The 72,089-nt window shown below is 45.1% G+C and overlaps 1 protein-coding gene across 2 annotated transcripts; it reads right to left on the reverse strand.

Moving 5' to 3' along the window:
* Positions 1-627: 627 nt before the first annotated feature.
* TMEM273 (transmembrane protein 273) lies at positions 628-35,318 on the reverse strand. 2 transcript variants are annotated; one of them, XM_007080025.3, is made up of 5 exons: positions 35,126-35,318; positions 12,331-12,375; positions 11,341-11,481; positions 10,093-10,123; positions 628-1,816 (listed from the first exon to the last, which is right to left on the reverse strand). In XM_007080025.3, the coding sequence occupies exons 1-5, from the start codon at positions 35,169-35,171 to the stop codon at positions 1,792-1,794; spliced, it is 288 nt and encodes a 95-aa protein (XP_007080087.1). In that variant the 5' UTR covers positions 35,172-35,318; the 3' UTR covers positions 628-1,791. The 2 variants fall into 2 exon arrangements, with proteins under 2 accessions (XP_007080087.1, XP_042816814.1); XM_042960880.1 differs by lacking the exon at positions 35,126-35,318 and adding an exon at positions 13,392-13,744.
* Positions 35,319-72,089: the final 36,771 nt, after the last annotated feature.

The raw sequence follows: 72,089 nt of genomic DNA on the forward strand, positions 1-72,089 counted from the left end.
GCCTACTGGGCTGGGAAGACAGAGGTTTCTCCTAACCCCTGGCCTCTGCTACCACACTTCCAAATCACTGGGTGAGGCAGTCAGAATGACCCTCACTCAGGACATTGTACCTACACATACAGTGACTTCTTGTGGTTGCTTCCAAACACTTCCACAAGCTCCTGCCTATTGGAACCTCCATCACCAGGAACTGCTACCAAGGAGAGGGGTTGTCAAGAGGGGCTTCATAGAGCTTCCAGGAGGACTGCCACAGAAGGAACCCGCTGAGCTTGAATTTGGGGTTTAAGCCAAAGGGACCCATTGCAAAGAGTCCCATTCTGCCTCCCACGGCATGTCAGCCTTTAAAACCCAAGGAGAGAGCACTGGCCTTCAGCATACTTCTCTGTGTTCTTCACCCGGGAAACTCTTGTGGAGCTAAAACAGGACCAGAGCCCAGGAATGGCACTGGGGAAATTCATCACGATGTGGGATGGAGGAGAGGACCCCACGGCTTTGTCGTATCTATAGAAAATAAAATGATTGCTGAGAATCCTGAAGCATTCCTCTTCAGTTTATAAGTGTTTCTACCATTCACAAACCAGAAGTCTTAATTAAAATGCTGTTAAAAGACGCAAATCAATTAACAGATACCTTACAAGATGGTTTATTCTATCTTACACACAGAAAATTGCTTATGAGTATCATGTTACCGCTTTAGGTTATCAGTTAACAAAGGCTGCTAATGAACTACGTTGTTATCAAGTCAGATAAAAGACACCCTGGGAATCCAGGCAAATTATTACAACACAGTACTTTGTTTTGAAATATTGCTCATCTTTCATCACACACAAGGAGAGTAACCCAATCCAATGAGAACCAGTCGACACAACCACTCAGATTTCTGTTGAATTGGAAAGGCAGAGAGTATTCCATAGTGCAGCCCCAGAAATGCAATGTTAATATTATGGGGGAGAGAAATGTTAATGGGGCCTGTGTCACAGAACCTTAGGTTCATGGCAATAATAAAAAGACGGGGGGTTCCTAAGCCTCTGTCAGTCATGTCCTCCATGCAAAAGTCATTCACATTTGTACCGCAAGATAATGCCATAAGCATAATGATAATCCCCTACATTTGTGTAGCTCCCTTTAAGGCACACCATCAGCTTTTTCATTGTTGGTTCCATCATTCAAAGAGCTGCAGAGATGCAGGCCATCCCACGGTCACTGAGACACCTTCCTCTCCAGCCCAGCCCTCCATTTCTTCCTGTAGAAGGTCAGTCTTTCATTTATAAGACTGGAGATGGCCCCATGGTCTTCATGTTTCAGCACCCCTGAATTTTTGCAGAGGGACTCATGGCAACTGAGAAGTTGAGGCCAACAGTTCTAGAAAATGATGCATACCTGTTGATAGATGGAGGTGTTAAGGAGGCTGTGTCTTGACTTTGGTCCCCATTTCCATAAGCCATTTGCTATGGGTAGGTTCCATTGATATGGACACAATGCTATCATAGAAGCATGAACAGCTCCTCCATGGAGAACCAGGATAGGCAGAATAGATTTATTGACTTCCATATTTCTTACTTCTGGATAAAGTGCTCGTGCCTCACTCTATGCAGTCAGCTTCTTGTGGAAGAGAATCGATATTTTCCCTCAAGACAGAGACACTATAGATCTATTACTTGCCCTGGGTATTGAGTTCCATATGAAGATCCTTCAAGAGCTTTGGAAGGTCAAATTCAAGACATCTCTGAGACCGATGCTGTGGGCAGCTGTCCAGACCTCCCAACCTCTTCTCCTGAAGAGGCCACTCATTTAGAGTTCAATCACTCGTGCATCTCTGGAAAGGAAGAGAACCATCTGGAAGACTTATTGACAAAGTGATTATGCTCTGACCAATCACGGCATATGCTTACGCAGCGCACACAGTTAAGTAGGTATGAAAGAACTCATCAGCATATCTTAGCAAAGTGGGACATTTCCTCATGCAACATAGAAAAGTACCTGAATACCAGTGGCTTCTAGGTAAAGGGACGGTTTTTCAGATAGAGCTCAACTGAGAGAATGTTTTCTGCCTGCCAAACCTCAAGCCACAAAACCTCACCCACTTTCGTGGCAAAAAGGGAAGAAGTCATTCCTCAAGGTTAAGAGGCATATCTGCAGGAAAATGCCACTTCACGTGCTTGAAGAGACTTCATGGGTCTGGGGAGATGTTACAAGGAACAAGGTAGACAGACCTTTGCAAATGTAACTAGAAACGGATACCTTCAAGCCTGACCGTGAGCTGTTACGGTGAGCGAGTCTTATCCACACATAGTGTATCTACTATACCGATCTATCTATATGTATATAAAATTAGGAACACAGAAGAAAAGATGAGGTCACCAAACCAGACCCCAGGATAATAAAGCTAAGGCTGAAAGTAGGACACAGACCGCGCTGTGGCCACTCTCAGCTAAAGGCCTCACCAACACTTCCATGCACAGAGATTGAATTCATACCAACGCTTCACTGTAGTTTCACATAATAGTTGTAATTATAACGGAATGACATATTTATGTTTACATTGAATGTTGCATACTTGTTTATGTCCTTTGATCATTCATGCTCAGTCTCAATATCTTGATATCTAACATGGAAGAAGGGACAGCAATAGCAGGAAGATCGGGCAGAGTTAAGCATCGATGGGATAAGCCAAGCCAAAGGCCATAAAAGAGGCAATACTACCTACCCCATGTGTGGAGGACTAAGGACACAGGTTGAGGTCAGGACTGCAGAGCTTGATGGCAGCAGAACCAACATGGAAGACACACAAATTGGAAACGAGCAAGGATGGTGACAGAGAAGTCTGACGGGATTCCAAGAGAGTCTAATGGCTGTCAGATTTTTGTGTTTCTCTTTTAAAATATGGTGGGTCCAAAGTTTGAGTCGGATGGTCTAGCGGTCCATGGGCTCAACAGAAAGTTCATCCCCTTCTGTTCATCACCCCATTAACAAGTCCTGAGTTCAAAGGACCCTTTCTGGTGTTGTTAGGAAGAGGATCTGAAGTAGCTGGATATATGCAGCATTTGCCCTTGGGATACAGGTGTCTATAGAAGAAGGGGGAAACCAGGAACGCAGGCTCCTCCTACTCCCGGTCACCCTGAGCTGGGGAAGTGGCACCTGTGAGCTACTCCATCTCCATGGAGGAAGTTATTCTCCAGCACGGCAGCCATTCCTCTGCATACAGCTGTGTCACCAGCCCCCAGAGAGCCAGGAAGAACTGCAAGAACAGATAAGCTGGGCAGAGGCTGGGATAGCAGCTGCTGGCTGGATTAGCAGGTGAATCAGGCAGCAGACCTGGGTTGGGTATCTAGAGAACGAGAAAGAGACTTTTGGAGGCTGTACGTGCACTGTTTCCGCTATTAACATTGGTGGTTTTAGGGGCGCCTGGGTGGCTCAGTCGGTTAAGCGGCCGACTTCGGCTCAGGTCACGATCTCGCGGTCCGTGAGTTCGAGCCCCGCGTCGGGCTCTGGGCTGACAGCTCGGAGCCTGGAGCCTGTTTCAGATTCTGTGTCTCCCTCTCTCTGACCCTCCCCCGTTCATGTTCTGTCTCTCCCTGTCTCAAAAATAAATAAACGTTAAAAAAAAAATTAAAAAAAAAAAAACATTGGTGGCTTTAGCCAATGCAGTCAGAGAGGAGAAAACAATTAGGGACATAAGAACTGGGAAAGGAGATCTGTTATGAAAACTCAAGGAAATCAAGAAGAAAAAAAACACACACACAAGAAAAGCTTTCAATAAGGCTGCCACTATAACATTAACATACCAAAAAACAATCCATCAACAATCAATGACTAAGTTGAAGACATAATGGGAAACTCCATTTCTAAAAGTAACAAAAACATAAGAATATTTCGGAGTAAACATCACAAGAAATGTGGAAAACCCATAAGGTAAAAGCCAAAAGCTCTCTTAAGACACACTAACACAGACTTGCAAATAAAGTCCCCTTCCACGAAGGACTGCTTAACGTCATAAAGAAGCCGATCGTCTTCAGTTTAATACACATACATGATGCAACCCCAACAAAAAAACCAAGGTGTTTGTTCTGTGGATAGGTCGTGGAGTTGGTTCTGAAGTTCAAAGGGAAAAACAAATACGCAAGAATGGCTAACAGAGAATGGCAGAAACGTGCCCCTGAATAGGAAACACAATGGGAGCACGCCAGATGGTGGAACAAGCCATAAAGCCTGCACAGGTCGGAGTGTGGTGCCAGAACACCAATAATCACAAATACCACAGAAAGTAATACCAAGTCCAGAAATAGTCCAAATAAACCAGGATATTTATCATTTTTTTTAAATTTTCAATAGTTTCTGCTTTATCTCGCTGTGTTCCTTTTACAAAGCTGTATTTAATTAAAATTATCTGTATACAGTTTCTATAAAATTAAAACATATTTACATATGTACACACATATATTTTTTCTAGTTTTTATAAGGTTTTGTTTTTTATTTATATCTCTGATCCATTCGACATTTATTGTGGTGCATAGTATGACATGTGGATCCAATTTTTTCTTTTTCCCAAGTGGCAATCTCTCTCAGCATCATTATGGAAAATATTACTTTCCTCTGTTTTATTTGCCACCTTTATGGCTTTCTAAATATCCTTGTTTAGGAGCGCCTGGGTGCTTCAGTCAGTTAAGCGTTCAACTGCGGCTCAGGTCATGATCTCACGGTCCGTGAGTTCGAGCCCCGTATTGGGCTCTGTGCTGACAGCTCAGAGCCTGGAGCCTGTTTCGGATTCTGTCTCCCTCTCTCTCTGCCCCTCCCCTGATCTCTCTCTCTCTCTCTCACACACACACACAAATGAATACACATTTTAAAATTTTTTAAATAAAATTTTTTAAAAAAGGAATATAATACTCTTTATATATGGAGGGCTAAATTCTAAATAAAAAGAATTGCAAAGAAATCTTCAGGTTACTGCAAGTTTGTAGTTGTATAGTGTTATGATTCTGGAAGTATTTTGTGTGGTATTGGAGGATAGATAAAGGGTAAAAACATTTATGTGGAACAGAGCTGTCACTTTGGAGGAGGCAAAACAGAAATATGGAGTGAGGAAGGCTTAAGAAGAGGCTTCTGGTATTGAGTTTGTGGCTCAAATATACATTTTCTGAGTCTGTGTGTTGAGAGGGCCTAGAAGGAATGATGTCTCCGGAGCCACACGAGCACACACTGTGTCTAGATCTTGCCTTCTAAAAGCTATGCCACATCAAAAAAGAAAAAACAGGGGATCTCTAAGGAACACATGGGTGATTCCAGGTCTGAGCAGGGACCGTACACGGTGAGACGGGGTATTGTGTCGTGTCAGCCCAGGAAATGGCCAAGAACCACCAAGAAGTGACTGGTACTGGACAAACTGAGGACAATTTGAACGTCACAAAGATCTATGATGGTAATGAATTATAATATGTTGAAATCCACAGTAATGATATTCAACAAGAGAAAGAGAAAAGGGGGAAGGAAAAAGTCCTTTTTTCTAGAAGAATAAGAAGGGATGCCAGCATTAGAAACTCCACATTTTGTAACTCCCAGTGCAATAACTGATTCAAACGTGGGTTGTGAACAAATGTAAAATCATCGGGCAAAGAATCAGTGGGGGTCAGGATGTTCACGTGGTCTCAAAGTACCACCCTTCAGATTATCAACTACTTACAAAGAGGAAAATTGGTCTCCCCAACACAGAGGTCTAGCGGTCGCTTCCCTAACCAAGTGATCAGACACAGCATTACCAACAGTGAGAGAACCTGGCATCATGTGCTTCCTGATGTAAGACAATAAATGATGCACAATGTCACCTCCGTAGTGTTCTTGACAAAATTCTCAATCTGCATCTACTCGGGAAGAAACCGTCAGCCAAATCCAGAAGATAAGACATCATACAAAAGTACTTCGATACTGACAGGGGAAGAAGGCAGAGTTGTCCAACACAAGAAGAGACTAAACAGAGACAAAATCAATACCATGTATCCTGGTTTGGGAGGCTTGATCTGTAAAAGATATTTCTGAAACAATCAGAGAGATTTGGACTAGGGCTGTGTAATAGGTGAGATTATTGAATTTTCTCAGTCATTTCCTCAGATGTGGTCATCATATTGTGATTATGCAGGAGACACCCGGTTACGTATTTAGGGGTAAAATACCTCTGCTAACTTAGGGGTGATATTGCCACTAATTTTTAAGTGAATCAGAAAAAAAATGTATGTAGACAGAGTAAAGCAAATGGGGGAAATGTCAACTTGTGAATCTGGGTGAAGGATGTGCATGTTTTTATCACACGGTATTTTCAACTTTTTGGTGGATTTGAAGAGTTTTCCAAAAGAAGGAAGGTGAGAGCACATCGATGGTGCATGAGATGTGGGCAAGAGGACCCAGGGAATACGAACTCCAACCAATCCCACAAGCCCAGGCCACTCCCACACTGAGACCTGAAAGCAACAGAGGAAACAGACGCTTCAGCCAAACCAATAGCTTTGATGACTCAAAGTTTTGGAGTTTTTTTTTCATCGTGTGACCAAGGTGGTTAGTTAATGGCTCGATTGGCCTTTCAAGGGAAAAAACTGATAAGTACCAGAAAGTTAACGATCTTCTTTCTAAAATCCTGTTTTCTCAGCTCTGCTTAAGCAAATGTCCCACAGCTTCATTTTAAATTTTGCGGAAGTACCATTATATTGACTTTTTAGGGACAAAAAAAAAAACACCCTGCTGATTCCTGGTCTCCCAGCCATCCTGGCACAAGCAGTCGTGACTAGCAACTCCCTCCCGTCCTGCAGGGGGGCCACCTCCGGAGAGCCACTGTCTCTCTCTCCCTTTCAGACCAAGTGACCACTCTTACAACTCACCTTTCAGAGAAACTGAGGTGTGACCCACAAAACAGGAGAACCGGGTGTTCATTAACTCATCCCTACATGACAAAAAGCACATGCAAAGTTTTGCTCCAGGAGAACGGCTTGCCTGTCCTTAACTTTTTCTTTCGGGTCTAACTTCTTCCTGACTCAGCCTGACTCCATCTAGTGTCAGTTTTGGAAACTTAAATTGTGCCTCCCTTCTCTTCAAAAATCCCTGTTTGTGGAGGAGCTCTGGTCTGCTACGTGCCAAGAACACTTCCCTGAACTTGGTGCAGGGCTATATCCCCGGGGTGGGGGAGGACTCCCACCCAGCTGCCCGACTCTCCCCTGCCCTTCATGTGTTCCTTTCTTCATCCAGCCACCTGCTTTCCCCCTGCTTCCTTCACATTCCCTTTCCTGGACTTCACTTGTACCATGTTTATTTTTGAATGACTATTACAGTCACCTCTTCAGGATTATGAAAATGGCCTCCTCTAGTTCCGAGGCTTCAAAATAATTCAGAACTTCTAAATGCACACAAAACCGCGATGTTCTTCTGACAGGATCATACAAGGGAACAGAAAGCCACAGCAACTGCTGCTTCAACAAGGCTTTTGAAGTGGTTTGTTTGTACTGCACACAGCAGCGTCTTCACACAGGCGCACACGCGCGCGCACACACACACACACACGTGTCAGTCACTCGCTACGAGACATCAGAGCTTCTCCACCCCCTCACCCCCCAATGCACACACACGCATGTACCAGGACTAGAAATTAGGATTTGTGAAATCTGCCATTTTTGTGAATTCCATGATTAAGATATCCCTGAAACAGGGTCTTCAGAAACTTCTGGGAGGCACTGGAGTTTCCAATGCAAGGTACCCTAACTCAAAATTCCCCTCCATGCGTGTGGGTGGTTTCGATGGCCAAGGTAGCACGCCCGATCCCGTGGGTGGGGAGAAGATCTCTAGGACCACTCCGTCATGACATGGGGCCCGAGCTGGCCACAACAGTCTGTAGCCACATACCCAGGGTGTGTCAGCCACCCAGCAGAGGTCCCCGGAAGCCATGCTGTGGTCAGATTCTTCATCATTGCAGACATAGCCCATCTACCCCAAATGACTCCTACCTTGTACTCTCCATCACAGAGACCAGCTGGACCCCCAAAGGCAATGCACGTTCTATGCCTGGGGTTCATCTAGTCATTTCCTGGTCCCCTCTCCCCCTACTATCAGGAGCTAATCCTTCTCATCCTACTAGACTCAGTCCATGGCCTCCCATACCTGCGTCTGCCCAAAGCCCTGTTCGAAGCCCTGATGAAGGTCTGTCTGCCCTGACTCTACAGTGGGAGAGCCTGAGTCAGCACAGAGCCCAGAGCAGTGGGAGTGCTGCCTCTGGCTGAGCCAGGACAAGGACATCCTCCTGACAAGGGTCACAGCTGCACCTTCAGTGGAACCTATCACTGTGCCAATCCCCCGAGGGCTGAAAGAAGACAGAGCTGCCCCAGTGTGAAGGCCCCTTAGGGTGGGGAAGGACAGGGCAGCGAGAGCCAGCCAACTTGGAATTCTACTTTTCCTGCACGAGAGGTCTCAGGGATTTGGTGGCACTTGGGAGGTGTGTAACGTGTTCTTTTCTAAAGAGGAATGTGCCAACCTCAGCCAGTGTGGGTCTGGGTGTGTACGAACATGTGTATGTGAGATGGGACACATGGCCTTGTCTCCCAGCCCATAAATGCCCCTAATTCTACCATACATTTCCAAAAGCTCCCTGGGACTGCCCCTCCCCTGCATGAGAACCCCAGATGCAGAGGAGGTGACATTGCCAGCAAGAGAACTGTGTGGCCACCCCAGGGCTTGGAGGCCACTGCCTTATGGCCGCACTAAATGCAGGGTGAACCCCACTAAACACAGGCGCCTGTGTTCTAGAACCACCCAGGTTTACATCTATCACACACAGTCATTAGCAGTGCCTCTTCTCCACCCTCACAAAGTCCTGATTTGGATGATAAGGTAAATGGTCACCCTAATCACACTCAGCTCCCCCAGGGGAGGCCCCTGTAGGGTGGCCAAATGGAGGGGGAGACGATGGGACAGACAGAGGGAGACAGAGAAACAGTGAGAGTCAGAGGAGGAGAGGGGTTAATGCTTGGAGGTAGAGTTGAGGAAACGCACTGTAGGGCCCAGAAACGAGAACATCTGAAGGAGGGGAGGTCCTCCAGGAAGTGAACGTCTTGAGAAAGTCCATTTGCAGCTCACCGCCTGGGCGTGACCCTGGTGACAGTGAGCCACGCGTCTGTCTCCTTCACACATAAATCCACCATTCCTTCCATGCTCACGACACAGCGCCCACTGAGTCCGAGGTCCCAGGGAAGAAGTGGAGGTGACCCCATGCTCCAGATCCCCTCTAAATCCCACCCCCCCACTCAGCCCAGACTCTGTCTGCATGCCAGCCCTCACGGAGCACCTCCTCTACTTGGAGCACCCACTCTGTTGCAGGCACTGTGCTAAGTGTTGGGGCTACAGAGATGAAAAGAAAGACCTCACCCTCAAGGACCTTACATCTCGGGGAGAAAGCCATCAAAAGAAATATATCACATGATGTCAGTGAATGGAAAGTAATATGAAGAAAAATAAAGCTAGGGAAGGGGAAGACAATAATCAGGGGAAGGGGGTTCTATTTCAAACAGGCCATCTAAAATGAAATGATGGCACTGAAGCAGAGATATGAAGGAAGTGAAGGGCCAAGCGTGCAGCTATCTGGAAGAAAAGCATTCCAGATGACAGAAAAGAGCATATGCAAAGGTCCTGAGGCAGGGTTGTCTCAGAGGACATAGTCTCTATGTGGAAGAACAGTGTGGCTCATTGCCAGTGGGGAAGCCAGTTAACCTGGAGTAGGCCACATGGGCTTCCCAAGTGGGTCAAGGCAAGGGCTAGGGACCTCTCTCTGAGTGTTGGGGGGATGCACTGAGGGATTCTGTGTGGGAGGTAGGGCAGGTAACTGAGGGTATGCAGAGGCCAGCCCAAGTCCCCTTTGGCTACTGTACCCTGTGCGCCACCCCCCCCCACTCTCATGACTCTTACCCACTGAACCATAGAAGGGAAGAGGAGACTTGGGGTGCATTCTGGCCTCCTTGGAAGCACTTTGGAGTAGAGAGAAGGGCTAGGAGGACAGGCAAGGAAGCACAATGGATAAAACAGGAGGAAAAATGATACCCTCACTTACCACGGTAGTGACCTTACCTTGGGACTCTCTTCTTTAGTGTGACCGAATCTAAACAGAGAAAGAAAAGCATTAGGAAGGAGACACTGTGACCTGTGGTGCAGCTCACTCAGTGTCAGGCAAGCAGGAGCGAGTCAGAGCCAGCCTGACTCAGGCAGCTCTGAAGGGCTCCCTGGGTTGGGGGCACGGGGGGCGGTGGTCTTGGGCTGAGTGTTCTTCATCCTTCCCCTTTGGCTCTGTTGGAGTTTGTCCATCCAGGTCTCATCTAGAGCCCCCTTAGTTGGGCACATAAGTAGAACCAAGCCTTCCCTAGGGCCCTCCTACCCTCATCATTCCCCATTATCCCCCTTCACTTGCAACTCCTGGACCCCCTTGCCCTAAAGGGATCCAGCACGTCTCCCATTCTGTGATGGAGAGGGTTTTTCCTCTCCCCGCCTATTCCTAAGGATACAAAAGCAATGGTAAGCAAAGTCCTGTGACCAATTAAACCCCTTGTTCAGTTGGACATGCTGGCATCTCAGGAAGCCCCCAAAGGCTGTGTCTCCTCTCCCTGGCCCAGACTTCCCCCTCTGCCTCTCTTCGCAGATAGTAATTGCACTTTGCAGAGACACAGTGAGGCTCCTTCCTCCTCGTCCCCGGGAGAACCTCATGGAAAACTGCATCGTCATCTCATGAAGCAGACTGGGAATGATTTTTGCGAGTCCCAACTTGGGAGAATGGGGATGCGAATCACTGTTGTATTTTGCTATCAAAACTCACAAACTGTTTGCCCCGTGTCTGTGAGTTTCACTTCCCCGCAGATGCTGTGGGACACCGAGAACCTGCCAGAGTTCATGTATGCCCAGCTCTGTTTGGATCAAGAGGACCCAGCACAGCTCCAAGCAAGACCAATTTATGAGCAACTCGGCCCATATCAACTGAGCTCACAGCACCACCCAGCCTCATCACCTCCTGGGATCAATTTTATCTGGTCACATTTTTGGATATGAGAATAGACGTTTCTGTCTGAAGCCAACTCAGCCCCCTTCCCCTTCCACCTTTTTCCAAGAAATCTGATTCTTAGGAATGGAAAAGTACCGAGAGAGAAAAAGAAGAGGGGAGGGAGAGAGATCAACAGAGACACAGAGAGCTCACTGCGTTTCTTTTCTACCCAGGTTTTCAGTCTTTCTCCAACCAAGTTTCTGAGCTCCCCGGTGCCTCAGGCTGCCCTCACCATCCTGGGCTGGGCTGGGCTGGGCTGGGCTGGGCGGAGGTCACTGCTCCCTTACCGTTGAAGCCCAGGGTTGAGTTTCTCAGGTCCGAGGAGTCATTATCAAACAAGTGCTTCTTGATCATGCAGATCTTCAGGGCCAAGAAGCCAGCCGATATGGCAAGGCCCACAGCCGTCCCGATGATGGCGTACTTGATATCTGCAGGGCAGGGAGGAATTGAACAACAGGCATCAACCAGTCACCATCCTGCAGAGGTCTTCTGCAGCTCCCTTCACAATCTGGGTGAAGTCCAAAGTCGTGTGCAGGACCCTAAAATTCCACATTCCGATCCGCTGAAGCCCAGGGGCACACTCGTTCCCTGCCCCTCGCCCACACCCTATCCCCTCCTCCTAGAACTCCATCCTGCTCTCTTCAGCTGAGGGAATCATTCCCCAGCGGCGGATGGTTCACTTCTCTGGCCTCCCGTATTCCTTCCTCACTTATCTTTTCATTGATTCATTTATCACATACGTGTTCATTGCCTGCTCTGTGGTGAGCAGAAGGCAAAGATCAGACTCCATCTTGAGGGGAGTCAGCTGGGGCAGTTGGGAGCTCACCCTAATGCCAGGTAACAAGGGTGGGCTGTGCTGGCGTGGGAGCCGGGAGCCTTCCCGGAGTAGGCAGACTGTACCGTGCCTGCTGAGGCAAGCCCCTGAGGTGGAAAGGAGCTGGGACCAACCATGCAGGTGCGGGGCGGGGCAGGGAAGCATGGCAGAATGCAAGGTCCTGTAGGTGCCAGAGCTGCTCAGCTTACAGAGAACAGACAGGGGCGACACTGGTGACTCATACCCCTCTGAGGACAGGCTCTCCAGCAGACCCATGCCCCTGGGGTAAAGCTGTGTTAGCTCCTCAGGCAGGTCTGGAGGTGAGTGCGGCCCCTGTTCCGGGATGACAGGCAGGAAACCAGCCACACACACACCCTACACGCCCCACCCACCCAGGCCTTCTGGAGTGTCCCCCTCCTGCCCCCTCAGCCCTGCACGCAGAGGAAGCAGGACAGCCACCTACCAATTTCGGCCCCAGCAGACTTGCCCGTTGCTAACACTCCAACATCTGTAAAGAAAGAAAACCCAGACTCTGGTTAGAACCAAACTGCTGGCTGTGATCAGGCCAGGGGTGGAGGGCCGGCCCCTGTCCCCAGCCACTCCCTCCCCCACATCCGGGAAGGCCCTCCTGCTTGGCCCCCAGCCTCAGGAACACAGAGGCAGGCTGCTGGTTGCCACGGGGTGTCCTGGAACCTTGCAGGGATGTTAGAGCCCTCCCCCGAACCCACACGGGGAGCCGGGTTCCCTCGAGTGGCCCTCGGGGTTCAGCCAGCTCTCTAATATGGTCTCCAAGACCCAAACTCTGACCCTTGCTGCCGCTTTAGCTTCTTCTGTCGTTCCCACAAACCCTCTCACCCCAGCCATACTGCACTGCTTCCAGTCCCCACCCAGGCCGCAGGCTCTGCTGTCCCCGGGCCACCCCCTCTGCCTGGCCCCATCATCTCGCTTCTCCTCCTTCTCCTCACCTCGGTTCCATGTTACTTCCTCCCGAGCCCCTACACCTGGCTCAGCTGCCCCACGACCTACTCCCCCTCCTGTGAAGCCTTCATACCCGACCACAGCATTTATCTAACAATGTTACAGAGTGCTGCCGCGCTCCAGGCACCCTGCGGCCTGAGAGCCTCTCAGCTAATTAATCCACGGACTGCATCTTCTGGCCAGTCTCCCCACTGTGCTCTGCATGCCCTGTGGGGGGTTCTGCCCCCCAGTATTCGACCCAGCGTCAGGTACGAAGGACGTATTAACAGACATTCTGCGAATGGGTGAATAACGGTGACGGAGCACGCGGCAGGGGTGCCTCACTCTTCGAGCCAGGAGGACTCCTGCCATCAGGAGACGTGACTTCCAGGTGGGGGCCGTTGTCCCTGCAGAAGGGCCCAGAAGATCTAAGGCAGAGTGGTAGGCCTTGCAGAGGAAGGTGTTCATTAATTGGCCACTTACTTTGAGACAATACTGGGTGCGGCACTTGCATTAATACATTTAATACTCACAGCAACAACTGTGGGAGATAGGAGCTGTTCTCACCTGCCTTTGATGAATGAGGAACCAAAGGCATTGAAGACTTGACAATGGGCCCAAAGGCCAAGAGAAGTGGAACGCAGAGTCTGAGCCATGCGACTTGCACTGAGAGGCCCCGGACGTCCTGCAAGGTCGAATCCCAGGGAGCTAAAAGAATGACCCCACACCCATTAAGGCCAAGGGCTGGAGGGGTTTGGGGGTTGGAGGTGATGAGACCCAAGCCTGGTTCTAGGTACAAGCTTCCAGGCAAAGGTAGAGAAGCCGGAAGTACCACACCTGTGGGGTTGGGGGCTGGATCTTCCCCAGTTTAGCTCCAAGACAAATCCACCTCCCAACCCCCCACCTCTGGGAGGCTGAAAGATGGCAGAGGCACTTGCTCAGTAAAGACATTCCCCACAGGACCACATCTGCTGACTACAGTCAGTGCTGCCTGGGGTGATGTGTTGGGTTGACCTCTTGCTCTGTGTGTGTTTGGAGGGGAAAGGATCATCGTAACGGAGGTTAGGATTTTTCCGCTGGCCTCACTTAGCAGATGGATAAAGCTGGGAAGTTGTGAAGCAAAGGTACACAGCCTTGCTCTAACCACAGGTTGTCTTGGAAATTCAACGACTTCTGCCTTTCTTCTGAAATGCGTGCCCCTACGTGAGGCCCATCCACACACACACATCACAGACACCCCCACGTACGATATGACCTTGGTCTCGCCCATTCTCTGAAACTCTGGCTGAGCTTCGTCGTTTCTTTACATTCCTTACATTAATCCTGCCATTCCAGCTAGGTTGAAAACTATTCCAGGGATGGGACAAAATCTTATATTTTGCACATGGCTGGGTTGGGCTGTTTTGAGGGGCTGGGCTAGGAGCTGACTTCCAGATTGATGCCCAAATTTCAGAGCTGCATATGCTGTGTGCTCACCTTGGCTCCCTTCCTGACATCGGTCTGGCCCCCCCTCTGCCGTAAATGGACAGGAGACAGGGGACAGGGCAGGGCAGGGCATCAGCAAGCGAGGCCAGCCCACAAAGGGGACAGTCTCTCTCCTACCCCCTTGAACATGAACGTCTTTCCTGGCTCCTCCCCTGGTGACCATCCCTCTCCACGTGGAGCATGCAGCGTAAAAACTTTATATGAGCCCGAGATGAAACTTGAATAGAGAAGAAAGAAAGAACACAGAGTGAGATGGAAAAAGTCAGAGAGCCAGAGAGAAAGAAACACAGAGACATGGTCACGCATGGGCACCCGGAGCCTATGCCACAGGAGCTCAGACCTCTGGCAGCAGGGCTGAGAAGGAAAAAGGAGAAAGAACATTTAATGTCACAAAAGGCCAGGTGCTGCCCTGGCTCTCTGGGCTTCGGGCTCTTCTACCATGTCCAAGGTCAGGGACTGAGGTCAGGGACTGAGAGAATGCCTTCCATGGGGCCACTGCTTTTCCACCTGCAGGCACAGGAACCCGGGCGGTGGACACATCCGGTCCCAGTAATTCCTGCTAGCCAGCCAGATGGCCACTCGGCGGCAGCCTTTCCCCTCCTTGGGGAGGGAACTCCCTCCCTGCAGCCTTCCCCTGCACGCTCCGCTCATGTCTCTGCCCCACTAACAAGCCCCTGGGTGAGGATCTGTCATAAACACACTAGCCCAGCTGACCCCACCACCCGCCTCCTGCCAGGGTCTTGAGCTAGAGGAGTCCCTCCTGGGCCATAGACCCCTGGTGAGCCCCCAGTGCTAATTTCCCCTGACTCTGCAAAGCAGCTGGAGGATGGATGGGCCTAGCAGCACAGCCAGAGGCTTCCGGCGTGCCCCTGCGTTGAGATCTGTGAGAGCCCCAGGAGGAAGCTGCCAGGCACATTCTCTGCTGGAATTCTCTGGGTTCTCTTGCAAGCAGGAAGAGGAAGGTTAGCATCCAGAGGACCGACTCTCCAACCCAGGGGAGAGTCCAAGGGGGCTGAGCAGGGGCTGGCCGTACCAAGGCCAGTCTCCCTGGGGGCACGCAGGGGCTGTGCTGACCGGTTTGCCAGGCGGTAGTGGGCACAGTGCTGGCCACACCTGAATTGACTGCCAGCACTCCCGGGACTGCCCACACTGAAGCAGGCGCAGGGGTCAGGAGCAGAGGTCCCGGAGCCCAGCCCTTGCTGCCACCTAGCACAGAGAGCAGGGGGCTGCCTCTAGATGGGTCTCCACCCTCACAGTCTTCCTGTGTGCCCAGGCGCTCTTGCCAAGCCACACATGTGAGGCTACACTTGTCCAGGTCCCTGCTTCCTCCGCCTGCCCCATTTGAACATGCCTCTGGAGGACGATATCCCTCCCCACCGAAATAGCCAGCCTCCAGCCCTCTTCTCTGCAGCTCATCCCACCTCAGTCATGCAGAGCACGGTCTGCTTCTGCAAGTGGTTTCCAAACGGGAAGGAAATGGTCCTGAGACCTTGAGGCTCCCTGGGTCCCCTCCCCTGGGACGAGAGAGGGGAGCCTTCAGGGGAAGGCAGCAAGAGGGCTGCTCTCTGAGAGTAAGCTAAGGGCACAGCAAGGCTCTGCCCCATTCAGTTGGAATCTGACCCACTGAGAGCCCGTCCCTGACGTCCAGACCTCCTGCGCTGTCCATGACACCTGTTGGGCCCGCCCTCAGTGGGGGCTGGCACTCTTCACCACCCTTATTTGGGCAGGATCAGGCTATGTGGTTCCCATTGTGGAGTAGTGGGTGTGCGAGAACTCAGATGTTGTTCTATAAGTAACTGAACTAAAAATAGAGAGAAGCTGCCCTCAGTGTTTGTCAATGGATGCCTGGTCATTTTCATCCTGGAACTTAAATATTGCAGAATGGCTCCTAACTTTAGATCTCATTCTAACATCCCCAGCCAGGGGAAGGGGTTTCAAATGTCGAGACAGGCATCCATCATCTCCTAATACAGTCTACACATAGGCATGAAGTGCCTGCAGTCTGCTCTGGGTAGGGCATCCAAGAGCAACCCAAGACACCTGTGCCCCATAAAGGAGCTCACAGAGTGACGAGGGAGACGAAAAGAAAAATCGGAGGGTCAAAGGCGATGTCCAGCACTTCCTGCAAACCTCCGTCTCCACTAGCTAGAAGTCTAAATGGAGGTGTGCAGAATGGACACCTGCTGTGTCGCCTGCACACCCCCGCTCCGACCCCTCGGCTGCTGGCAGTACCTCGGCGTTCCTTTGGGAACCACCTCCACGTGATTTGCCCAGGGCCGGCCCCAGGATGGATGCATGAACCCTACCTGATTAATTAGCATATTCCATCTTCCTGTCAGCAGTGATTGGTTGAGGGGTGGAGCAGGTGAACCAATTCAGGCCAGTAAGACTCAACTCTGGGACTTGGAGGGAAATGTGGAGAAACAGGAGTACCTTCTGGAATAGGTAACTGTGGGGCTGAGGGGGGGGGGCCCACTGGATGGAGAGAATCTGCTAGGACTGAAGCCCCCACAGAAGAGGGTCAAGCTGAGACCAAGTCTTAAAGACACCTTTTGAGGGCCTGAATCCAACTGTGCCTGAAACACCTCTTCTTGACTTTTCAGTCACCTCAGTAAGGAAACACTTTCTTTATCTTAATCTAATCCAAGCTAAGTAACTGTCACCTGCCATTAGAAGACTCCTGATGACTGGGGTGGCAGGTCCTTCATAGAGCATCATTGGAAATCAGGTTGGCAAGGCAGGGAGGCGAGTAGAGGAGGCTGGCGGTGAACAAGCTGCTCACACCCCAGCCTCTAATAAGCCCAACCAGGATCAGCAAGGAAAGCAGCCACTGCACATGCTGCTGTCTTTGATGCAACACCTTCCTTGTTCCCATGGAATGCTCTTACTTATCCTTCAAGACTTAGCACAGGGGCGCCTGGGTGATTCAGTCGGCTGAGTGTCCGACTTTGGCTCAGGTCATCACCTCACAGTTTGTGGGTTCAAGCCCCATGTCGGGCTTTGCACTGACAGTGTGGAGCCTGGAGCCTGCTTGGGATTCTCTCTCTCTCTCTCTCTCTCTCTCTCTCTCAAATAAATAAACATTAAAAAAAAGAAAGACGTAGCACAAAGCCACCTCTTCAGGAAGTCCCCATTCTCTTCATTTGTTCAGGATCACCTCTGCCACCTTGTCACACCTCTGAGCCTGCTCCAGTCACACTGCCCGGCAGGTTGTTCTGTGGCAACAAAGGACCCCCTTCAGGATGGTATGTGAGATTCCTCGGAACTCAGATTCTCTTCCTGTGAGATGCAGAGAGAAGATGGAAGGAGAGAACTCTGAGCTCTCTGGGAAGTTACCCTCAAAACCACTGAGCATGAAACCAGAAGTAGCTTCAAGTGATAAGACTGAGTATCTGGTACTAAGTGATAATGATGGGTCAGAGGCAAGAAACGCTCAGCCAAGGAGAAACAAGTGACTTTTGCTCCTGCAACCCTGAGACGGGAAACACTCGTGGAACAGACACGAAACACACAGATCATATGTGGAACACACATGGAACACACATGGCTGCCGTTGCTGTGGATGCCTCTGTCTTTCCTGCCTGAGATCCCAGACCAAGTAAAGTGCAGCCAGGATCCCACTGGGAGAAAGGGTCAGAACGGGAATTGGAAGTGCAAATGGAAAGGGAACAGTCCAAATATTTTTCACACACAGTTTGATCCTGGGCCTCCCTTTTCTCATCCAAAAATGGGGACGTAAGACCCGAATGTGTAGAAAGGACTCAGTGAGACAGCTTCTTTCTTTCTGCCCATTTGTTCTGAGCCTCCCTGGAATGTAAGCTGATCTCGGGGGCCCCCGCAGAACACAAGGTGTGTTTCTCTAGCTGAGCTGGTTCGGTGTTTGTGGGTGTTTGGTACCCCTTCCCTTCCACAGAGCTCGTGGATGGGTGCACTTTTCAGAAAGACCAGGCAGGTGGTCCTGGCCCTTTCGCTCCTCCAGGGGGCTGTTTGACGTTATGAATTAAGCAGATGAGGTCTGAATGTGGGAGGAAGGCTTCTGTCCTCTCCCAAACGGAACACCGGAGAAGCTTTGGGTCAGCCTGGGTGTGGAGCACTCCAGCTACAGGTGGCGGCTGGGTGTGTGCTGGGGTCTAGAGCCTTCCTCTGACACAGCTCTGGATTTGCAGAAACCTTAGGCTCCTTGTTCACAAGCCCAGGAACCACCGGAAACTGCTCTTCCTTGATACCCTTTCCCCACCTTGTTAGACTGACTGCAGCTACCAGCTCCAGGTAATCAGGACTCGGCCGCTCCTCTCCCAGGGCTGAGGCGTTCCTCCTTTCCCATGAAAGCTCCCAGACCCGGGGCAGAGCCCACACCTGCCAGAGCCTGCAGGTTCCAGAGATAGAAAGTAAAAGGAAAGCTGGGGAGAGAGGACAGCTGAGCAAAGACAGCTCCAAAGGGGGGCCTCTGACCACGACCAGAGGGCACAGGAGTCAGACCACCAGCTCAGCAAACCCAGCTCAGCACTGAGGCTGCAGCCGTGTGCCCTGGTGCTTGCAGAGTGGGGAATTCCTCGCGTGGGGTCCCAGGAACACAAGGAAGCAAGCAGCCACAACCATCCAGGCAGACCACGGGGGCGTGGGGGCGGGGGAGGAAGGGGGGGGTCTACCCCAGCCCAGGGGAGTCTGAGAAGGCCCCTGGAGCACGCATTATTTAAATTAAAAACGAAAGGACAAATAAGACCTAGTGAAGACAGGGGCTGGGGGTGGGGGCGGCCGTGTAGTGGAACCAGGCAAGGGGAAGGTGTCCAGGCAGAGGAAAAGGCACCAGCAAAGGCCAAGAGGCCGGAGGGGGAGCCAGGGCTTGGGAATGGAGAAGGCAGCTCAGCGAGTCAGAGCAGCAAGGGGGTAAACTGAGGCTCTCGGGGTTCTCCAGAGGATGAGAAAGGGACAGGACAAAGCCACCATGAGCAGGAACTAGAGTCTGGAGGCCAACAGGAAGAAAGAGGGGCTGACCCGAGGCTACAAAACACAAGGGAAAATACCTCCAGCTTCTAGAAATAGCATCCTAATTAAGAGGAAAATAATACTGGTGGGTGACCAGACAGTATCGAAACTTGTGCCTACTTTGTTTTTCCTGAGCAATCTTTGCTAATTAATTCTTAAAGATTCACACACGGGGATTAAAACACTCAGCTAAAGAAGCCAAACTGATCAATACCTTTCCAGGCTAATGGAGGGATTGGAGGCCGGGAGCCGGCCTCGGCCCAAGGTAGAACCAAGGACAAGGGCACTCCAGGAATGAGAAGCACTCCCAAAGGGGCAAGCCCCCCAGGGTGTCCCAAGTCCATGCTGGCCAGCAAGTGGTGACATCAAACACTATCACACCAGGCAGGGTTGCTGCTGAAACTTTGAAGGAGCCGGAAGTGCTGGAAGTCAGGAGGAGCTTCAGGCTGCCCTGGTGGGGTGGGTGGTGTTGTCTGGGGAAGGCGGGCCCAGCGGGCCCACTGTGGGAACACCCGGCTAACCCTACACATGCTGGTTGAGGGGGTTGGTCCATCTTTGAATGTCTCTGTGGGAGCACGAAAGCTTCATATGACTGAATCCATGGTGGGTGGAAAGGAATGACACTTGGAACCAGAAAATCGGAGTTTCCATTCTGCTACTGCTCAGCCAGTGGCCTTGGGCCAGGCGTGACTTGACTCCCAGCTCGGTGGCCCCTCTGCAACAGGGCTGACCACAGGAAGCCTGCCGAACGACACAGAGGGCGTTGCAGGGATCCCCTGAAGGTGTGTGGGCACCAACCGAGGTGCAGGAGGGAGGCTTCCTGCACAGGCCCTCAGCCACCCACTTGAGATGGGGTTCTCGACTTTCCTAGAGGCTGTGGGAGATGGGGGGGGGGGGCGGGCAGAGCGTACCAGAAAGCAGCTCTAGGCAGAAACTCAGGTCAGAAAGGAGACTGTCGTCCCCATCAACGTTATCAGAAGTGGGAGAGCCGAGCAGAAGCCTCCAGAAGGCTGTATGATTCCAGGTGGGGGACCGCCCACCCACTCAACCTTGGGGCTTCGGACCAGAGAAGGCCCGTTTGCAAGAGTGCCTTTTCAGAGAGCGCGGGGAGGCTGGAAGCAGTGCAGAATAACTAATTAATGATGGTAAAGTATTGTGGACGGGGAAAACGCTGCATAACCGCTAAGTGGTGGGGTTATTATTATTCATGCAATATTCATACTGTGCTCTTCAGCCTCTGAGAAGCTCCGCTCCGCAGTCCTCAGGGACCCGGCGGAGGGAAGCGTGTGCCCAGGGGGCGGGGTGTGGGACGACAGCTGGCCTGGTCCACGGGGAAAGGGCCATGACACTGCAGCAGAAACAGCAACACCCAAGCAACACAGGAGCCACAGGAGCTTAGCAATACCACACCACCTGCCTCCATCCACCAGGACAGAGGTTCTCTGAGCCTTATTGTGTGCCAGGGTCTGTGCTGGGCATTTGTTTTTCAAGAAAACTCCTTAAAATTTGCAGGGCCGAGGGCATGCCACAAGTCTAAATAATTAAGAGTTCAAGATCCAGCCACGCATGGCCCAGCCCACATGCTCCTGAGGGTCCTGCTGTCCACTCCCCATGGGTTACCTTTCCCAGGGGAAAGCGCTTCCCTGCTGAGGGCCTGAAGGCTAGCTGGTCTTCTGGGCAGAACAGAAGGATGTGGGGCCCGGCCCGGGCCTCCTGCAATGCCAGGACCCTGCAGGATTCATGACAGGGCCTGGCCCAGTCAGCCTTCCCAGCGGCCTCCTCCCCAACACCTTGCTTTCCTTCCTGGACTTCTGGCCAGCACTGAGGCATGCCTCCCAAACTAGCTTGCCAAGTGGAAGAAGGAAGTGAGATTTCCTGGTTATCCGCCAAGGAGTGCCTGTTGGTCACTGAAATAAAAGCAGCCCCTCCCTTGCCGTCTAGTTTCCAGGCCCCCGCAAGGCTAGGTTTCCTCTCTGGACACACCACACCCCCCTTTGGGCCGCCTGGTGCACACACAAGTCCCCCTCCCATATGAATGTGTGCTGACCCAGTTCCTGAACTCTGAAAACACTTTATAAGACCAAAAAGAAAAAAAAAAGGCTTTGTATCTGGATATATGTGTGATATGGGGGCCCTTTACAGCCAGAGTGGGGACAGGGACCTCTCCCCTGGGGTCCATGGCCCTCATTTCTCCAGGAAGCCCCAGCAGGTCAGGGGTCATCTCAGGGCCACATGACTGAATAGGAGAGCCTTAGGGTTTGAGTCTGGGTCAGCCTGGCTCCAGGAAAGGGACTCACACCAGCACACAGGCTGGACAGTTTCTCAACGTGTCATGTGTGGCTCAATGAGTAGGGCTCATCCGTGGTATGGGGGAATCTCTGTTCTCTGAGTATCTCCAGAGCCTTCTCTGGGTCAGCTCCCGCCAACATTGTCTTCTATGAGGCTCGTCATGGGCCAGCCACAAGCCATGACGGACGCCAACACCTCAGGTCACATGCCGCTTCCAATGGGGAAGCGGGTATGAGGCGTGCAATGTGGCCTACAAGCCGGCAGACCCTGCTGGTGTGGCCCGAGACAAATCCAGCCTGTCTTCTCTCTCCCAGGACGGTTGCCTACAGCCGACCCACCGGTCGGCACCGCAGCCGGCAGGCTCTTCCTCCAGCTGTAGCAAATGCCCTGCGAGATAAGCCTCACCTTCCTCCCCGGGGCTCACCAAGCCCTCCTCCACTAGCCTGTGCTCACTGCTCAGCCTCACCCAGTTTTCCCCTCCAGGCCAAGCTGCCCTCCCCCTCCTGCCTCAGCAGGGGCTGCCCTCTCTTCTCAGAGCTCCATCCTTCCTGTCGCAACCAGATTGGTTCCCGCACCCCGTTCCTGCACCCAGTTCCTGCAGACTGGCTCCTAGAAGCTGAAGTTTCGCCTCATGCACCAATCAACTCACCAACAAGTGCTGGTGCGGGGCGTGTGCTGGGCGGTGGCCTGGAGAGACCAGATCCTTGCCCCCAAAGAAGTCAGAGCACCGCGGGGAACGAGATCCCAAACAGGCACATAGGAAGGCAGATATGCGATTAGGATTGTGAGGAGATCTGTGAGGGAGCATCTCCGGGGCTCTAGGAGCAGCAGCACGAATCCCACACAGAGCAGGTGACTCATGAGGAGGCTTCAAGAACGGAACTTGACAGATATCCCATGGGGCTGGGGCGCAAAAGCACGGGGTGACGCACGTGATGGGGCTGAGGAGGGCCTGTGGACACAGTAAACGCTTGGGCCTGTCCTGGCAGCAGGGGGAATCTGTTAAAGGATTTTAGCCAGGCAGGCACGTACACGATCAACTCTCACTCAGTAAGTCTCCTCCTCCAGGAAGGCCTCCCAACACCCCAGTTCGGATCAGAGGCTTCTTCTCTGGTTTCCTCCATGTTTCCTTCATCTCAGCACTTAACATACCACATCGCGACTGTCCTTCCTATAGACTGTCAGTTCTTTCAGATAGGGGCCTGACTTTGTACTGCAGCAGAGCCTGACAGAAATCAATATTTGCTTAATGAAAGAGAAAGCCCCAGTGTCCATGTGTCCCAGGACAGCACGGTGGCCCAGGAGCCCAGCTCCACACCTTTCACCTCTTCCCCTGGACAGCAGCTCATTGACAACACGGCCCAAAGGTTTGCCTAGGTTTCTGAGGGGGTACAGCCAGATTCCAGGCAGAAATTCCCCAGCTGCTCATCCGTTTTGTTCAGATGAGCAGGAGAGAGAAAGCCAGTTCATCTTACTGAGAACCATTAGCCCCTTTTTTAATGGAATCAAATTTAATAAAAGGAGCAGTTCAAGCAATTCTGGAGGATAAATGAGGGTCTGGATGTGACAGAGATGCTTACAGTGACTTTAAGGAGGAAGCACAAGTGGTTTAATTTGGAAGCGAGTGAAAAAGTCTGCTGATCTGTGTGCCAGCCGGGCCAGCTTCTGTCCAGTGTGCAAGGACCACGGGCAATTCCCAGCAGGCACTGTGCTGAGGTCACCCCAACCGCCCTTACCCCATGAGGCATGTTTCTCCCCTCAGGATCCCTTACATCAGTGCCGCATGTTTGAGAGATGTTAAGTATCCCAGACCCCTCCCTAAAGAGCTTCCTCCAAATCACCCATCTGCCAGGCCTCTTAAAAACTCATTTCAGGCCCCCATCTCTGGAATGCAAACTAGAATAGGCTTACTTTTCCCTATTCCTCTCACTAAGTATAGCTTAAAGCCTAGATGTTACACGAAAACAAACATAAGAAAATCCTAAAAGGTGTAGAGAAGAAGGCAAAGTGGCTGAGGACCTTGGGAGCCCCGCTGGACACAGCATGTGGCCTGAGGTCACAGTGTGGCTGCCACAGCTGCTAAAAATATGAGTCAATAAAACAGACTTTCACTCTCCTCTAAGATTTCTAAATTATGTGTGACAGTTCAGGCTAAAAAATAACACGTCTATTGTAGTTCTCAGTGTCTGTAGAGGAAATATTGAAGAAAGGGACAGAGACACAATTGCCTCTTTTCACTTGAACTGTGAAAATGTTGACAACAATAGATGGTGATACATTATATATACATAATGTAATACCTACAGCAACCACTAAAAAGGCTATGAAAAGCAATATGTTCGAAAACACTACAGACAAATCAAATAGAATTCTAAAAGATGTTCCAGTAACACACGGGAAGGTAGCGAAAAGAGAAATGAAACAAAGAGAACAAGGAGAAATCGAAATGTAAAGTGGCAGACTGAAAGCTATAGCATAACAGTGTAAATTGTAAATGTATACCAGTTAAAAACAGAAAGTCTAAATAAAAAATGATTGAGCCATATTCTGTCTACAAGAAACTCACCCCAAACATGATATAGATAGGTTGAAAGTAAAAGAATGGCAGAAGAAATGCAGGCATTAACAAAAAGAAAAGAGGCATCAGTTATATTAATATCAGATAAATTTCAGAGCAAAGGAAATTATTAGGGCCAGAGATATTACATGACATTTTATTACATTACATAATTATAAAAGAATCGATCCACCAAATAGACATAGTAATCCTAAATATCTATAATCAAACAGCAGAGCTACAAAATATGTGAAACAAAAATTATAACACTGAAAGGAAAAATAGAGGCACAATTAGAGTTAAAGGCTTCGATCGGGGCACCTGGGTGGCTCAGTTGGTTGAGCATACAGCTTCGGCTCAGGTCATGATGTCATGGTTCGTGGGTCGGAGCCCCGCATCGGGCTCTGTGCTGACAGCTCAGAGCCTGGAGCCTGCTTCGGATTCTGTATCTCCCTCTCTCCCTGCCCCTCCCCTGCTCACACTCTGTCTCTCTCTCTCTTAAAAATAAACATTAAAAATCAATCAATCAATCAATCAAGGCTTCGATAACCCTCTCTCAACAAGTGGTAGAACAACTAGACAAAAAAATTAATGATGATATGAAAAGAATTCAACGACACTATCAAACAATAGGACCCAACACCAGCAGAATAGGCATTCTTTCAAGCCCTTATGTAAGATATACCAAGACATCTAGACTATATTCTGCATCAAACCTCAACTAAATTAGAATAATTTAAATGATACAAAGTGTGATCACAATGAACTCAACTAGAAATTGACAGTAGAAAGATAACAGGAAATTTTCCAAATGCTTGGAAACCAACAATACTTTAAATAATTCATGGGTCAAAAAGCAAGTCCCAAGGGAAATCAAAATATTTATTTACCAGGGTGCCTGGGTGGCTCAGTCGGTTGAGCATCCGGCTTCGGCTCAGGTCATGATCTCACGGTTTGTGAGTTCAAGCCCCGCGTTGGGTTCTGTGCTGACAGTTCAGAACCTGGAGCCTGCTTCATATTCTGTGTCTCCCTCTCTGTCTGCCCCTCCCCTGCTCATGCTCTGTCTCTCTCTCACTCTCAACAATAAATAAACATTAAAAAAATATTTATTTATCAAATGAAAATGAAGACACACATATCGGGGCTTGTAAGTTGCAGCTAAATCAGTGCTGAGAGGGCAATTTATATTATAAATGTTTACATGAGAAAAGAGGAAAAGTCTTCAAACAATAATCTAATATCCCACTTGAAGAAACCAGAAGAACATCAAAATAAAGCTAGAAGAAGCAGAAGGAAGTAAATAATAAAGATAAGAGCAGAAATCAATGAGATTGAGGAGCACCTGGGTGGCTCAGTCAGTTAAATGTCTGATTTTGACTCAAGTCATGATCTCACAGTTCACTAGTTCGAGCCCCACATCAGACTCTGTGCTGATAGCTCAGAGCCTGGAGCCTGCTTCGGATTCTGTGTCTTCCCCTCTCTCTGTTCCTCCCCTGCTCACGCTCTGTCTGTCTGTCTCTCTCTCTCAAATATAAACACTAAAAAAAATTTTTAGAAAAATAGATCAGTGAAATTGAAAACAGAAAAATAATAGAGAAAATCAATGGGGGAAAAAAAAACAAAAACAGTTCTTTGACAAACTGACAAACCTCCAGCAAGGCTGACAAAGGAAAAAGGAGGGATGACACTAATTACCGGTATCAGAAGTTAAACAGGGATATCACCGCAGACCATGTAGACATCAGAAGGATAGTAAGGAAATATTGTGAACAACTCTACACACAAAAACTAGGTGACTTAGATAAAATGGACTAATTCCTCAAAAAGTACAAGCTGTCACAACTCACCCAATATGAAACAGATACTGTGAACAGCCCTGTAACTATTAAGGAAATTGAATTCACAATCTGCAACCCCCCAAAAAGAAATCTGCAGGCCCCCAAAAAGAAATCTGCAGGCCCAGACAGTTTCAGGGGAGAATCCTAGCAAACATTTAAAGAAACACTTACATCATTTATACACAAATCCCATCCAGAAAATAGAAGAGGAGGGAACACTTCCTAATTCATTTTATGAAACAACATTACTTAAACATTAAAACCAGAGAAAAAATGGTGCGGGAAAAAAAAAAAAAACTACAGACCAGTATCCCTCATGAATATAGATTCAAACAGCATTTCCAAAATGTTATCAAGTAGAATTCAGCAAAATGAAGGAACTATACATCGTGACCAAATGGAGTCTATTCAGGGATGCAAGGCTAGTTGGATATTCCAAAATCCACCAATGTAATGCACCATATTAACAAACTGAAGAATAAAATCACATGATCATGTCAAGCGATGTGGGAAATGTATTTGATAGAGTTCTACAGACATTCATGAAAGAATATTTGGAAGACTAGGAAGAGAAGGAAACGTCTTCAACTTAACTAAGAAACTATAAAAAAAAAACAACAACAAAATCAACAACAACAACAAAACAACACCCTGCAAGTAACATCTTACTTAATAGTGAGAAGCAAGACGCTTTCCCACTAACATCAAGAACAAACAATCTGCCATCACCCCACCTGTTCAATAAAGGACTGGAAGTTCCGGCCGTCCAATAAGGCAAGAAACAGAAACAAAAAGCATACCATTCAGAAAGGCAGAAATAAGACCATTTGCAGATCTTGATCTATATACAGATTTGCAAGGGATCTAAAAACTAACACCTAGAATTAATAAGAGATTTCTTTAAAGTGGCAGAATACGAGATCGACATACATGAATCAATTACACTTCTACATATCAACAATTACACATAGAAAGAGCAAATTCACATACAACACAACTTACTATCACTCCCCCCCAAAATACTTAGGTATAAGTCTAATAATGCATGTACAGGTCTCACATACTAGAAATTCCACAACAGGGGTGACTGGGTGGCTCAGTAGGCTACGCGTCCAACTCTTGATTTCAACTCAAGTCATGATCTCATGGTTAGTGAGTTTGGGCCCCACGTCAGGCTCCTTGATGTCAGCAAAGAGCCTGCTTGGGATTTTCTCTTTCTCTCCCTCTTTCTGTGCCCCTCCCCAGCTCACTCTCTCTCTCTCTCTCTCTCTCTCTCTCTCTCTCTCTCAAAATAAATAAATAAACATTTAAAAAAAATCCACAACAGTAATGAGAGAAATAAAGAACCTTAACAAATGGAAATACAAACCGAATTCATGGAAAACACAACATAATAAAAATGTCCAATCTCCCCAAATTGATTTATAGATTTAATGTAATTCCTATCAAAATCCTGGCAAGATTCTTTTGTCGAAATAGATAAGATTATTCTAAAATTTACATGGAAAGGTAAAAGAAATAGAATTTCTAAAAAACTTTTTTTTTGAAAAGTAAGGGTAAAGTAAGAGGGACCACTCTACCATCTTGAAACGTATATACCTACAGAAATCGAGACTGTGTGGTATTCGCAGAGGGACAGACGCATATACCAATGGAAAAGAAAATACGACCCAGAAATAGTCCATAGAAGTATGACCAACCGATTTCTGACAAGGGAGCAAAATCAATGCAACAGAGGAAGGATTGTTTTTCCCACCAATAGTTCTGGGGCAATTGAATATCTACAGGCAGCAATAACAACACCAATTAAGCATCCTGAGCTAAATTCACAAATAACTCTGGACGGTCCATAGATTTAAATATAAAATATAAAACTATATAACTTTGTGAAAGGTGAAGTGGAAATGGGGTGATTTATGTCAAGGGATTTTTAAAGGGAACCAGAAGGCCATGAAGGAGATGGGCCTTATGTACATCCTCACCGGGTAGAACCATGAACTTTTGAATTGGGCCAAGCTACAAATATTGCAAGGACTCCGCCTGAACACCTACCCACCTGCTATATATGGTAAGAGATTGCTCAGCGATAGCCTTAGTAACCAATTATATTCAGTCAAGAGTACTTTTCTATTGCCGACAGCAATGGAAATTCTTTGTAAACAACATATAAGCATTCCCTTTGTCTTTAGACACCCTTGACTTCTGTCCCCTGGAGGGGAGCTATTTGGATTGCTGCCCAAACCTGTGTTTCCTGAATTGCAATTCTGAGGCCCCAATCAAGCTTTTATTTTTGTTTTTATTTTCATTCTATTCTATTCTATTGTATTCTATTGTATTCTATTCTAGTCTAGTCTATTTTAGTCTACTTTATTTTTTAGTTGACAACTTTTAAAAGAAAACATAAAATAAAGTCTTGGAGACTTAGGGTGTGCATGGTGAAAGCTTCTCAAATGTGATATCAAAAGCATGATCCATAAGAGAAAAAATATCAGTAAATTAGACTTACTTAAAATTAAGTACTTTTGCTGTGTGAAGAACTCTGTGGAGAGGATGAAGAGATCAGCTAGAGACTGGGAGAAAATATTTGCAGGTTGCATGTTTGACGAAGGACTCATGTTCAGACAAATTAAGAACTCTTAAAATTCAATAGAAAAGGAAAAACCAAGCAAACCAGTTAGAAAATGGGCAAAAGTCACGCAGAGAATTGCTCGATCAAGACATTTTGCCTCGCCTTTCTGGGGTCATGACTTCTTCCTTCACCTTCTGCTGCCTTTCTGAGTGACCCTAGTGTATTGTTTTCTTTTGTTACATTTGTTGTAAACTGTTACACAGCAAAAGAAACCCAGCAGTGAAGAATTCTTTCGACCTGGAATCCACACACTGCTCGACTCTGAAACATTGTGTTGGCAGGAATCTGAAACAGGGGAAAAGCTGTCAGGAAAGATTTTTACAAAGATCTCAGGGACTAAGAGCCAAGGAATAAAGTGATGACTTTGACTTGTAAGATAAAAACGAATTTAATTCTCTTTACCCAGGCCTCTGCCATCTTTTCATTATAAATTAAGGGGGGGAAAAGCCTCTGCTCTCTTCAATAACTCTGGCTCTTTCAGTGAAGAATGTTTTAGCCACTGGAACATAATTAAAGTGATATTGTATTTCTTTTATTATCATGATTATAATAATACATAGATTTCAGCGGGTGCTTTCCAACAGAATTAAAACAGAGACAGATGGCTGACGTTTTGGTTGGAATTGGAGACCATAGGAATATTTTATATGGCAGCCTTTTAAAGAGGAAGGTGCAAACCTCTGAGAAAATGCCTTAGAAATTTCACCAGATCTTATCAATAGCTATTCTTAGAACAATATTTTAGCAAAATTTAACAATATGGATCAGTTAGTAATTAAGTGGCAAATAATTTATTTAGAATTGTGACAAACATAATCCAAAATCTAGTTGTAAGTCTTTTATTATTATGTACATGAGCCTTTCTCAAATAGGTATCTTAATGCTTCCAAATGCAAAACCCTGAGAAGGACCCAAGAGCAGTTATGCTTTTTCTAGCACGAAATGGATAACTGAAATCATTAGACTATCAGGCAAACTCAAAAATGAGGAATGTTCTATGAAAAAAAAGGAGATGGAAGCTTCTAAAATATCAACCATAAAAGACAAAGGTTGTGCCGATGTTCCAGATAAAGAAGGCTAAAGAAACAAGGTTACCAAATGTAACACCTTTCCCCTCCACTGGGTCCTTTGCTGAGTTCAGTGAAAGCTACAAAGGGCATTGGTGGGTGTACTGAAATACTGAACTGAGATCTTGAAAGGACTGTGTCAATGTTAACTTTCCTGTCCTTGATAACTATGCTGTGGTTATGCAAGAGATGGTCTCTATTCTTAAGAAATACACACTGACAGGGTGCCTGGGTGGCTCAGTCCGTTGGACGTCAGACCTTGGCTCAGGTCATGATCTCACAGTTCCTGGGTTCCAGCCCCACATCGGGCTCTGTGCAGACAGCTCAAAGCCTAGAGCCTGCCTCGGATTCTGTGTCTCCTTCTCTTTCTGTCCCTCCCCTGCTCGCATTTTCTCTCTCTCAAAAATAAATAAAACATAAAAAAAAAAAAAGAAATACACACTGATGTATTTAGAAGTTAAAAAAAATATGATATATACAACTTACTCTCAAATGGCTCTGAAAAAAAGATGTCTCTCTCTAAATATATATATATATGTGTGTGTGTGTGTGTGTGTGTCTGTGTGTGTCTGTGTGTGCGTATATACATATATATGTGTGTGTATATATATACACATAAACATATATAATATATATTAGTTTGTTTTATATAAACATATCTCTCTATAGACAGCACATAAGATAAAGCAAATCGTAATTTGATTAAGAAGTCAGCAAATCATATAGGTGTTCTTTGTATGATTTATTTTTACAACTTTTCTTTTTTTTTTTTAATTTTTTTTTTTAACGTTTTATTTATTTTTGAGACAGAGAGAGACAGAGCATGAACGGGGGAGGGGCAGAGAGAGAGGGAGACACAAAATCGGAAGCAGGCTCCAGGCTCTGAGCCATCAGCCCAGAGCCCGACTCGGGGCTCGAACTCACGGACCGCGAGATCGTGACCTAAGCCGAAGTCGGACGCCCAACCGACTGAGCCACCCAGGCGCCCCTTATAACTTTTCTTTAAGTTTGAAACTATCTTGAAATAGAAGACTGAAAGAACAGTTTTAAAAGTCATGTCAGTTTTCCATGATGACACTCCTACTTTCTATTCTCAGCTGGGAGGCAGTTAGGTATTAGAGCTAAAAATACAGCTTTTTGGCATCAAAATATTTGCATTTGAATTCCAGCAGTCCCACTCACCTGCTGTGATGACCTCTGGTAAGCTACTTTATCACTCTGCGCCTCAGTTTCCTCATCTGTGAAATAGGCATGCTGATAAGAGCATCTGCTTTGTGGGCTATTTGTGAGAAACAAATGAAACCTACATAGCAGTGCTGGGCGAGGCACCATGCTCAGAATCAGCTTTCAGGAAGTGGGTCGTTATGATGCTTTCCAGAAAAGCATTCTACGTGCAAGGGAGAAGACATAGTAAGAGCTGAGTTTAATGCCAAAGAAGGAGGGGGAAAGGGCCAGGGAGAGGGAAAGGGAGAAAAAGGAGGGGGTGGGGGGAGAAGGAGGGGAAACAGATGAAGGAGAAGGAGGAGAAGGGATCTTACCTACAAGTTACCAAGATTCATAAGCTACAGTAAATCAAGCAGTGTGACATGACTCAACACAGACAGATGCAAAACGTGGCACAGAATAGGAATCCCATTAACAGTTCACTCATTAAATGGGTGTAAAATAGAAGCATGGCGAAGCAGGAGAGAAAGGAAAGATTGTTAAATAAATGATATTGAGACAATGGATGTTTTATACCCCCAAAAAAGTAAAACTGGATCCTTTGTTTAGGCCACACACAAAATAAATTCCAAACAAATTAAAAGTCCAATTGTGAAAAATGCAACTGCTTCAAAGTAAAAAAAAAAGGCCAAATTCTTAGACAAGACAGAAAAACCAAACACACCAAAAGTCAAAGAATGATAAATATGATTGTATCACATTTAGAGACTTCCGCAGAGCAAAGTGCGCCACCAAAATAAAAGATAAGCAATATACTGAGACAGCATATTTGTGAAAAATATGTAAAAGACCAATAACGAAAGAAAAATAACAAGAAATTTACAGAACAAAGAATCCTGGCTCTCTGGTAAACATACATTACATATTCTCACTAGTGATCAGGAACATGTAACCTAAAAACTTGGAGATAATATTTTACAACTCTGATAGGCAAAAAAATGAAAAGTCTGACAATACTGAATCTTACTAAATCTGTAGAGGGACAGAGATGTCCAGATCTCACTAACGGAGAGCAATCTGGCAATATCCAATAAAGGGAGAATCGCGCATCCCCATGACAATGACACCTCTTCCAGACTGTCTCCCAGAAGAATGAGGGTTCTAGAAGATGGAAAGGCCCATTGCAGCATCGACTGCGGAGGCAAAAAGTTACAAACAACCCAAATCTGTCAGTACCAGAATGTATGACTAAATTATGATACAGTGTTGCATCAGAATCCAGTGGGCAGTTGAAACAGATGTATGTGATCAGAATGGGGAGCTAATGCAGCACGTTGAGTATGCTGTGGTGACATTCAGGTCACAAGTTGAACACCTAGAAAGCAGCACAGGAAGGAAGTACAGAGGTGCTGTTTCCTCTGGAGGAGAGAGGAAAACCAGACAGAGGAGGGGAGCCTAAAGGGCATTAACTCCATTTGTGACATTCCGTTTCTCTGATGGATGCGTTGATTTACCTATCTCCCTTCAAATCCATGTATCGAAAACAGCCAGCTGAGGTTTTTAATGTGTAATTCAAGGTGTTGAGTCCATATGTTCATTACATGGATCTCAGTTTTAAAAATAGTTTTAGAATACTTGAAAATTGGTTTTCCCAAAACTCTGCAGCTACTCTGGGGGGGGGGGGGGGGGAGGCGGAGAATAGTGGATCATGCAAGCCTTGACCTTGGAGTCATGCAAGCCTTGGAGTCTACAGGCAGAGATGCCTACCATGTCCCCAGAAGTCCTCACACACAGCTCTCCCACACATCCTGGGGTGGCCAGCCTGGCACCTGCCCTCAGTTACAGGGTGTCACTCGGTAGTGATCCTCAAGATCTCTTTCACCAGCTTCTCATAAAGTCTCCACCATTTCTTACAACTTTCAACAGGCTATCATGCTATTTTTTGTTGCACAGAAATTTATTTGGTATTAAGAGTATATATAAGATCATTATGAAAAATTTCAATCCAAAGAAACTAAAAGATGCCTCCTTATCCTATTTCCTAGAAAGAGTAAAAGGAAACAATTAACAATTTGCTGTATTTACTTCCAGCCAATTTTTGGAGAGGCAAGCAAACATATTGCAAAATATAACTACCTAACGATAACTCTGTAACTGTCACTTTGTCACTTCTCCTCTGTCCATGTCAGTTCCGAGGAAATTATGTCTTTTATGTAAACATATTGGATATCATTAGAAACATTCAAGTATAATTGATTTAGCCAGATTCCAACTGAAAATCACTTGTTTCTGGTTTCCACTGGGGTCAGCAGTGCTGAAGAGCACCCCATTAAATATTTTGGGGAGGTTTTATCCTATTATTTCATCAGGATAAGTAGCTGAAGGTGGAATTTCCAGATAAAAGATTGTGAACAGCTTACACTTTGCTACGTATTGTCAAATTGCCTTCTGAGAAAATCGGTTCAAGTAGTGTTCCAAATATCCAACAGTGAGTACTCACCCCATGGCAGATACTAGGTACATGCTTTAAATGTGGTAACAGACTTGGGTTCCCTCAATAGCCCTATGAGATTGGGACAATCATTATCCCCAACTTACAGATGAGAAAACTGAGCAGAAAGGATCAACAGCCCGTTCACATCCCGGGACTGGTAAATAGCAGAAAAAGATTAACATTCAGCAGGTGTAGAGCTAGGTACACACTCCAAAACGCTACTTTCTCTACTAATAATATGTGAAAACACTAACCGGCTGTGATGTCTCGGCCAACGAATTAAAACCCCTTCCATAAAGTGCAGATCATGGTGGGACCTCTTTCATAAATCTGTCGTAGGGATGGAATGAGCTAACTCGAGTGTTTAGGGGAGTATGCAGCCTATCGAGTCCACTCAAAATGTTAAATGTTACTATTTGTTTTACTATTTGCGACCTTCAGCATTTTCAAGGTCTAGTGTTTGTTTGGATTTCTTCAGCAAGCTGCCTGTTTGTACAATACGCACATTTTTTCCATTGGATTTCTTAAATTTAACTTCCTCTCCCTTCCCCCAGGACCCACTGGTTTGTATATCTAGGTAAGGTCAAAAGCAGACACAGGTTAGAACATCTGCCACCTTCTGCCGCTTTACGGAGCACACTTTGCATTTTCTGCCCTACACACTCTGAGTTCTTGATTGTTGATTCTAGCCACCCCCTCCGTGCCACTGCCACTCGTTACATGTGCCCATTTCCATGTGTAAACTGATAGATGCTGAGGCTCTCTGACTGACAGGCTAGCTCCCAGAAAGCCAAAGTCTGTGTTCGCTCCCAGGCTGGGTGCAGGCTTCAGGGACGTGGGAATAACACTGCCCATGTCCAGGATATGGGCTGTTGCTTCCCCGACAGAAGATTAGATCCAAAGACAGGCTGCTTGCCTTTGAGTTTTGACCCAGTGCAAGTTCTGAGAAACAGCATCTTTGTGGAGACGAGGGACTATTTTGTTGCCTTTTTAAGAGATAACAGTTAATGTCAAAGGGAATTTTGCAAAATCACATGGCTCTTTCAACCCTGTCTCTGTCTACACATATCTCATGTCTAATCATCATTCTATGCTTCCGTCCCTATCTCTCTTGTTTTTTTCCTCCCTGTCTGCTTCTCTGGTCTTCTGTCTCTCCCTCTGTATCTGGCCCTACTTTTCCGTTAGTCCCTGCCTTTCTCCCTTCTTCCTGCTTTTGATGCACAGAACTAAAGATGACTTTAAAAAAACCAGGATACTTCTGGGTGACTAAGAGCCTACTCCGCTCCCCAATAAGACTGATTCACCACTGACTATAAAGAAGCACCTACATCCCCACATTTTCTCATTTTATGTAATTATTTCGGTTTGACTTAATTAAATGGAGCTTAATTTTCATACAATTCTGGAAGCTAGGCATTATTACCCCCCATTTTACTGGTTCAGAAACTGAGAGAGAGTCTAAGAAACTTGCTGCCGTTTGGTACCAATGGAGCCATGATTTAAAGCCAGGTTGGTCTAAGTCCCAAGCCCAAAGCTCTTTCTACCACATGACCCTTTCCTGTTCCCCTCTGGCCCAGAAGAAGCCTTTGTAAGTTGCAGCTGGAAGGAAACAAACAAAAATCATTTTCACTGCCTTGTGTCTCAAACTGAGAAAAGCTGTCTATTCAAAGGGACTCATCTGTGCTTCAGGGACTGAGCCCCAGTGAGCTAATGCTCCCCCAGTTTCCCACTCATTGAGGCACCCCTGCCATGGACGAGTCACGTCCACCCTGTCTCTGCATTCCTCACTCACCTAGGAGAAGGAGGAGGGCTCTCAGCATGCTGGCCCCAGAGCCCATGCTGGCTTTCTGCTCCTGGCTCCCCTCCGAGCAAGCACTGTGGCTGTCTGACCCAAGGCTGTGAGGGACAGAAGCCACATTCCGCGTGACAGACAAGGCGGAAGCTGCCGCCACGGCGGCAGTGGGGAGGCTGCTCAGTTCCTCTCAGCTCTGTCGAAGGGCAGGGCTGAAGGAAGTGCGTGTTGCCTTTGCCCTGTCAGTCGGTGGAAGGGAGCAAGCCCACGGTGAGGGCTCACTGAGGCACGCTGGGGTACTTTGTTGCCTTTTTAAGAGATAACAGTTAATGTCAAAGGGAATTTTGCAAAATCACATGGCTCTTTCAACCCTGTCTCTGTCTACACATATCTCATGTCTAATCATCATTCTATGCTTCCGTCCCTATCTCTCTTGTTTTTTTCCTCCCTGTCTGCTTCTCTGGTCTTCTGTCTCTCCCTCTGTATCTGGCCCTACTTTTCCGTTAGTCCCTGCCTTTCTCCCTTCTTCCTGCTTTTGATGCACAGAACTAAAGATGACTTTAAAAAAACCAACACTATCACCCAACACTATCTCCTGTGATCTGCCCCCCACCACACACACACAGCACAGGAACAGAAGGGCACCTGGGTGCAGAATCTTGCCCACAGACCCAGGCCGATAAGTCTGGGAGGCGGGTGTGGGCAAAGCTGGTCAACTTGGATGTCCGGGTCCTGCAGAAACCCCCGCGGCTTTGAGTCAGGGACGACACCTCTGAGTCTGGGGAGGCCTATGACTCTCTTCTCAGAATACCATTTTTGATGTCCAAAATAAAGTAGCTAGGATCATAAAAGAAACCAGTTATGCTGAATCCAAATATTTATCCAATATCCAAATACTTATAAAAAAGACTTATGATATGGAAATGTAGGTGCTTCTTTATCTGCACAGTCAACAGCAAGGTCTAGCTCAGGCGCAGTAACTACCACCATCCTGACATCAGGACAAAGGTAAAGGATATTTAGAGCTATCTGCACCAGCTAAAATGTGGATGAAAATAGGGGCGCCTGGGTGGCTCAGTTAGTTAAGCGACCACCTTCGGCCCAGGTCATGATCTCACGGTTCATGGGTTTGAGCCCCGCATCGGGCTCTGTGCTGACAGCTCAGAGGCTGGAGCCTGTTTCAGATTCTGTGTCTCCCTCTCTCTCTGCCCCTCCCCCACTCGCACTCTGTCTCCCTCTGCCTCAAAAATAAATAAACATCAAAAAATTAAAAAAATATATGGATGAAAACATCTGCAGTTCCTACCAGCAGTGAAGGCACCCATGCAGTAATATCACTGTGGTTTATTGGCTATCCTCACGTTGGAAAGGACCGTTACGTTTCCATGAGAGGGTAGAGGCCTGAGATGTGATGTTTTCCCCATCCACGTTCCCAGAGCCCACGGTAAGCACCCAACGCTGGAAGACCCTTGGTTGTCAACACAGGCTCGACCAGCAGACTTGGGGCCGTGTGTTTCCATACATCTCCTTGACACCTGCTTGACTGTGCAAGCCTCCAGCTCGAATATGCGAGATATCTCACTTTCCAAGATGCAAAGCCCCTTAATGACAACTGTTGAGCCCCTTCCAAAGGGGCAGACAGCAGTTAACCTCTTTGTCATTCTCAAGCTTCCTCTGCCAAATCCCTAAAACAGCTAACTCACGGAGCACTTTTGTCCTTCTGAGTCTCACATAAACGATGGACATGAGCAGGGCGGGCCGTTCGCCGGAAAAAGCAGTTTTCTTGGCTTTGGTGCCTTAAGGTTCCGTCCCTCTATCCAGGCACACTTTATTTCATACCAAACACTTTGGGTCAGTCTTCACCGATGCCAGGAAACATACTCCCTCTGGCTTCTCCTGAAACGTGTGTACTTTTTTTATTATTATTATTTTTTAAGTAGGCTTTATGCCCAGCAAGGAGCCCACCGTGGGGCTGGAACTCACAACCCTGAGATCAAGACCTGAGCTGAGGGGCACCTGGGTGTCTCAGTCGGTTAAGCATCGACTTCGGCTCAGGTCATGATCTCATGGTTCATGGGTTCGAGCCCCGCCTCGGGCTCTGTGCTGTCAGCTCAGAGCCTGGAGCCTGCTTCAGATTCCGTGTCTCCCTCTCTCTCTGCCTTTCCACGCCCCACCCCCCACCACACTCTGTCTCTCTCTGTCTCAAAAATAAATAAAAAACAGTAATTAAAAAAAAAAAAACCTGAGCTGAGATCAAGAGTCCCATGCTGAACTGACTGAACCACCCAGGTGCTCCATGAGACGTGTGAACTTTTAAAACTTTCATCCTGCTTAATGGAGATGTTGGTGGAAGAAATATTTCACTTCCTAAGCAAACAGTAAGGCCATGCCAGTGTAGACATGGTAAGTCATAGGCAGGGGCTGGGGGACTGCAGGAGATGCATCAGGGGAGCTGCAAGCAGGCCTTGGTTTCCCGGTGCACAAAGAGGTCCATGTTTTGTGAAATCATATTTGTAAATGTTGGTACTAATTTTAAAATGTTTTTTACATGTGGGTAGGTCAAACCAGATGTTGGTATGTAACTTCACCTCTAAAATACTTCTTGAGAGTGCTTCCAGGACTCAACCTCTCATGTATATACCCAAGACAGGAAGTTCCTGTGGCAACTTCTGCTTTTTACACTGCCACAGTCTCCTGAGACCGGAAAAGTCAGTGTCTGCTACCTACTTGCATGGAGAAGTAGGAAATACAGACACTCAACTGTCCCGTAAGCTAGAATCCGTGAAAAAGACCTGACACCTAGCCAGTGCACCTGGTTATGAAGGGGATCTCAGTGGGGTGTGATGCCCCCCACCCCACCAGAGTGGGTACCCCACCCCATGCTTTTGTAACAAATGCCTCATTCTGAACCTGAGTCTGCTCCTGTCACGGCGGTTGGGATAACCCCCCTGGACCAGGAGCCTGTGAAGGCAGGGGCCAGAGCACCTAGTCCAGTGATGGACACAGCACAAGGTCTCAGTGATGCTTGCTGAATAAAGGATCAGTTTACTTGCTTAGCTCACACCCGGGCTGAGACAGCCCAGCCTGTGAGTGAGAGGGTTGTGGACCTTGCCTTGGTCAGGAGGTAACCTACTCTGCCAATCCAAAGAGAAGGAGAGCTCAGCTCTGATATTCCTCAGGGTGCTGCCCTTCTTCCAACGTGGTCACCATCAGAACTTGGAAGCTCCTATCCTCCCCCCTGCCACAGAGCACACAATTTGCACCCCAGATGCCTGGAGTGCAAGATGGGAAAAACCATCAGATCCACCATCATTACAGGAGATTTTTAAAAATTAAAGACAGGGAAGATTGGAAACATATTGATCTATCGAACTTAAAAAGAACTCTTCACCCAGCAATTAAAAAAGAGCTATTCTCAAGTTCTCAAGCATGTGTGCAATATTTACAAAAAAGAAAAAAAAGAAAACAACAACAACAACAACTACATCTGGGCCATGAAGTAACTCTCAAAAAATTCAAAGAATGGCTGACATACAGATCACATTTTTTGACACAGTGCAATCGAATCAGATGACAGTAACAAAAAAATACATGCAGTGCCCTTATGTTTGGAAACTTAAAAACACATTTCTAGGTAACTCAGAAGTCAAATAAAAAATTACAGTGAAAGTTAAAAATAGCTAGAACCTAACAATACTGAAAATGTTTCATATCTGATTGTGTAGATTGCAAGTAAAATAATAACTAGAAGGAAAGGATATAAATACTTAGAAAAGAGGGTTAAGAAAGGGATGAGCTAAGCAAGCAAGTGGAGAAGTTTGGAAAGAATAAACCTAAGAAAAGGCAGGAGAAAGGCAATAATAAATATGAAAGCAGAAATGAATAAACCAGAAAGTAAAGTTTCTCTTTTGTGGCAATGATTTCACAATGTATATCAAAACATTAACGTATAAAATTTTTATTTGTCACTTATACCTTGGTAAGGACGGGGAAACAATCTTCGATAATGCTAAAGTTAAATTGAGGTTGTGGGAAAAAATAGGATATGAAATCTTTGTCAACAATTTTCTATTCTCTGGGAAAGGTGAAGATTTGTTTATCATAGGATTCAACAATTCTGCTGCTGGAGATATAAACAGGGACACTCTAAGATCTGTCATTCAGAGACATACAGAACCAAACATTTATAGAGCGTAGTTTATAATGGCAAAAAAGACCTTGAAAGAACCATGAAACCCATCAACAAAAAATGGGCAAATGTTCACTATTATATAGCTATAAAAATGAATAAACTACTGCCACATGGACAACTTAGATAAATCTTAGAAATATAATATTGTGTGAAAAATCAAATTGCAAAAGGTGACAATTAGAATGATACCATTTTTACAAAGCACAGAAACAAGCAAAACTAAACAATAGAGAGTTTAAGGAATACATACATTTTCTTCATTAAATAATATTTTTAAAATCATTAGAATGATAAACACAAAATTCAGAAGAGTGGGTAGATAAGGAAAGAACACGCAGCAGGATACAGAGGTCATATTCTAGCTCTTTAACTGTGAGTGGGTGCATGGGTATTTGTGTTATTATTATGATTCATTAGTAGAAGATTATATGCGAGTTTTTTCCAGATAAGTCCTGGTTTATGTGCATTATCTTGGTGCGGCTATAATAGCCCCTCCTTTCATTCCCAAAGGTTTGACAAAGGCCAAAAAGTTTAGATCATAAATTATATGGTCTCTTTATTCATAACTCCTTGTTAAAGACTCTATAATTAATTTTTAATGTTTATTTATTTTTGAGAGAGATACAGAGTGCGAGTGGGGGAAGGACAGAGAGACAGGGAGACAGAATCCAAAGTAGGCTCCAGGCTCTGAGCTGTCAACACAGAGCCTGACACAGGGGCTTGAACCCACAAACCATGAGATCATGACCTGAGCCGAAGTCTGAAACTTAACGACTGAGCCACCCAGATGCCCCCCCTTTTTAAAATTTTTTTAATGTTTATTTTTGAAAGATTCCATAATTTAAATGTAATTAAAAATATTAATGCTAGAAGAATTGTTTTGATAGAAATTTAAATTATTTCAATCATTCTGGTCATAAGTGTCAATAGCTTTAAAAATTTACACAAGTTTTGACACATTAATCCCACTTTAAAAAGCATATTGAAGGAAATAATTGAGCAAACGAAGGATGGGTAAATAAGGGTGCTCACCACACAATTTTCAAAAATTAAAAATCAAACGACAAATAAAGACAAGAACCAACCTAAATTGGTCCATGTACATAACGAAATAGCAGACAGGATAGCGTGTAGCGGTAAACTTATACCTTTACCTTCATCAACTGGCTTGAGTTGCTAAGCAAATTTGCATATGTATCTGTTTCCAGGGAAAGAAGGACGGTAAAGATTATAGACAAACATGGCCAGTGGTTACACCCCACTTGTCCAAAACCTTGTGCAAATAAAGAACAGCACGACTTTGGACTATGGTTAGCAGAAGTAATAAAGTAAGAGATGTGTGCATTCGGAAGTTGGCTACAGGGAATCCTGTACATAAACGTGATCCCATCTTACCGTAAGTAATTACATGTGTTGTTGTTGTTTTAATATTATTTCCTGATTATAAAAGTTATATTTATGCCTTTACATATATATGGCTTAATTTCTTCCCCTGTTTTTGCATGGCTGTACATAGGTCTGTTGCTGACCCAAGAATAATATTGTAATTCTAAATTTTCTCGAATACAGCCAGGTCATGATAAAAAGTATAAAGTCCATTAAAGTACTAATGCAAATTTCATTATTAAAGTAATCGATCTTGAAATAATGAAACTACCAAAACTAAAAGCAACTTTCATTCTGAATTTCTCTCCAGTGCCCCATGGGAGCTAAGGAGCTGGACATTCACCAAAGTAACTTTGGAGAATAAAGCCATGTTCAACAACAGGAAGTCCCTTTGGCTCAGGGTCTCGTGGCCAAAGAAACCTAGGAATGGCCTGTTAACATCCCAGCTCAAAGGGAGCTCAGGGAATGGATCATCTTTCTCAGGCTGAGCATCCAACCTCATTTATACTTGGCCATGTGCAGCCTGTGTGAGAATTAGGACATTATGGTGTATGTAGTATTTCCCACTCTGTTGAAAAGAACTTAATTCTCAGCCCATATGTCTTACAAAATTGCAAAAGTTTCAATTTATCAAATAGAAAATCAGCAAAAATACAGGCTACTCAGACACCCTGTTTCTTTTCTTTTTTTCTTTAAAAAAATTTTTTTTAATGTTTATTTATTTTTGAAAGAGACGGAGACAGAGCTTGAGTGGGGGAGGGGCCAAAAGAGAGAGGGAAACACAGAATCTGAAACAGGCTCCAGGCTCTGAGCAGTCAGCGCAGAGCCCACGTGGGGCTGGAACTCAAAGACCGTGAGATCATGACCTGAGCCAAAGTCGGTCGGTCGCCTAACCAACTGAGCCACCCAGGCGCCCCCCAGATGCCCTGTTTCTTGACTTCAACCTTTAGGAGAGGATTGTCTAGCATCTGGGCATCTCAGGTGACGATGCGTGAAGCTTCTTGAAGAACACTAGCAAACATCTCACACTCTGCCTCTTTTTCTCAGAAGGAATTAAGTGTTTTCCTAGGTTCCCTGCCTAGGACGTGAGCCTTGAGTCATCTACAAAGTCCCAATTCGCAGATGGGATTCTGTCCTGGAATCACAAGAGTTTAACATAAACACCATTTTCTTTGTATTAACAAATGTCACCATATAAATAAAGATTCCAAAAATGCAACCTACGTGAAAAATCTCTTCTTATCAACACACACCCAGAGATCTAACTTCTTGGGGAATATTCCCACAAGGATATTGCTAATTAAAGCACTAAGACGTGGGATGGAGGAGACAAAATTTTTGGAGAAACCATTTGGAGTTGAGTCAGGCTTTTAAAAAAGAAATTTAGAGTCAGCTATAAATGTCATGATTAAGAACACAGACTTGAGGTCAGATGACCTTGACCCTGAAATTAACCTCTCTGCATCTTAGTTTCTTCATTTGTAAAAGAGAAATAAAAATGTTATAAGGGTGGTTATAGGAATGAGTGCTGTTATTAGGAGTAAATGAATTAATATATCTGAACGTCCTAAAAAAATGATTGCCACATTGCAAGTGTAAGTGGTCGATGTTATTGTTATTTTTGTAACTTTGACTTACAAAGAGTAAACTCAAGTGTGAGTGAGCTATAAAATAAATATTACAAATCTGTACAATGGGGGACTTAAAAACCTGGAAACTTACTGCATTCCCTCATAGATTAGCATAGGGTCCCTTACAGACCAGACAAGGCTTCTCGCAGAAAAGTGAGAAGACTGGGGAATCCCAAGGGTCTAAAGTGAAAATTGTGGGGAAACCTCGTGGAGACAAAAGTCTCAGGGTGTGCATGTAGGAAATGGTGAAATGAAAGGTCTGGGCACCCCAGACCCAGTTTAGGCTGGTGGGGAGCTTTTTACTTGAGCTACCCTCCCCTAAATTGCCCAGATGAAACAAAAAGACAGCAGGGCCAGCCAGAGTCATGAGTTGTCATCAGTGCTGCATTAAAGGGAAGGGTGCCAGTGACAGCAGTGGATGTTGACGGGCCTACACATTCTAACACTCTTTCCACCCCTTCCTCACCCTCTATACACAAAAGACTTCATCATGGAGGCCACATGATTCTTAGAACTGAAAGGCAAGCCAAGTTACTGAGCAGTCCCATGAAGGCTGCTAAGCCTGGTGGCTCAGGAGGAGGGGAGGTATGCAAACGAGTGCTTGAACCCAGGTCAGAAAGCCAAGCAGCCCCACCTAATCTGCCCTCAACTCTCTCAGAGAGGCTCACATGAGCTGGGATTGTGTTGCTGCTCTGGTTCATGTCACAAGCCAGGGCAGCGGGTCATCCTGAGGTCATACGTTCACAGGGAAAAGTAATGAGATATCTGAACAGCACAAGAACTAAGTATGAAAAGCAGAAAAGCTAAACATATGATGACAGAAGAATCAGAGTTAATGGAACAGTAAAAAGCACAATAATTTAGCATAAGCATAAAAAACATACCCAAAGAGATAAGAGAGGATATTGGAAACATTAAGCAGAAACAAGCAGTTATGAAAAAGAAGAAAAATGAAATCACTGGGTATGAAAGTATGTAATTAAGGAACACTAGAAAGGAGATGAGTAGAAGGAAAATACAGCAGGAAAAGCAATCAGCAATCTTTGAAAAATCAGGTTTAGGAACTCTCTCTGAAAAGGTAAGAAAGAGCAAAAAGAATAATAAGATGGATACTAAGAAGCTTGAAGGACAGAAATGAGAGTGTCAGCATCCATTAACTGGAGTATTGAAAGAAGAGAAAAAAAAAACTGAGCGGATATTTGGAGTAATGACACATTAATTTTCTCAGATACAGAGATTAAAGGTTTCAGACTGAGAAGGCTCAAAGAATGTTAAGAAGGATGTCTTAAGGGAGAAAAAAGACTTAAGTATGTTTTATTGAAATTAAATATTTTCACGGAAAAATAAAAAATTCTAAGAGCTTCCAGAGAGAAACGTACATCACTGACAAAGGAAAACAGATCAGGTTATAGCCAATATCTCAAGAGAAACAATGGATGCAGCAATAAAATGGGGTACTCAAAAGAGAGGACTTTACATCAAGAATTTTATATCCAGCTAAACTCTCATTTAAATGCAAAGATAAAGTAAGGATATTCTCAGTAGTGTAAAACTTCACAGTCTCTTTCAAAACACTGACAAGAAATACTCCAGCAAAAAGAAATAGTTAAGAAGCCAATAAAAGATACTGGAAGTTAGGGTTAAAATGCTTTAAAAGTCTATTGCCCAAATGTGGAATTACCAAAAGAATGGAGAGAAATATAAATATATATAAACACATTTTAAATATGTATATTTTTAAAATGTCTTTTCTCCATTCTTCATTTTCCATCTCTTTTTATTTTTAAATAATTCAGGATACACACATACATATGCATACACACCCATGTTTTCATAATTAAAATTTCTGATGATATGCACGGGGTGGGGTTGGGAGAGTGAAGATAAAGATGGGGAGAATATCAGATGGAAGTAAGCATACTCTAAAGTAATTACCTATTCCAAGGAAGACAAGTATTGACAAGCTCAAGAAATTGGGAGAAAATCATAGGGATAATCATGAGAGGTTTAGGGATAAGCATCAGGATAACAAAAATAGACTGTGTGAATTTTATTTTATTTTATTTTTTTAATGTTTATTTATTTTTGAGAGAGAGAGAGAGAGAGAGAGAGCATGAGTCGGGGAGGGGCAGAGAGCGAGAGAGAGATGTAGAGTTGGAAGCAGGCTCCGGGCTCCAAGCTGTCAGCACAGAGTCCAAGGCCAAGCTCGAACCCATGAACCATAAGACCATGACCTGAACTGAAGTTGGATGCCTAACCAACTGAGCCACCCAGGAGCTCATGACTATGTGAATTTTAAATGAAGAGAAGAAAAATTATTGTAATGGAATATGAGAGAGGAGAATAAAAAACAAATAACAACAAAAAACAAAGTGAAGGGAAATGGTAAAAACATAGGACAGAAATAATTGTAACCTAAAACAATCACAAAATAAGTAAAATAAATGTATGTGTAAAAATAACATTGTGACTTTGAAGTAAAACAAAGATTTCTTTTTTTTTTTTTAACGGTTTTTTTTTTTTTTTTTTTTTTTTTTTTAGACAGAGAGAGACAGAGCATGAACGGGGGAGGGCCAGAGATAGAGGGAGGCACAGAATCTGAAACAGGCTCCGGGCTCTGAGCTGTCAGCACAGAGCCCGACGCGGGGCTCGAACTCAGGGACCGCGAGATCATGACCTGAGCCGAAGTCGGATGCTTAACCGACTGAGCCACCCAGGCGCCCCAGAAATCTTTTTAAGATTTCTTTAAAAAGACTCAAAACAGAGGCACCTGGGTGGCTGATTTCGGCTCAGGTCATGATCTCATAGTTCATGAGTTGGAGCCCCGCATCAGACTCTGCTCTGTTCCTGTGGAGCCTACTTGAGATTCTCTCTCCCTCTCTCTCTGCTCCTCCTCTACTTGCTTTCTCTCTCTCAAAATAAATAAATAAACTTAAAAAAAAGACACAAAACATAATATAGAAAATTTTATATATTGTAATTTATGAAAACTAAGAACTTTCATGCATCAAAAGACATCATTTAACAGAGCGCAAATGCAACTTGCAGAAGGGGAGAAGATACTGATAATGCATGTATTTGACACAGTTCTCATTTCGAGGCCTTAATATTTTTATAAATTGGTAAAACTACACAAACACTCAATAGAAAAAATGGACCAAAGACTTAAGGATGCACTTCACACTCACAAAAAACAAACAAACAAAGAAATAAAAAAACAACACTCATGGCCAAGAAGTATATAAAAAGATGCTCAATTAAATTTATTAGCAGAGAAATACAAAGTAAAATTTCAGCATAATTCTGCTACACCCCACCCACCTAGAATGATAAAAGCAGAAAATGCCAAGGGTTGGTGAAAATGTAGAGCCTCCAGATCCCTCATATATCACTGATGGGAGTATAAATTTGTACAACTAAAACATGCTTAGCAGCATCTGCTAAGATTAAATATATACATACTCTATGACCTGGCAATTCTGCTTCTAGGTAATATACCCAAGAGAAATGTAGATATGTGTTTACGTGTGTCTACCGGAAGGCATGCACTAGAACGTTCATGGCCGTCCAAATAATAATAGCAAAAATAAGGAAATCATTAAAATGCCTAATAACTAAGTAGATATAGTGTATATTCACACAATGGAAGCCTATAGAGCAGTGAACCTGAAAAATCAAAATAGTTACACAACAACGTGGACTGATCTCACAAACCTAATATAAGCAAAAGATAGATACATTTGAGTAAAGTACAAAAACAGGTCAAATTAATCTATGCTTTCCTAAGTCAGGATAGTGTTTTCTGTTGCAGGGGGTAATGTCTGAAAGGGAACACAAGAGAACTTCTGGGGTCCTGATAAAGAACTGGGGGCTTTGCATGGATGTGTTCTTTTTATGAAATTCTTTGAGCTCTGTATTTTGATCTATATACATTTTCTGTATATAAATTGAACTTCAGTACAAATTTAAGGATATAAATAGGGACAACTCACTAACTATAAGACAGAAACATTAATATTGGATTTTTTTTTAATTCCGTGTCATCTATTTGATGTTAAACAAAGACATATTTTAAAAAGAAATTCATAAAAGTTGAATATAAGAAACAAAAAAATAGCAGCCAAATACAAAAAGCAGGGTAGCCATTTCAATATTGAATAAAACAGAATTTAAGATGCTAAATAAACATAAGAAGGAAAGGTGGATATTACGTATCTTGGTAAAAAAAAAAATAGGGTAAGAAAATAAAATGATAATAAAAATGTAGGAACTTAAAAATATGATCTAAAAATATATAGAGCACCAATGAAAGAATCACAGGGAGACATAAACAGTTATAGGTGGAGAATATCATGTCTTTGGAAACTGAGAGATCAAGTAGACGAAAATAAGCAAGAAGGAAACAATTTGAATAACATTATAAATAAGTTCATACTAATACGTTTATACTCAACAAAGACACAATATAAATTTTGCAACACATGCTTTTACTCACATCTTTTGGCAACATCTTAATTATATGACCAGAACTAACAGCAAAGAGGCTGAGAAACATCGTCTAAATGCACATGTCCTGCATAAAATTGAGGGATTTATTACTAAGGTAAAGGGGAGGAGAAAAAGCCACACAGAGCAAATTATTCACAAAACTGGTTCATGACAATTACTAATACAATAGACCTCTAACAAGATCTGTGAAAAGGGAAAAGAGAAATAACATAAAAATAAATAAAATACTATCACGTAATTGATAGTTTTTTAAAAAAAAAATTATAAAGGGGCACCTGGGTAGCTTAGTTGATTAAGCAACTGACTCTTTTTAAAAAAAAAAAAATAAGCAACTGACTCTTGATCTCTGCTCAGGTCATGATCTCATGGTTCCTGAGATTGAGCCCTGAATGGGGCTCTGCACTGACTGTGCAGAGCCTGTTTGGGATTCTCTCTCTCGCTCTTTCTCTGTCCCTCCCCAGCTTGTTCTCTTTCTCTCAAAATAAATAAATAAACATTTAAAAAATAATAATTTTATAAAGACCTATATAACTGGGGCACCTGGGTGGCTCAGTTGGTTAAGCACCCAACTTCGGCTCAGGTCATGATCTCACGGTCTGTGTGTTCGAGCCCCGCATCGGGCTCTATGCTGACCGCTCAGAGACTGGAGCCTGCTTCAGATTCTGTGTCTCCCTCTCTCTCTGCCCCTCCCCTGCTAACACTCCGTCTCTCTCTGTCTTTCAATAATAAATCAACATTAAACATTTTTTTTAAAAAGGCCTATATGACCAAAATCAAAAACCTCAAAAAATGCACAAAAATGGGTAAAATTTAAAAATGCAAAAATTAACATGAGAAGAAATACATAAAGATACCAATGGCCATCAAAAAATTGAAAAGAGAATCAAAGACATTCTTCCTTTTAAAAACCATATTTATATGACCTTGTAAGTGAACTCCACCAAATTTTATAAGAATAAATAATTCTTACATACATTTTTACAGAAAAAAAATGAGTAACATGTATCCTACTCATTTTAATAAAAGCTCTTATTGCCTGGATCCCAAAATCAGATAATGGAAGTATAAAAAGAGCATTCATATATAAATATAGATATATATCTTTACATAAAATATTCACAAATAAAATTCAACTTCTTACCTTAAAAAAATTGATAAACTCTGACCAAACAGGGTTTTATTCAAGGAATTAAAGAATGATTTAAATCAGAAAAATCTGTCAATGCAATGTTTTGTATTTGTGGGTCAAAAGAGAAAAATTACATGATCTGAGTAGATCTTACAAATGAATTTAATTAAGTCCAACACCTAGTTATGGTTTTTAAAAACAACAACAAAAAATGATGTTGAAAAGGAAAAAATAAAACTGCTATTCCTTCCCAATGAAATGATTACCTGAATAAAACCTCAACAGAATGTGTAATCGTGGAAATTAATAAAGGAGCTAAGGTAGGTATTTGAATTCAAAGTGACTGTATAAAGCAATGGCTTTCTTTTATAGCAGCAAAAATAAATTCAAAAATACATTCAAATATTAAGATACCATTCATTGTAGCAACATAAATGATAGATTATCTAAAAGCCTGCTTAATAAAGAACGTACAACTCACTTATGGAGACATATATCTCTAGTACAGGACATTCAAGAAAACCAAATAAATGCAAAGAGCACCATGGTTGTATGTGGGACAAGTTAACATTATAAATATGACAATTGCCTGCAAATTAATGTGTAAACTCAAGAAGAGTACAAAAATTCCAGATAAAGTTTTTAGGAGCTTCGCATACTGACTTTAAAACATATATGGAAAAATATAAGCCCAAGGATAGCTAGAGGTTTTTGCTAAAAGGACACATGAGGGCAGAGCAAGGATGAGGGTTATTGGTGGAGGGAAACTTGCCCTGACAGATACTCACACGTACTAAGTGGGAATGATAGTAATGAGAAGATGATGATGATGATGATGATGATGATGGTGATGAATTTTCTATACAATCAAACATCCTTTTCATTGTCCTTCATTCCTTACTGCATCTCTTAGCTTCCATCTGGGATCATTTTCCCTTTTTTTTTTTTTTTCCAACGTTTTTTATTTATTTTTGGGACAGAGAGAGACAGAGCATGAACGGGGGAGGGGCAGAGAGAGAGGGAGACACAGAATCGGAAACAGGCTCCAGGCTCCGAGCCATCAGCCCAGAGCCTGACGCGGGGCTCGAACTCACGGACCGTGAGATCGTGACCTGGCTGAAGTCGGAGGCTTAACCGACTGCGCCACCCAGGCGCCCCAGGGATCATTTTCCCTTTGAAAGAACACCCTCTGTATACTTTTCATTGGGGGTCTGCTAATGACAAATGCTTTTTCTGAAAAGGCCTTTATGTCACTTTCCTTTTTATAAGATATTTTTTGCTAGGTATTGCTGGAATTTTAGATAAATAATCATTCTTGCTTTTACTATTTGAAAAATATTATTGTATTGACTTACATTATTTTTGCTTAAAAGTCGACTATCAGCAGTAAAAGATCCAGGTTTTATGTTATCTGAAGCTTATAAAACTGAGGAGCACTTTAAGCAAAAAAGAATATAACATCATTAACACAAAATAGATTAAAAAATGAATATTTATTTAGAATAAGAGAATAAATCACAAAACATTCAAATTTATAAAATCTAAAAATACTATAAGCATCAGAAATCTAGAGAAACAAAATGATACTATTACCGCCATTTTTTTTTGCTGTAAATTCTTGGATATCTCTGCATATAAATACTTTTTAAGAGAAAAGTTTCTTCTAGCGTGTTTGAAATTTATTTTTTGTTACTGATTGTTTATAGAAGTTTCTTTAGCATCATCCTTTATTCTTAATGCAATAAAAAAAAAGTTTATGAGTGTTGTCAAAATTGGGAAAATCCACATCAAGTGTCTTTCATATATGAACTATGATTTGGAAGAATTTCCCATAGACTTGTTTCTGGCTTCCATATGTTTCAAATCTTTTGTTTCTGCTTGCTTGCTTTTCTCTACTACCCGTACACTTCCAGCATGGCCACCATAAGCATATGCTTATGCTAAGATGCAACCTTTAACCTTATATACTTTTGTGTCATGGCAAGTCGTCATAATCAGAAGGACACAGTACTCCTGAAAACTGTTCATACATTACAATGGTATATGTGAAAGTGACCACAAGCCACATAATTATATTCTATTAAACAAAACTAGATGAATTCCTAACTCACCTTCCCTTTGATTTGATCTCCAAAAACCCCAGAACGACTCTAACACCATCCACTATGGCAACTAGCATATAGAGGAAAATTAGAGAGAGGAAAAGAGCAGTCAATCACTATCTTACTAGTAGGTTTAAAAAAAACAACCTATGACCAGGTAAATAGATGCCTCAGAAGGGACCAAAGAGAGTGAGGAGCCTGGAGTTTTAAGTTCACTGGTGTCACAGAACTCCATCCCTGGCAATCTATTTTACTGCTGCTCTTTTCTTCTTTTTCTTGCTGCCTAGAAGATTCCTTTGTTTTTTTCCTTTCCACCAGTTTTACTCTATTGTGTCTAAGTGTGGTTTTCTTTTGATTTATCTTGCTTAGAGTTTTTAGGACTTCTTAAATATGTGGCTTGATGGTTTTCATTCGTTTTAGAAAAGGCTTAGCCATTATCTCTTCAAATATTGTTCCTGTTTCATTCTCTCTGTGCTCTCCTTCTGGCACTCTAATTTCACATATTTTAGAATATCTCAGTGTATCCCTTATGTCTGTTATAATATCTTCCACACTTTTCATCCTTTCATCTTCCCATGCTTCAGTATAGGTATTTTCTACAAAACTATCTTCCAGCTCACCAACTCTCTCTTCAGATGTGTGAATCTGATGACTTAATTTGGGTTATTGTAATTTTCAGTTCTACGGTTTTTACTTGACCCTTTTTTATAATTTCTAGTTCTCTGGCAAAATTCACAATTGTATCTTTTATTTTGTTGAACAGAGTAAGTAAAGAATATAGACTTTCAGACTCTATATATTCTGATAGCTCCATTTCCTGGGTCTGTTCTATGGGTCTGTTTCTACTGCCTATTGCTTCTCTTGCTTTTATCCTTTCCACTGTATTTTATCTTTTCATATGCCCATTTTTTTATTAAGTCCTTATATGAAAAATTAGAGAAATAAAATTGTAAGCATAGGGTAATGTTATCTTCCCCCATATGGATTTTCAAAATCTTCCAGGATTTACTAGCAAAAAATGCAACACCTAAATACAGTGCCAGAGATTAAGATGAATGAAGGCTGGATTTCAGTCTTGTTGAGGGCCGGTTTATTTCTGGTTTACCATTTCTCCCAGGGATTAGCCTTTCAAAATCGCGACTCAAAAGTTAGGAGGCTTCCTTAATAGGTTCTGAGTTCTATTTCCTCAAAGCTACTGGGAGCTTGTCTCACTTCTCAGCTTCTCAGCCATCTCTTCTGGGATGGAAAGATGCCTCTGGAAGAAAAACTTTTCAAATTCCGGGTTAATTTGGAGTTTCTTTTCCCTTATCTTGTTCTTATGTTTCTTCATTGCCTTTTTACCTCTTTGATAAATTTCAACAGATATTTAAAAGTATCTATTTTGTCTAGCTTTTCCATTCATTCTTAATGAGAGGAAAGATCCAAATTACTTAGTCTATATTCCCAGAAGTCCAACTCCTCCAAAGCCAAACTTGTTGTCATACAAGATGATACTTGTGAGTATGGAGGCACCCTCCTCAGAGCTCTCTATTCACAGAGACTAAAGACTTTGAGTGGATGAATATCATGAAATTGCTGCTGGAGACTCAAAAGAGTCTTATTATTTACATTAGCATTGACTGATTAAACTTAATCAGGTTAATATCCATAGATTAAATCAGTTTAAGATAAACTCAGGATTTAATTTAAGATTTAATAGAAATTTAGGCCACCATCCCTAAGCAAACTTCTGGTAGCAAGGTCTTCTTTTATCCACAGAACAATACACTAGGATTCTCAGCCAACCGGAACTTGAAATGAACATCTCACACCCTAAGCTCATCATCTAAAGCTTTGACCTCCTCTTAGATGAGCAATGCTTCTTCCCCCAAGAGATCCCAGACTCTGAGCATCTCCTCTACCACAAGGAATCTAGTGTCAGTCATTATTCATCCAATCCCAGACTTTCTTGCAAAAGAGAATATCAGCCAACATGTTCTCCCTCTCTTTCTTGATTCCCTCCCCACTTATCTGCTGCAGCTCAGGATATATACATTTAATTAATTCAGCTTTACCTTCAACCTGTAAATAGTGGAAGAAGTGTCAGATTTATATGGTGGATAAATAACAAGCATTTTCCCCAGAGACTCCATCCTGGTGAAAAAGGGTAACTGTAATTTTCAGCTGTGAGTAATTGTACATAATATAATCCTAAATGATTTTTCTTCTGTAATTTCATTAGAGTTTAGAAATTTAATTAGATTTTGAATCACTCTGAAATAAAGTAGCAAAACACCGAGAGACTGAGAGCGGTGGTTATTTTGTCCTTTGAGGCCACATTCTTGGTCTCAAATTGGCATGTCTTCATTAGGAGGAAGTTTGCAGAACTTCTTGATATATTATTGTCTTTCAGAATGGACTCTGAATAGGTCTTTGGAGAGCATTAGAAGAGTACACAATTATTATGCACACTCTTCTTGAGGTTTAAGATCATCTGCCTTGCATATACTTAATAAAAATATGTCTCTAAAGTTGTTTAAGAAACTGTGGAGATAGGAAAGATGTTCCTTGAATGCCCCAATGCTGTTCCTGGATTATTAGCAACTACCTGTACATTATGATGCAGTGAGGGGCTGTTTGCTTAACTTTAATGATTATGTAAGGTTTATGGTTATTTTTATTGCTACAACATATGAACTGTCATGGTGGCTGTAATTAGAGGCAAGCTAAAGCGTTACTGTTACAGTCCTCTGGGACTGGGGAGAAACTACTTCCTTATCAACTTTGCCTCTGTGCAAGAGTTGGCCAAAAAGAAAAAAAGGGGGGAATTGAATTGAATGAATAGTTCTTATCTCAAAACAGGTTATGACACAGAAAAAAAATGAAAAGAACATGAAAACTTCAGGGCAACAGCTTGCACCTGATGAAGCTGCAAGGAAGCAATCTTCCGTTCCCTGAAATATCCACATTTGCTGAATTCTCTGAAGGGCTGTTGCCCACATCTTTTCCCGAAGCCCATCCAAGTGGCATGATGATGGCGGAAATGCTCGAAGGGCTTCTGCATATCTCTGCTACTCTGTTGCTGCCTCTACCCAAATATCCCCTCTGCACCCCAGGCCGGGGACTCAGCACAGGCTTAAATGTATAGAGAAAGCAGCCCAGAGGCACTGGGAGCTTATGTAGGAGTCCCCAGGCTGCCGAAAAATAAAGTCAGAAGCCCCATGGGATAAAATGGGTTAGACGATCCAACTACAGTCAGTTTGAAGAAGGTGGATGGTTTGGGTGGGAGGCTGAAGGCACAGTTATGAACTCAGGGGAGCTAAGAGTTCTGTGGTATAAATAGGAGAGTCCAAGGAGCACTGGGATGGAGGCAAAAGGAGAGGGATTCTGGAGAAAGGAGAGGCATGGGAGCCGCCCCAGGGAACACTGGGATCAGGGAATGGGAACCTAAGCCTGGTGGGAGCAGAGCTGCAGAACTGAGATGGACTAGGCAAGAGCAGACACAGGAAAACATGGCACCCGGTTCCACCTCCACCTCCACAGACCATGCTCGTCCATTTCCTGCCTTCTGTTGGAGATCATGAGTTCTCTGAGCAACAGGGATGTGTCAGATCCATTTTTGCTTTCATTACACGCACAGCAATTCCTGGACTGCAACAGAGATTCAATAACTGTTGAATGAGTGAATGAATGGATGAAGAACAAATGAACAGGATCAGAAAGTAGCAGAGAGAAGCCAAAGCCTCTGCTGTAAGTGGGATCTGATGGAGACTCAGGGCTCACCCTTGGATGGTAAACGGGATAAGCTGGGGGGGCCTCCTTGAGGTCAGTTGGTAAGTCTTACAAAAGCTTTCACGATGGATACGCTCTTTGACCTGCAAACTGTACCGCTGGAGTTCTTTTCTAAGAAAAGGAACTCAAAGATGGAAAATAGCCCTATGCACAAATGTGTCCTCTAACAATGAAAAATGAAAAATAACCCAAATGTTCAAAGAAGACCATATCAAAACAGAACACACACACTCAATGGGATATAGTGCAACTAATAACAATAATTTTTATACAGTCATAAGATGGAAAAGCCCATCTGAGGAGAAAGTACACAAAATTTGTTTACACAGCAGGATTATAAAAACTCACGGAAGATGGGGCACCTGGGTCGCTCAGTCGGTTAAGCGTCCGACTTCAGCTCAGGTCATGATCTCACGGTCTGTGAGTTTCAGCCCCACATCAGGCTCTGTGCTGACAGCTCAGAGCCTGGAAACCGCTTCGGCTTCTGTTTGTGTGTGTCTCTCTCTCTGCCTCTCTCCCACTCACACCCTATCTCTGTCTCTGTCTCTCTCTCTTTCTCTCTCAAAAATAAATGTTAAAAAAATTTTTTAAAGAAGAAAAAGACTGTCATAAAACATCGAAATGACGAGAACAGCTGTGTTTGGACTATAAGCCTACAGGAGAACCAATGTCTCCTCCTCTCAACTTTTCTGTATTTTCCAAACTTTGATCAACGCCACAGCAGGTGTCCCACTTCTGAAAGAGCCCTTAGCCCAGTCCACATGGGTAGCCACAGAACGCCTGCCAACCCAAAGGCCCAACCGGCAAGCAGGTTTTCCCCGGGGGGAGATTCCCAGGAGAATTTTTAGTGAAGTGTTCACAGGAGAACTGCCTCCTGTGTTCAGCAACCCCCGACCCGCCCCACCGCCCACCTGGTGACCGCTGCTCACAAACACCCAAATCCAACCCTATTGACAATGTACAGCAGCTCTAAGGCATGAAGCTGGATGAAGCTTCATGTATTTCCCCTTTACTTTCAAGATTTTATTCCATTTTATTTTCTGCAAGTCACCAAGGCTCCATTTGTTTCAAACTTCTGCCTTGGATCCCAACTGGGACAATTATCTACCACTTAACTGCATCCTTCCATCATTTCCACTGGAATTTAGTGCTCTCATCATATCCTGTTCTGAGCTCCACCTGCTTCTGAGCAGTTGGCAAGAGCTTTCTCCAGTGTCAAACATCATCTTCTAGCACGGCTCGGGTGGCTCCGGGGGCGGCGTTATCCTTTGCTCTGCTGGGAGGTTTGTCTCACCAATTACCTGAGCTCTAAGCCACGGACCCTCTCCTTGCGCCATTTGTTCTGTGAGGAACCAAGAGACAGAAGTAGTCTGTACCAGGGGAGCCGATGGGAGGAACAAGATCATGAGTCAATTGTGAGCTCTAATTAAAGTTGGGGGTTGGGGGGACACTAAGGGAGGATGCAGAGCCCACAGTCAAAAATAGACAGGCAGGAAGAAGTGCGCATGATTAGGTTAGAGATACATCTCTCTGGAAAAAAAAAGAAAAAATAGAGGAAGCTGAGCTGTAACCTAAGTGTCTGGGGTTGAGACCCTGGGGGTCCAGGCCGTTCTTGGGGCCTAAAGAAGGGTCTCAGGCTTTAGAGCCAGAAAGTGCCAGCTCTGAGTTCTGGCTCCATCCTTACCAGTTGTGTCTAGGTGAAGCAGGATGAATCACGATTGTTCCACAGGGTTGTCATGAGGCAGCACCAGCCCCAAAAGGCAGGCAGCCTCGTGCACGGCTAGGAGCTCCACCCTAGAGCCAAGCTGTCTGGGGCCCAGCCTCCACATCCCCACTCAGGCACAGTGTCACCTAAGGCAAGACCCATAACCTCCCGGGGCCTCAGTTGCTTCATCTGTAACATCGGGACGATGGTCAGAGTTAGCTGACACGCTAAGGCAATTAGGACTGCACCTGCCACACGTCGATGTTCACTCACAGACCCAGAACACTCTCTGGCCCACGCTAGGAGCACCTCAGCTTCACACAGAGTCTCCCCGACCTCAGTCCTCGCGGACTTCTGGCTGCCTCAGAAGCAGGGCACATCTGGGCTTCTCTCCTCCTGGTTCCTTCTGGCCCCAAATCCAGCCGTGTCTGGTTTGAGCCCACCCGTGTGCTCCCACCTTGCCAAGCTGGGCAGCTCTAGCTCCGTGATGGCCCGCCTGCAACCGCCTGGCCGGCGCTCACCTCCACCCCACCTCCACCCCCGGGGGCCAGAAACAAGGGGCTCACGCACACGCTGCACCAGGCCTGGCTCAGCCTCCTCTCCAGACACAGCCAGCCAAATGCTGGTGACAAAGACATCCTGTGTCTCCACTACTCCACATCCTCCCTCACGTCACCTCCCTGCCAAGGCCTGTAGTCTCAGCAGCACACGAGGCTTGCAGCTGGCTCTCCCTGGCCATCCCCCACCCCCAGGCGGCACGGGAGCAGAGTTCCTCTCTGGCCCTTCCTCTCCTCCCTGAGGAGAGCAGATGGCAGCGGGGCATCTCATCCGCCTTTGTTCCTAGTGTCAGCACAGGGCCCCCGGCACACGTTCAGATACTCCACTCACTTCTGCCCATGTAGACACTGAGCCGGGGAAGGAGGTGGAATCCCCTGTTGATAGACAGGCTGCCTTCAAAGAGGAGCCGCAACAAAGCCACAGCCCTTCCTGTGAGAATGGCTGCGGTGAGAGAGAACATTCTAGAAAGATTTGTTTCTCGGGCCTCAAAGCTTTCACAGGAACTAATACAGAAGATTCTCCATCCCTCAGGGCCTGGGTGGCAGAAACTCTTCCTCTGGGGAACCCCACATTTCCCTCTCTTTGCTTCTCCTCAGAAGCATCATTTATAATAGTAGCTATTATCAATGTATTGAGTAAAGCCCCTGGCCCTGCTATCCCTTTCCCAGGTAAGGAAACTGATCCTCAGAGAGTTGAGCCCAGGGTCAACAAAACTGGAACTTGGCCTGCTGACTCCCAAGCCTGTGTGCTCCTCTCACACGAACGATCCCCAGTGCTGCTGGAGGGGAGTTCGGAGCCCATTCGTGAAGGCAGATCCAGGGACTTTGATAGCCTTCAGCCCAGAATGGCCACTTGGACTAAAGCATGGCAACTGGGCACTGTTGTTGGGACAGGGAGTGGCTTTCAGACTCTGTCTGGCTACTGTTGGCCAGCCTCATCACTAAGCTGGAAGACTGAAGAGCAAAGTGATTCCCCTCCCAGCTTTGCAACCACACTCAAAATGGGGCCTCTCCTCTGCCCGGAGAAAACCCTGGGTTCCACTAGTGCTGCACTCCTTCCTCCTCCCCCTGTAGAAAACCTAGGAGGGAAATTCTTCTCCGGTGTTCTGGATTGGAAATGTCATCCTCCAGTCTGTCCTGGGTGGGTTTCCTCCTTGGTAGCTTTGATGCAAATGCCCCCTGGTGGGGCAGTGAAGCATTAAAAATACCTGTAGAAACTAAAAGATAGTATATGGCCACTGCCACCATCTGGTGCTGTTTGGGAGACAGGAAACCTCGTGGAGGCACATCCATCATCCTCCACACAGCTCTCATGGAAGAAAATCTCTAGTCTACTCTGCCTCATGAACCAGGCCCTCATCAATGGAGAGTACCCTGGAGGGGGCAGTACTGGAGGATATTACTCCTACAGCAATTCCTCTGATCACGTATGCACCTCCCAGGGCCTGAAGCCATTCATGCAGCATAGGTCATGTGTCAGCAGTTTTCAGTGTGGACTTTTTCAGGCCTTTCTTCCTGGGAGAAGACATGGTACAGAAACAGTGGCTATGAGCCTGATTTGCTAATGGTGGAGAGGGAGTTTACTAGCTTACCTCACGATTGTCTCAGCTATCACTTTATCCAATGGTCATTGAGTTGGTCTGTAGAAACTGCTTTCCATTTCAAAGGCAGGAGACAGCCTAGCAGGTTTGGAGTCAATCATCTCAGACTGGGCAGAAGGCTGTATAAACAAGAATACTAGAGACCTGAGTTCAGTTCTCAATACCAAGGGAAGCTATCAGGCACAGCCTCACAGCCTTCCTGAGAATTGATTTTCTCCATTAGGAAGGAAATTGATAACAGTTCCAGGATGGACTTAATACAAGCTTCTGCTCAGAATAATTTTGTTTCACCATATTGTTTTTCATCATATACAAAATTATACAAAAGAAAAAAAGAAGTGTATCTGTACAGTTCTCTGTATAAACAGCTTACAGCTTGGGGCAGATTTTATTGCTTTTAGCCACAAGCCCATGATAGGATTTAAACTAAAGGGCAAATAAGCTGTGATCTTCAGTGTGGCTTGGGATTACAGGGAGCAGATGATTTCTGAAGCACAACTGGAAAGTTATTTAGCATTTCAAAGGCGTTTCATAAAAGGAACCATCATCGTATCCACCATATTGGCTTACCTGGACTGTCTAATATGTCTTTACCTCTGATTTTTTTGAAGAGCCACTGCACAGAGGACTTTGACATCAGAAGAAATGCATGTGTGAGAGTGGGCAGTGAGGAGTCAGAATTCTGTGGGTCAGTTTCTTTGAGAGCTGGTTAGAACAACATGGGATTCTGGGTGTGGTTCTAAAGAAAAGATAATATGAAGGTCCCACTACTTTAGGGTGGAGGTGACAAGGTCCCAAGCCTGGGTGAGGTTAGGGAAAAGCTCTTGATCGTTCAAATGTGTTCCATCCCTCACCTTCAAAAGTATTTCTTGCTACAAATTGGTTTCCATCTTGTCATAACACCTTGAGTATCTTCTCTTTTTTTAACATTTATTTATTGCGGGGGAGGATGCACCTGGGAGAGGGGCAGAGAGAGGGGGACAGAGGACTGGAAGGGGGCTCTGCACTGATGAGCTGACAACAGCAAGCCCGATGTGGGGTTCAAACTCACGAACTGCAAGAACATGACCTGAGCCAAAGTTAGATGCTCAACCGACTGAGCCACCCAGGTGCCCCATCTTGAATGTCTTCTTTGTGCCACGGTGCGCAAGGGCTGTGTATCCCCCAGGCAACTGATATTCATGAAATCCCTCCCAGGTGAGGATGCACAGACTGATCAGGCAGGAAATACCTTGTAGGATACCTAAGTCCACCCACCTGGAGCAGATGAGGCCTGGATGCGTAAAAGAAGCCACCCATGTCACTGAGTCGGCAGGTGGCCTAGCTCAGGCCTCCCTTCTTTTAGCACCATATCTTGTTGATCGTATATCTGGATGATCTCCTCTGCTTCTCTTCAAAGGAGGCAAATTCCAGAAGTGAATTTGATTTGGGAAGAGAGCTTAAATTCACCCAGGCCCAAGTCTAGAATAGTAGATAAGCAGTCACAGGTGAAAGGTGATGAGGTTAGGTGAATCTTTCCTATGACCTTCTTATGATCAGCCTATTCCCCACAACTTCACTCCACAGATGTCACACCCAGAAGCTTTGAGGTATCTGAAATGACAAAATAGCTCTCAGGTTTGCCATTCACCATCCTACCTGTCGCTCAGGATCCTTGTTGCAAAGTGTTCTTTCTTTCTCTCCTTGCTGTGCATAGTCCTGACCCTGCCTTCTGTTCATTTTCTTTACTGAAACATTGTAAGCTTAAAGAAAGAGAACCAGAAACGATGCAAAGCTTTCTTGGCAGGTGGAGTTGGGGAATGAGCTCTTCTTCCCCACATGGACCAGCTGAAGTCCCTGAAGTCCCTCCTATAGTGTTGGGAGGCACAAACTGAAGATTTCAAGGGTATGGTGGGGAGGGCTAGGGATTTGTCACTGTTAACCCAAAGGGGAACCAGAATCCAAATCTAGGCATATTTGTCTCCAAAATCTTTGCCTTTCACAACATGATATTTCTCCAAAGGAGAAACGTTAATGGTAAAGTCAGCAAAAGGGTTAGCTTGAGGATAACGTCTGTTTCCTGGTGTTTCAGGAAGGGCGTCTGCCTTGGAATGAAGCATTATTTCTATGTTGTGTTTCCAAGCATGGCTGCTAACAATTTGGCCACTTTGAGTGGCTCTTCACATTTCCCAAAATAGCTCTACATGTCTCTTCTATTAATTGCTGGAGGGGAAAATGAGAGTTGTAGTGTCTGCTGGATATAGAAATGAAGCCAAATCACCATTGAGATTATTAGTGCTTAGACTGTGAGTAGCTCACACCCCTGGTCCCATGATCTCATTTGGACAAAGCATAACTCTATTTCCTTGGAAGTATGTCCCCAACATGTTTGATAAGCTAGTTTAGGACCCTGCCTTTCCACACATGCTGCACACATATGTGGTCCAGAGGGTGGAGACCACTTTGCCAAACTCAGGTCACAGAGACCCTAGGGATGCTCCACTTTGAACCTTTGCCACTGTAGGCTTCCTGTATTGTGGTGCTGTTTGTCATTATATGTGTTTACCAGCCCCAATGTTCACATGGAAGTGTATACCTTGAAAGCAGGAACCAGCTCTTACACATAATAAACACAGTAAGTAATAACTGCAGAAAGCTTTTGTCCCAGACACGGTTCTGATACCTTTTTGATATTAATTTGCCTGTTCAATGGAAAATAAAAAACCTCTATGAAGTAGTATCATCCTGAGCTGGCACTATTAGTGTCCTCTATTTTACGGATGGAAACCGAGGGATAGAGAAGTTACTTCCTAAGGTCACACAGCTACTGCGGGAAGGAGTGGCAGAGCTGGGATACAAATTCAGGTAGTCTGGTCTAGAAGGTGGATCTTAACTGCTATTCTAAACTATCTCTGAAAAGGGGTATCAATAAATGGCTGGGGTGCCATGTCTGATATCATCACACCAGCCTGAGCATGGTGATGATCTAGAAGAACATTTCTCAACTCAAACTCTTCACAATCTGATCAATGTTTACATTGATCTAGAAGAACATTTCTCAACTCAAACTCTTCACAATCTGATCAATGTTTACATTCTCTACTAAAACCTCTGGGATAAGATTGAAGTTCATGGTGTGGGGGTGGAGGGTAGAGAAGGATGTGATGTTGTCTGTGAGTGGTTGGTAAATACCAAAAGATGGGTTATCATGAACCACCCTTCATTCTTGCTCTGGCTCAATTTCCCTACCTCTAAAGTAGAACAATAAGGATAGACTCAAAAGGGGGGTTAATTCAAGCAGGACAAATACAACGAAACCCACACCTACACACATCAAAGTAAAACTATAGTAAATCAAAGACAAATAGGAAATATATAAAGAAGCCTGAGGAGGAAAAAGACACATTACTTTCAGGGGTACAATCATAAGACCAAGCACTGATTTCTCAACAGAAATGTTGGAAACCAGAGGATAATGGGAATTATACCTTCAAGGTCCTGAAGGAAAATCAACTGCAGAACTAGAATTCTATACCCAGCAAAAATATCCTTCAAAAATAAAAACTAAATAAAAATATTTTCAGGCAAACAAAAATAGGTAATTTATCACCAGCAGACTAATCACTAAAGGAAGTATTAATAGGTTTCCTTTTGACAGAGGAAAATGATTCCAGATAGAAGCAGATATGCAAAAAAGAATAATGAGCAACAGAAAGAAAAAAATGTAAGTCAACATAAATGACTCTTGATTGTGTAAAACAATAATAATAATGCCTGTGGGAAGGGCACCTAGGTGGTTCAGTCTGTTGAGCATCTAACTCTTGATTTCAGCTCAGGTCATGATCCCAGGGTCATGGACTGAGCCTGTATGGGGCTCTGTGCTGAGTGTGGAGCCTGCTTGAGATTGTCTCCCTCTTCCCTTCTCCCCTCCTTGTACTCTCTCTCTCTCTCTAAGATAAAAAAATAAAGGGGTACCTGGGTGGCTTAGTCGGTTAAGCATCCAGCTCTTGATTTCAGCCCAGGACATGATTAAATGGTTCACAGGGTTGAGCCCCAAGTGGGGATCTGTGCTGACAACGTGGAGCCAGCTTGGGATCCTCTCTCTCTCTTTCCCCAACTCGTGCTCTCATGTTCTCTCTCTCTCAAAATAAGTAAATAAATGTTTTAAAAAATTTAAATAATAATAATAATCTTGCCTGTGGGACTTGAATAAGTATAGAATTTAAATGCACGACAACAAACACATAGGTCAGGAGGGCGTTATGGAGTGAAAGAGTAAGATCCTTCCATTGTCCAAGAAGTGGTAAAGGTATCAATCTGGAGTAGACATAAATAAAATGCAGTCTCTGAGGTAACCATCCAAATCAGTTAAATGATATGTAATACACCACCTAACAAAGGGGAAAGAACAGAATATTTTTAAAAAAAAACCTTAATCCAAAGAAGACAAGAAAGGAAAGGACAAAGGAACGTAGAACTAAGGCAGAACAAGTAGAGGATGGCCACAAGGAGCGGCAGGAGGACTGTTATAAACCTAAATACATGGGTAAATGCAGTAAGTGTACATATAAGGAATATTTCAACTAAAAGACACAGGTCATCAGACTGGACAAGACCACAGTGCTTACAAAATACACACTTTGTATGACACACAACAGTTGAAAGTGGAAAGATAGAAAATGATATGTCATGCAAGCACCAACTAAAAGGACACCTGGGTGGCCATCTTACATCAGATTTTGAGGGAAGAAGCGGTATTAGAAATAAAGAGGAACATTTCATAATAAGAACATTTTCACCAGGAAGATGTAATAATCCTAACATTTTATCTAACAAGACAGCCTCGAAATATATCCAAGAAGAGCTGACAGAACTCAAATGGAAATGGGTAAATCCAGGATCATAGCGGGAAATTTTAAAACATCTCCCAAAATAACTGACAAAACAAGCGGAAAATAAAATCAGTAGAAAGAAGGAGGAGGAGACTGAACAACAGATTAAAAAAATCATCCAGTTGGCTAAAATAGGATATGACACCAGTATTTCCACGCTTTTACCAATCACCGGCTACCAGGGAGGAAATAATGAAGTAGTTACAACAATCTAGAAGTAGTCATGCAGAGTGGGTCACTTGGAGAGAGAAGACATGACCCTCAGTCAAGACACAAGCAGAAAATCCTTTAATGGTATCCATTCAGTATAAAATTCAAACTTGATGGTTTTTAGCTTTATCGAGAGATAACTGACATATAACATTGTATAAGTGTAACGTGTACAACATGATGATTTGATACATGTATATACTAGCAAAATGATCACCACAACACTATGCAAGGTCTTCTTTGTGGCATTTCTTTTTCCACAATGATCAAACCTGAAATTCCTAATTTATCATACCTCAGGAACCAAGAACAAACAAATAAATAAATCGCAACATAACTCATGATGAATCGGAGTTTAAAAAGCTTCATTGATGAGCTTGAATGAGTATCTCCAAATACACGAGGCAAATGTGTTTCCTTTAGCATTTAGATTTTAGTCAACCAAACCTTACCTAATATTAACATCAGCATCAAGTTTCACAAAACTAAAGATAAAGGGAGGGTTTTAAACTATGTATTCACATCATCAACCCTCCAAATGTCTCCTAAGTTGGAGAATGCCTGCAGTAGGTAAAGTACTTGGCCAACTAGCCAACTAAATGTCAGTTATGTTGGAAAGATGAGGCTGAGAGGGAAGGTGATTTGCCCAAGGACATACAGCTAATGTGTGTTGGCAGAACTAGGACGCAATGTCAGGTCTTCTGGACTCTTTTCTTCTTTCTTTTTTTTTAAGTAGGTTTCACACCCAGCATGGAGCCCAGTGCAGGGCTCAAACTCATGACCTTGAGATCAAGACCTAAGCTGAGATCAAGAGTCGGACCCTTAACCAACTTAGCCACCCAGGCATCCGCCTCAGGTCTTCTGGATTCTAAAGCCTCTTTGCCCTTTTCCATGTGACCGCCTGTGAGTAGTGGAAATTGTTGTGGTCGCTGAGCCCTGCACCCCATAGCAGGCAGTACCACAGGCTTCACACTCATCACCCTGCTCTGCGGCAGTGCACTATGGGCCAATGTACTCTAATTACCACCATTTGCACACAGAGGAGCCAAGGCTCTGGGCTTTACTGATTGCCCAAGTCAAACAGTGGCACCACAGTCTGGCCAGATTTGAACCCAGGGCTATGTGATGCTATAAGTCACTCAGAGTCATGCCCCCATCCTGCACGTTCCACCCACCCCCCAACAAATAAAGCTCTGGAATGTCAAAAACAATAAGGTTTTGAGTAAGAGAGGGTAAAGATGACGGGGCGCCTGGGTGGCTCAGTTGGTTAACAGCTGACTTTGGCTCAGGTCATGATCTCGCGGTTCGCGTGTTTGAGCCCTGCATCGGGCACTGTGCTGATGGCTCAGAGTCTGGAGCCTGCTTCAGATTCTGTGTCTCCCTCTTTCTCTGTCCCTCCCCAACTCGTGCTTGGTCTCTGTCTCTCAAAAATGAATAAACATTTTAAAAAAGAGAGATAGAGGGTAAAGATGTAAGTAAGAGTAAGTAAGTGGGTTTAAGAGAGGATGTAGGATGGGCAGAGGGACTGGTACACTGGACAGACTCCAGATAACACTGGGTGGGGAGGGGGGTTCAGCTAGCCCAAGGATGGGCTGCAGTTCCCACCTGCTCACCCACCCCCATCAGAGTAGCTACAGGGAGATCCAGTGGGAAGCCAGGACCAGAACCTTGATATTGCAGGGTTTCCCACTCCATAGCTTCTGGACTCTGGAATTCTTGCAAAGTGCCTTATCTTGGGCGAAGAATTAGGTCATCATTTCTCAGCCCTCCCCTAAGGTCATCTGTTCTGACTTATGCCTGTTTCCTTGATGGAGCTGGCATGGGGCCTCCTGTCATTTGGTGCAGGTGACTTCATGATACCTGCATTGTGATACAAAATCTTTTCTGGATCCCAATGCTCCATGCCCTTCTCCAGCATAGGAATATCTGTCTGCTCTCTCACATAACACCCAGGCTCAGGAGGCTGAGAGTGAGCACCAGATGGCCAGTGAAGGTGGAACCTGAGGGTCAGAACTTCTTGGCCAAGGTCAGGAAGATGGGCTCAGGAAGGACTCTCAGGGGAATGCAGACCTGGAGAGATGGGGGAGATAAGAGAGGCCAACTCAGGATGGTCCAGAGCAGATGGGCACGTCTTCATCATCTCCCCAACCTAGTACCTGTCCCCCACCCCGTCCCCAGGGTGCTGTTTCTCATGAGAAGAGTGTCCCCTGCTCATCATTAGTGCAATGGTTTCCTGACATGCTGTGTGCCTGTTGTACCTCCCTCCTCATTTGTAAAATAGAGTAGGTGGCCAACTAGTCTCTCCAGACCTTCCAGCCACATCTGACGTAATGTTTGCTCCCGAGGACCTGTCACTTCCCTCCTGGAGAGACATGACAAACGCCAGACCCGTGAACTAATAGGTGAGCAATGGACTGGGGTCATAGAATGTAGAACCAGGATCAGAATCCTTGCTGTCTGCTGAGTGGCTCCAGGCAGACCAATACCCCTCTCTGAACCCCATTGTGATTAGGTGATTCTGAAAACAAAGCAGTTTCTAGTCTTAAAATGAAGTGACCCATGAAATATTACTTTGAAAACATAATGTTTCTTTTCCTCTAGTCAAAGAGCTTTGAGCACCAAACCTAAAAGCGCTTGCCTGCTTATTTGTCCTCTTTCCTGCCCGTGAGCTATGACAAATTGGCTCCAATTGGAATGCTTCCTAGGTCAGCTTCCAGACAGACACAGGACAAATTCCACTATGTTATTGTTGCTTTCTGATAACACCACGTGGCTCTTAAAATAGTTCTCCAGTAGATGCTGTCACTTTCAAACATGTCAAGGCAAAGGGTAAAGAGAGTGATACAATTGGATGCTAGGGGCCTCTTCTGTATCTTGCTCCCTTGGGAAAGGATAGGCGAAGAGGAGTAGAGGCAGGAGGCCACCCCCGTAGCTGGCAAGGAACGCAGCTCCGAGGAGCCACAAGGAAATGAGCGCTGCCAGCCCCGCACCGGTATCCTTCCATGCAGCAAACACAGTGATCACTATGACCGTGATGGAGGCACAGCCAGGCGCCTACTCGGGACCCTCTCCAGCTGGCAGGCTCGGTGCCCCCTCAGTGTGTGCCCCCGCCTGCCCCAGAGAGCCCATCTCTGTCTCCTACAGGACTTCTCACCAACTCGGCCTCCGGGATCCCACCCCTCCGTCGAGGCTGGGAGAGCATCGGATCCACAGAGTCACTTCCTCTTTATCAGCATCGCATCTCCTGCTATCTTGCTGACTGTGATATGTTTGTGGAAATCCACGGATTTCTGCTGCTTCATTACATTCTATTTCTAACAACCCAATGTGGCATGGAAAATATTTCCACACATGCATGACCGTGTACGGGAGTTCTTACAAGATTTTTTTCTGGGCATATTCCTTAACCTAACAAGGTCACTCTCTTTCTTTAATAGTATAGGATGGTGACATGCTGCCTCCCACCCCTGGTCTACGGAAGAAAGTTGGTGGGGCTTGAACTTGGCAGCCAGCAGCAACATGCGACCAGCTCCTGTGGATTAGTGACACTAACATCAGGGTTCCATGACACTCCATGGGTCAAGAGAGGCTCCATTTAGCCCACTTCGCAGATAAGCAAGCAGAGACTCAACAACTGGCCCTGGGAAGCAATGAGTCAACTCCAGAGGCCTTTACACCAACCCCAGTCCTTTTTCACTATTTGAAACACTTTTCTACCTATTTTAGACTCATTGTTAGAAGACATCTTGTGGAGTGTTTGGTGATGCAATCAGCACTTAAATGCTTATTTTCAATATAGGAGGTAAAAAATATATATGTGTATAAATCAGGGAATCTGAGAAAGACATGATCAACTAGGATTCAGAAGACAGGAACCTGGCCAGTAGCAGCATCCCTGGGCTCAGCAGAACCTCATTGGCCTTTCCTCTGGAGCCCAGCTATGGGACCAGCATAAGCCTCTGCCCTGCTTATGGGACCAGCATAAGCCTCTGCTCTGAGTTCCTAGAAAGAATATGATTGGACACTTGGTCAGGTGCTTCCCCATGGACCATACCAGGTTTTCCCTGGGGTATCTGTATTCCTAGAGAAGAAAGAATTGTAGACCCTCCAAGAAGGGTCTGCTATAGTCAAAGGAAATAATTTCTAAAGAGCAATAACAGATGGAAGGTGAGAAGGGGTGGCTCGGGGATAGACTTTTGGGGTACACCAAGCAAAGGCATTTGGACTTCTCCTATGTGCAATGAAGAGCCATTGGTGGGTTTGGTCAGGGGATATACCTGACATGCTAATCTGCTCATGATTGCTTGTTCCCCTGACAGCTCAGAGGCCCTCCCAGCAGTGCCCCCTGAAAGGTCTTCCCTCTGAGGGCACCCCATGACCTGGACCTCTGCCCTCTCAACACCTGTGCTGCTGTACCCCAACCTTTGCCCATGATGGCTGATATGCTAATCTGTGTCACTAGCTTAGATTGAGTTTCTGCTGCTTGAATGAAAGAAACTTAACTAACTCAGCTACCAACGTGGCGCTGTCCAAGTGCCCCCCCCCCCCACCTCCCACTGCCGGCAGCTGCCTCTACTTGAGATGTTATCCCTGGAAAAGCCACTCCCAGTGGGGGGATTGTATCCAACCTTTAAGGTCTCAAACTCTGCCTCCTTCCTGAAGGTCTTCTGGTCTTCCCCAATGGATATGATGCCTCCCTAGACCCCCTTCTACCTAATACCATATGGCACCTACCTTATTCAGTCTGGTGGTCTTAGGAAATTACCTTTTACCAACTCTCTCAACTAGAATTGTAGGTTCTCTGTAGGCAGAACCTGGGCCTCCTTCTCTGAATCTGTCTGTCACTGGGCCTCACCAGCCCTCACACAGGGAAAATGCTCACTGTTGCTGTAACAGCAGGGGGTACATGAAGAGAGGATGGGACCCAAGATCTGAAGTGCTCAAGTGCCCTGGACAGCCCTGGCCAGTCCTGGGCAGAGGTGTGGACATAGAATCAGGGTCCCATGGGAAACAGCACTCAGTTCCACAATACAGCTCTGCATTCACGGGCCCCATTGCCGACCAGTGAAAGGTTTTGGCCATCTCTCCACTCCAGAGAAAGTGCCCTTGGGTGGGACCACAGAGTCTGAGCAGCTGCCCCTCCTGGGAGCATGGACAGACTTCTGGCCCTATCTGTCCAGAGTGATTAGAGCTCTCTCTGGCAGTAGGCCTGGGAGCTGTCCTGTGGGATCCCCTCCCACCTGACACGTGGGTATCTCTGGGTGCTTATGTGCATGTGCTCAGTCTACAAGGGCATATTTGACAAGGCACAGGGGGAGTCCTGGGAGGAGGAACCTGAGAAAGTTCTTGGCAAACAAGCCTGAGCCAAGGACCCTCTAGCCTCAGGAGAAAGTGCTAGAAACCCAGCCGCTGACGTCGGAGGTAAAGAAGTAGGGTGTGCAGCCATTGCCATTAGCTGCTGAGGAAAACCACAATGTGGAAAGGAAGGGAGAGGATTTGCCCCCAAACTGCTACCTTGGAGGGCCCGTCTGGTCACCTGCGGCCAGGCTGAGTGCTGGGACCTGCTCCTGACCCAGAGGTCCTGCCCTCAGACCCACTGCGGGGCCTTCCCAACTTTCTCTCAGGAAATGCCTTTCCAGGAGGCCAAGGAATCATTTTCCAAAAGGCCTGAAGTACCAGGTAGCATGGATTGGCCTGCAGGGCTTGTGAGGGAGCAGCTCCTTCAGTCATAGGAGCAAGGCCATTTGGTTTAAAATCCCCATAAAAGCAGCAATGCTCATTTCCTATATTGGGTCGTATTTCCTAATTACTGTTCCAGAGGAAAACCTAGTGAGAAGGAGAGAGAAAGAAGCCAGCCCCGCAGCCTTCATTTGTACATTTAAATAAAGTGTGATTAAAAAGCATACCCTGCACATTTCCCTGAAACACACCTTCCTTTGGTGGGCATTTCTGATGAACACAAAATGGAATCACTTGAAAAAATTATTAGTTCAGCTTGAAAGTAATTGCCACTTATTTTGTTTATAAGGCAAGGTCTGCTGGTGACATCAGATTAGACTTAACTGCATCCTGTTTTGATGCTAACTAATATTTGCCCTAATACTAAGCATAAATAAGTAGGAATTTCTCCTGAGACACCACAGATATTACATCTTTAATGGGACCTAATAGTCAGAGGCAAGCCAATTGCCCTGCTGTGGGATCATAATTATGTGCTCTCTTTTTTCCCCCCTTTTAAATTTCACGATCTGAGAGGAGCACTCGAAGCCATTAGGCTTTCTCTAGAAACATGGGGTAAAAATAAAACCACCCGTGTGCAAACTCCACGTCATCCATTCCGGAAGGTGACGGCGTTCCTAACGCTCCCTCAAATGCACCGCCTTTCCCAAGGCTTTTCGGTAAGGGCCTCATGCCACTGGCTGCTGGCAGGAGGCTGGGCATTTGGAAGGAGACACGTCCACCCTGGGGCTAAGAGCCTGCTCCTCAGGTGGCCCCTGCCCTCCGAGACCGGCTCCCGTAGCCTCCTTGGGGATCTCTGGCTTTGGCCCCCTGACCTATGGCTACGGCCCCATCCTCTGCCTTTATGTGGGAATTGTGCTGTTGCTTTTTTTCTGTGAGGATGTTTGGTGGTGAGAACTCAGAGCCCTTGCCCTGAAGGACACTTGGGCCGCATGAGCCAACGGGGCCCTAAGTAAGATCCTGTTCAGGCTTCTAGCCCAGGGCCTGTCCCCTGACCCTGCGGACAGGCAAATGTAGCCAGGGAGAGAGAATTGGGGCGAAGCTGGCATCTGCTCCTTTCTCCCTTCCTGTCACTGGAGCCCTGGACCCTCTATGGGTCAGCGTGAAAGCGGTTGTCAAGAGGGCCCCTTTACAGCCACCGGCCATGTCCCAAACCTGCCCCCTTCTAGACATCTGAAAGGAACCTCTTCCCGTATTCCCCACCTTGGCTCCCCTGGTGGTCTCAAGTAGACCCTTTTCTGTTTGGCTCTTTGGGACCCAAGGAATTTCACAGGCCGAAGAAAGCCCATCTTTAGCCATCGCTTCATGCCTGGGACCATGCCAACCCTTTTCTGGCTTCTCATCCCCCTGGCCTTCCATCAAACTAATGGCTTTGGTTAATAACTCCGTCTGCACCTGACATCGAGGTACTCAATAAGCAGTAGCTATTACTTTATTATTATTTTATGGTAGGTATGGAAGAAATGCGTGGGGCACGGATAATTCATGACGCAGGAACTCAGAGGGGAGATAGATTACCGAGCACAAGGGGAGGCTCACGGGGGAGCCGATCAGAGTTGGGAGAATGCGGAGGGCATTCCAGGCCAGGGATGGCCCCCGACTAAGACCCAGAGTGGGGAGGTGTGCCGTAGGTTTGGGAAACACTGTGTGGACTATTTGGCCCTGGCAAAAGGTTCTTGTCAGGAGAAGGGAGTTGCAGGTGGTAGTGGCGGATGGGGGGTGAGAAAGGGAAGGAGAGGGATGGGGAGGTGGTGAAGACATGAAGGTTGGGCTCAGATTCAGAAATGACCCCAACTATTTGGCTAAGCTATTTTGATTTTTGTCCCGCCCTCCATAAGTGACCACGGAGAATCTTTATACCTGAGGATGGCAGTTGTGCGGTGGCATTTGGGAAGGCCATCTGGAATCCTACACACCATGGATGGGAGGGAGAGCCAGAGGTGGGGGTGGGGGTCAGCCGTGAGGACGTGGCGTCACAGCACACAGCAATGTCTGCCTCTGCAGACGGAGAAGGAAGCTGGGGAATCTAGGTCTTTGTCAATGACAAAAGGGCAGAGAGATTTGTATCAGAGAGGCGCTCAAGATAGCCTCAGACTGCAGGAGCGCATTCTGCCCCCAGGAGATGCCACCTTCCCAGGGCTGGTGCCCACTCCAGTGACACCTACCAGTCGGGACAGAGCCTTCACACTGCAGCAAGAGTCCTCACCCCTCAGGGGACCTGCTGCACATGACTTTGGGGACAAGTTTTTGCTGCTACTGGGCAAGGTCTTGCCCTTCTTTTTTAATTTTTGGAATAAAAAAGTAAGTACATATACAGAAAAATACAAAGAAAAAACAATGAGATATGGTATTTCAAACTCTTAAAATTAACCATCGTGACTATTTTGGTATATTTCCTCTCTGTCTTTTTCTGTGCTGAAATACTTTTTAAAAAGTTGCACGAGTACCATATTAATTCTTTTTATTTTTATTTTTTTACCAAGGTCAGAGCATGTCAGCTAAAATAAAGGCCCTTTACCCTCACCCCAACCCAGGGGCCACCTCTGTGCAGAATTTCACATTGCTTTCAACTCACTTTTACAGTTTTACATAGATAGATACATATATACCCCTAAAAGATAAATAATTGTGTTTGGCATGTTTCTATTTGGTAACGGACACGAAAATGGATTTTTCTGTACTTGGTTATTTTCAATCAACATCAGGTTTTTAAGATTTGTCCGCCTCGACTCAATAGCTCAAATCTGTGACTTCTGCCTGCCGTGCGGCGTTCTCACATCTGCACGGGTTACATTCAATTTGTCCTTTCCCCCTCTCACGCTACCTTTAGGTTGTTGCAGTGCGTCATCACTGCAGACAGTGCTGCAATGAATATCCTGGTATAACTCTCCCGGATTCTACCTTCAAACTGACACAACAAATCACTTCTCTCTTCAAGGCTACGAAAACCATTACCCGAAGATCATTATTTCACGGGGGCTACTACCAAAGTGGAATTGTCGAGTGAGAGGGTATGTGCGCTTTAATTCCTTTCTTTTCTATGAGAGGATTTAACTGGCCACATACATTCTCCCGAAATAAACCCCTCAGCCTTCGGAAACTTTAGTGCGCTCTCGAGAGGAACAGTAAAGATGCTATCTGGGAAACTAAATTAAAAATCTTTCACGTGGAGAGTGCCACTTGGCCTCAGCTTACTGCTATTAGTATCAACTTTTATTCTTATGTATTTATATTTTTAATTACAAGTATAACGTGACATCAAGCGTGGGAGGAGATAAAGTGCCATTCACAGAGAATTGGAAGTCACAGTTTTGTCACTCCCAAGACAATGAGTCTAGGCAACACTCGTCAATGACTACAAGTCCCTTATGTGGAAGGTGGACAGGGAACTTGATAATGACAGAAGCTGACGTCACTCGTCAGTGGGGACTGATCAATCAGCACTCACAGTGATTCCACCGACATGGTGCTCCCTAAGTGATAGGATATGATGTGATAGGGAGAACACAACATCATCTAGCAAGGATTCCTTCTGAAACAAAACAAAACCGAACCTGAACA

The sequence above is a fragment of the Panthera tigris genome, chromosome D2 (genome assembly GCF_018350195.1).
Source record: "Panthera tigris isolate Pti1 chromosome D2, P.tigris_Pti1_mat1.1, whole genome shotgun sequence".
Lineage (NCBI taxonomy): Eukaryota > Metazoa > Chordata > Mammalia > Carnivora > Felidae > Panthera > Panthera tigris.

Bases quoted from the DNA above. Each gene is read 5' to 3' on its own strand.
- TMEM273 (XM_007080025.3), bottom strand. From the start codon at position 35,171: ATGGGCTCTGGGGCCAGCATGCTGAGAGCCCTCCTCCTTCTCCTAG. The intron at 12,376-35,125 runs GTGAGTGAGGAA...CTTTCTTTACAG, and splicing joins AGCCCTCCTCCTTCTCCTAG to ATGTTGGAGTGTTAGCAACG. The intron at 1,817-10,092 runs GTAAGGTCACTA...CTTCCTTTCCAG, and splicing joins CTAAAGAAGAGAGTCCCAAG to AGATGCACGAGTGATTGAAC.